Below are 70,794 nucleotides of genomic sequence, written 5' to 3' on the forward strand. Positions count from 1 at the left end.
GACAGAGTGGGGAACAGAACAGGCAGATTGAGCAGCAGGCGAGACAGTAGAGGTCTGCTGCACCATGTGGGTTTCTCCCTGGCTAGCCAGGGATCGAACTCCTGCTGTAGAGGCTGCGTATTGCTTCATAATGCTGTGCTTAGCCCCTTGCACCACCAGGGAGGCCCCATCCTTCCACATGATCTTTTTGATTTCCAATCTGTTGTCTTTGTATTAGTAGTTTCTTCTTCCCACCCTCCCAGCTTTCTTTTTTTAAAAGATTTACTTATTTATGCATACCAGAGCTGGGGTGCAGGCCAGAGATGTAGGAGGGGGCGGATGAGAGGATTCACCAGAGACTGAGTGAGAAGCAGAACACACAGATCTACTGAAATACACTGCTGAGGGGAGCAGCAGGTGAGACAGGAGGTCTGCTGCTGTGCTACGTGAGTCACCTCCCTGGCCAGGGATTGAATTCGTGCTGCAGTGGCTGAGGATAGCTTCATAGTGCTCCATCTTAACTCCATGCGCCACCAGGGAGGCTCTTCTCTTAGCTTTCTTTCTTTTTTTTTTTTTCTTTTAGAAATAGGGGGCCTCCCCTGGTGACGCAGCGGTTGAGCGCTGGGCTGTGAGGCTGCCCGCAGCCTCTGCAGAGCCGGTTCGTTCCCCCGCCACCGGTGAGGGTCCCACCAAAAAAACAAAAAAGAAGTAGGATACAGTCCAGAGTTGTGGGGGGGGGGATGAGAAGATTCACCACAGAGAGCAGGGAGCAGAACAGGCAGATGTACCAAAACACACTGCTGAGGGGATCAGCAGGCAAGACAGAAAAGGTCTGCCTCACCATGTGGGTTGCCCCCCCACCCCCTCCACCACCTGGCCAGGGATCAAAAGAGCTGCAAAGGCCAAGGACAACTTCACAGCTGCACCACCAGGGAGGCCTCCCAGCTTTCTTGAGCTATAATTAACATAACATTGTGGAAGTTTAAGGCATACTGCATGATGATTTGATACATGTATAGATTGCAAGATGTTTATTACAATAGAGTTAACATCTGCATAAATAATATATTCTTGCTGTGGTGATAATGGTTAGGATTTATTCTCATAGTAGCTTTCAGGTATAAGATACAGTATAGTTAACTATAGTAACCATGCTGTACATTAGCTTTCTGGAACTTACTCATCTTACAACTGTATCCTTTAACCAGCAGCTCCCTATTTCTGCTACCTACCCCCCAACCCCTGGCAACCATCCTTCTACAATCTATTTGTATGTATCTTTTTTTTTTATTTCATGTTATCAGTGAAATCATGCAGTGTTTCACTGTCCAATTTATTTCACTTAGCATAATGCCTTCAAGGTCCATCCCTGTTGTTGCAAATAGCAGAATTTCATTCTTTTTGTGGTTGAATAATATTCCACTGTATATATTCCACATTTTCTTTATTCATTCATCCATCACTGAACATTTAGGTTGTCTCCATATCGTAACTGTTGTGAATTACCCTGCAATGAACACAGGGATGTCTTTTTTTTAAATTGCTGAATAGTATTCCATTGCCTGAAAGGACAAACATTTTTGAAACCCAGTCTCTTAAACAAATGCTCTCTGAGTTCCAGGCATCTTTCAGTTCCACAAAGGGCAGACTCTATCCAAGGCGGGGCTTTGTACACATTGCCTCTGCCCGGGCTTCCCTTTCTTTCAGTTTGGCCTAACCTACTCTGCTCTCACACAGATTCTCCCTTTGGGGCAGGACTGTTCACCTGCCACTCTCAACCTGTCCAGTGCCCAGCACAAAACACAGTGTCTAGCACAAAGTGGGTGCTCAGCCCCTATCTATTGATTGAACACAGAAATGGCAAGGAAGCCAGAAGGGCCATGTGACATCGGGTCACATTCCTAGAGGGTTCAGAGGCATTTACATTTCATCTCAGAATTTCATTAACTGGAGTGGAAAAAAAAGCTGTCACCAGATTATTTTATTTTCCGTATACTCCTGTTGTAGAAAGCTGAGGCTCAGAGAGGGAGAGGCTCAGAGATGGAGAGAGACTTCCCTTAGGTCACACAGCCATGAAGGAAAACGATTGGTTGTGAACTCAGGTCTGCCCAGCTGTGGTGGTGGTGGTGATGGGGAATGATTGGTGAACCCGAGGGAAGGCTCTGGAAGATGCTGTCGCAGGGAAGAAACAAGAAGCAAGGTCTGATGCTCCTAGATGGCAGGTGTGGTGGGAGTGGCTGGGCTGCTTTCAACTCAGTAAAACATGGGCAGTTGGGGAGGAAGTGTACTCCCCATCCCCGGGAGGATGTAAGCCATGGAGAATAGCCATGTTAGAATAGCCATTGTTAGGAATGCTTTAGAGGGAATATGTGCCCTGAAAAAGGGGTTCGGGGGTCTAAGGAGTGGAGGGCAGTTGGTCTCATGGGTTCCCGATTTCTTTTTATTTATTTATTTATTTATTTTAAAAAATTATTTATTTTTATATCATTGATCATTGTTCATTTTTTTTTTTTTTTAAAGAGGCATGTATTTTTTTTTTAATTTGTTCATTTGTTTGTACATGCACTGGGTACAGTCAGAAGCACGGGAGGGTGAGAGAATTCACCAGAGCCAGAGCGGGGAGCAGAGCAGGCAAAAGGACCGAAGTACACTGCTGAGGGGAGCAGCGGGCGGCAGGAGAGGTCTGCGCGCCATGTGGGACCCTCCTCTGGTGGCTGGAGAGCAGCCAGGGATCGAACCGGCGCCGCAGAGGCTGCGGGCAGCTTCGCAACCCAGCGCTTAACCGCTGCACCACCGGGGAGGCCCTAATTTTTATTTTTGTTTTTTTTGGGTTCCCAACTTCTGTTGTGTGGAGGGCTTCTTACAGACACCAAGGAGGCTGATATGGGGCTGGTCCCTCAGCTATAAAATAAAGCAAACTCATGTGCAACAAGGAGGGATAACTGGAAAGCTGAGAGAGGATTGGATGCTTTCCCACCAAAGAACCAGGCTCTTCAGGTCCTGTAGGAAGCAATACTCAGCTTCAGAAGCAATTACTCAGCTTTCTTTCTCTTTTCTTATTCAAATAGATGGATGCTGGACTTAAAAGGATCCTATTTTGCTCTTTGCCTTTCCTGCTGGGAAACTTGGAACCCAATTCACAGCCCATGTCCATGGTGGGTGAGGGGGTTTGCAGATGAAGTGGCAGTTCAGAGAGCAATGACTTACCCAGTGTCATAAATCAGTCAGAGCAAAGACATGATTTCAACTAGATCAATTTCTGAGTGCATAGTGAACACACATAGTAGGTTGTTGGCAAAGACAGGCAATGCGGAATCTTTCTGATCAAAATTAAAAAAAAAAAGAGAGTAAGAAACAATCACACACCTAAGGCAGTGGCTACAAAGGAAACCTGATGTGTGTCTATCTGCATTGCTACCTCATGGGCACACCTCTCCATCTCCTGCCCCCTGCTGAGTGAGTTGCTGTACTGCATGATCTGATTGATTTTTTTTTTTTTTAAAGATTTATTTATGTATGCATACAAGAACTGGGGTACAGGTCAGAGGTGTGGAGGGTGAGAGGATTCACCAGAGACAGAGAGGGGAACAGAACAGACGGATCACTGAGGGGAGCAGCAGGCGAGACAGGAGAGATTTGCTGCCCCGTGTGCCAGGTGGGTCACCTCCTGACCGGGGATGGAACTCGTGCTGCAGTGGCTGCTGGTAGCTTCATAGGGCTGCGTCTTAACCCCTTGTGCCATCAGGGAGGCCCGATCTGATTGATCTTTATGACTATGACTGAGTTGGGTTCTGCTGTTAGGCCTAATTCACAGGCTCAAGGGCAGGAAGTAGCTGATGCAAGGCACCCATCTGGGAAGCAGTAGGGAGGGGATTCGGATTCAGGTCATCGAGTCCATATTCTTAGCCCCAGTTTCTGCCTGGCTGCATGCCACCACTCCCTGAAGCTGACCCTGGCCTGATATCTGTTACTCAGACTTGGATCATCACAGCCCAGAGCCTAATGAGCTTCTGGGCCTTCCTTATGGCAGGTGGACAGTGCACCCTCTGTGCAGGGCAGGTGGGCAGGGCACCCTCTGAGGCTCATCTGGATGCTGTCCAAAGGTCAGGGCAGGCCAGGACATGCCCTGCAGCAGTGACTCAGAGCTGCTGTCCCAGCTGTCAGAGCATCAGGGGAGAACAAAGGAAGGGGCATGGGGGCTGTCCTACCCGGGGCAGGCCAGAGTGACCAGGCTGGCTTCTGTGGTCTATTTGTTCTATGGTCTGGCACTGACCTGGAGCCTGAAGACTGCTTCTCCAGTTAGGCTATCCTCAGTGATGAATACCTACTGCTTTCAGAGTGGAGTCGGACAGCGGTAGGCAGGAAGCTTAAAGGCTAGAAGCTTACACAGATTTGGGTCAATGTCTCATATTCCATGGGTGCTGCCACCTACAAACAGCCCAGTCTTAGGTGGTGACTTAATCTGTCCGGGCCTCTGTTTTCACAAGTATAGTAGAGGAAAACCATGACTGGAGGAATAAAGGAGATAATATTAGTAATAACAGCACAACCACCAACACCACACCATCACTAAAACTAACATTCATTGAGACTTCACTCTCTGTCAGGCATTGTGCTCAGGATTTTATTTTTTATTTATTTTTTTCCAATTATAAAATTAATTAATTTTTTATATTATTTTTATATTATTTTATTTTTATTATATTATTTTAATATTATTTTATTTATTTATTTTTTCTATTCCATACTTAGGATATTTCATGTGTGATTCTGATTAGCTTTCTTTTCTTTTCTTTTTTTTCTTTTTAAAAATATTTTACATCATGGTTCATTTTTAAACAATATTTGCTTCCCCCCAACTGTGCTCAGGATTTTAAATACCTGACCCCATTTCAGCCTCACCACTACCTTCCCAAGTAGGTTTCATACATTACCTATAATTTCCAGATGAGGACACTGAGGCTTGGGTGACGTTGTAACTTCCCTCATTGCAATTAAATCCAGTTATCTAGCCCCTGAGCCTGCTCTCTTAACAATTACTTGTAATAGTCATGTTAATTCCCTCCAGCTCCTGCAGCATCCTCTCCTTGGAGACACACAGAAGGAAGTGCCTCTCAGTCTTTAGACCTTGAGTTGCTCCAGCTTCCAGATCCAGGATCCCCCACCATACTCCGGCTGAGTTTGGGTGTGCAAGAACCCTTAAACAGATGGATGTTGGCCTTAATGGATCCTGTTTTCCTTTTTGCCTTCCCTACTGGGAAGGTTGGGACCCAATTCCTGGCCCACGTCTGACAAGTACGCAGATCTTCAAGGCAAATATTTAAGTATTTTGAGGACTCTATTACAGCCTAAATTCTCCTCGATTTTCTTACTTGTTTCCCCTCCTCAGGTTTCTTTGTTTTTAAGCTTGTATGCAGAAAAAATATTTTTTTCTATTGGTAAAATATACATAACATAAAATATACATAACAAAAATTTCTATCATAAGCCCTTTTTCTTTCTTTTTTTTTCTTTTAAAGATTTATTTATTTATGCATACACAAGCTGGGGCACAGGCTAGAAATGGGGGGGGTGAGAGGATCCACCAAAGACAGAGTGGGGAGCAGAACAGGCAGACTGACTGAAATACACTGCTGAGGGGAGTAGTGGGTGAGACAGGAGAGGTCTGCTGCACCATATGGGTAGCTCCCTGGCCGGGGATCAAACTCGTGCTGCAGAGGCTTCTTAGTGCGGTGCTTAACCCCTGCGCCACCAGGGAGGCCCTCATAAGCCCATTTTCAAGCATCTAGTGTATGATCATCACCAACATTCATCCCCAGAACTCATTTTATCTTGCAAAACCACCCATTAAGCCACAACTCTTTTTTTTTTAAAGATTTATTTTTACTTATTTATTTAAGATTTATTTTTATTTATTTATCTAGCTTACTGGGGTGTAAGCCAGAGCTGCAGGGCGGGGTGAGAGGATTTACCAGAGACAGAGTGGGGAGCAGAACAGGTGGATCTACTGAAATAGACTGCTGAGGGGAACAGCAGGCGAGACAGGAGAGGTCTGCTGCGCCATATGGTAGCTCCCTGGCTGGGAATTGAACTCAAACTCATGCATTAGTGGCTGGTGATAGCTTGATAGTGCTGAGACTTTATTTTTTATTTTTAAAAGATTTATTTATTTATGCATATAAAAGCTGGGTACAGGCCAGAGGTGTGGGGGGGGGGTGAGAGGATTCACCAGAGACAGAGTGGGGAACAGAACAGGCAAATTGACCGAAGTACACTGCTGAGGGGAGCAGAGGGCAAGACAGGAGAGGTCTGCTGCACCATATGGGTAGCTCCCTGGCCATTCGGGATCAAACTCATGCTGCAGAGGCTGGATTGCTTCATAGTGCTGTGCTTAACCCTTTGTGCCACCAGGGAGGCCCCAGCGCTAAGACTTTAACCCCTGCACCACAACTCTTGTTTCCACTCTCCCCTTATTCTCCCAGCAAAGACCAATTGTAAGGGAATTCATACACTATTTGTCCTCTTGTGTCTGGCTTATTTCACTTAGAATAATGTCTGCCATTCATGTCATAGTATTTGTTAGGATTTCCTTTTTTAAAAAAAGATTTATTTAAATATGCATACAAGAACTGGGGTACAGGCCAGAAGTGCGAGGGAAGGGGTGAGAGTATTCGCCAATGACAGAGTGGGGAGCAGAATAGGCAGCTCTACTGAAATACAGCAGGCGAGTCACAAGAGGTCTGCTGAGCCATGTGGGTCACCTCCCTGGCCAGGGATCGAACTCATGCTGGAGTGGCTGCAGATTGCTTCATAGTGCTGACACTTAACTCCCTGTGCCACCAGGAGGCCCCAGGATTTCTTTCTTTTTATTTTTTAATTTTTTTTAATATTAAATTTTATTTTTATATTCCCCCATACAATTGCAAACGCCCCATTCTGACCCCAATCCTTCCCCTCCCGCCCCCCAACCCCCAAAAAGTGTCTCTGGTTCATAGTTTTTTGTTGATTTTGATTTTCACTTTCTTATATTCATTTTCCTGGTCCCTTATTTAAGTTTTCTAGATTCCTGCTATGAGTGAGACCATCTGGTATTTTTCTTTTTCTTTTTGGCTTATTTCGCTGAGCATGATCCCTTCCAGTGCCATCCATGTTGCTGCAAATTGCATGTGTTTATCTTTTTTGAATGCTGAGTAATATTCCATGGTATATATGTACCACATCTTCTTGATCCAGTCATCTATTTTTGGGCATTTGGGCTGTTTCCAAAGCTTAGCTATTGTAAACAGTGCTGCTATAAACATAGGGGTACAGGTGCTCTTTGGAATTGATGTTTCTGTGTCCTTTGGGTAAATACCTAGGAGTGGAATTGCTGGATCATATGGAAGCTCTATGTTTAGTAGGTCCAGAAATCTCCACACAGCTCTCCATAGTGGTGGACCAGTTTGCACTCCCACCAGCAGTGCAGAAGAGTTCCTTTTTCTCCACAACCTCGCCAACATTTGTTGTTGCTAGTTTTTTTAATATGTGCCATTCTCACTGGTGTGAGATGGTATCTCATGGTAGTTTTGATTTGCATTTCCCTGATTACAAGTGATGTTGAACATTTTTTCATATGTCTGTTGGCCATTTGCATTTCCTCTTCAGAGAAGTTTCTTTTAACTCTTCTGCCCATTTTTTGACTGGATTATTTTCTTTGTTGTTGCTGAGTCTCATCAGCTCTTTGCAGATTTTTGTGATCAGTCCTTTATCATTAGTGTTGGGTGCAAAAATGTTCTCCCAGTTGGTGGGGTTTCTCTTTGTTTTTGTTATTGTCTCTTTTGCTGTGCAGAAGCTCTTTAATTTGATGTAGTCCCAGCTGTTTATCTTTGTCTTCACTATCACTGCTTTGGGTGATGTGTCTGTAAAGATGTCTTTGATGTGCAAATCCCGTAGTGTTTCGCCTATATTTCCTTCTATGTATTTTATGGTTTCAGGTCTTATGTCTAGTTCTTTAATCCATTTTGAGTTGATTTTTGTGCATGGTGTGAGGTAGTGGTCAAGCTTCATTCTTTTGCATGTAGCGACCCAGTTTTCCCAGCACCATTTATTGAACAAACTTTCTTTGCTCCAATGCATAGTCTTTGCTCCTTTGTCAAAGATTAGTTGACCATAAATCTGTGGGTTTCTTTCTGGATTTTCTATTCGATTCCATTGGTCTGTATATCTGTTCTTGTTCCAATACCATGCAGTTTTGATGATTATGGCTTTGTAGTATAGTTTGAAGTCTGGGAGTGTGATGCCTCCATTTCCTTCTTTTTTTTTTCAGTAGAGCTTTGGCTATTCGGGGTTTTTGGTGATTCCATATGAATTTCATCAATAATTGTTCTATTTCTTTGAAGAATGCCATTGAGATTTTGATTGGAATAGCATTGAATCTGTATATTGCTTTTGGTAGGATGGCCATTTTAATAATGTTTATTCTTCCAATCCATGAGCAGGGGATGTCTTTCCATTTCTTTGTGTCTTCTTCTATTTCTTTTAACAGTGTTTTATAGTTTTCTTTGTATAGGTCCTTTACCTCTTTTGTTAGATTTATTCCCAAATATTTGATTTTTTTTGTTTCGATAATAAAAGGGGTGGTTTTTTTGATTTCTTCTTCTTCAGATTTATTGTTTGTGTATAGGAAGGCTACTGACTTTTGCGTGTTGATTTTGTATCCTGCCACTTTACTGAATTGATTGATGAGTTGAATTAGTTTTTCTGTGGAGATTTTGGGGTTCTCTATGTATATTATCATATCATCTGCAAATAGTGATAGTTTGACTTCTTCTTTTCCTATTTGGATTCCTTGGATGTCTTTCTCTTGTCTTATTGCTCTGGCTAGGACTTCCAGTATTATATTGAAAAGCAGTGGTGAGAGTGGACATCCTTGTCTTGTTCCAAATCTTAATGGAATTGCTTTCAGCTTTTCACCATTGAGAATGATACTGGCTGTTGGCTTGTCATAGATGGCCTTTATGATGTTGAGGTATGTTCCTTGTATCCCAGGAATTTCAAGGGCTTTTATCATGAATGGGTGTTGCACTTTGTCGAAAGCTTTCTCAGCATCTATTGATATTATCATATGGTTTTTATATTTCTTTTTGTTGATGTGTTGGATAACGTTGATTGATTTTCGGATGTTAAACCATCCTTGTGCCCCTGGAATGAATCCAACTTGGTCGTGGTGAATTATCTTATGGATACATTGTTGGATTCTGATAGCTAAAATTTTATTGAGGATTTTTGCATCAGTGTTCATTAGGGAGATTGGCCTATAGTTTTCCTTTTTTGCGTTGTCCTTCTTCGGTTTTGGTATTAGTGTAATATTGGCTTCATAGAACGTGTTTGGTATTGTCCCTTCCTTCTCAATTTTTTGGAAGAGTTTGTGAAGGATAGGCACTAATTTGTCTCTGAATGTTTGGTAGAATTCATTTGTAAATCCATCAGGTCCTGGGCTTTTGTTTTTGGGGAGGTTTTTGATTACCATTTCAATTTCGCTGCTTGTAATTGGTCTGTTTAGGTGTTCTATTTCTTCTTTATCTAGCTTTGGATGATTGTAGAGTTGTAGGAATTTGTCCATCTCCTCTAGATTGTTGAACTTGTTTCCATATAACTGTTCATAGTAGTTACTGATTATTCTTTTGATTTCTGCTGTGTCCGTTGTGATTTCTCCTCTTTCATTTATGATCCTGTGTATTTGTGCTTTCTCCCTTTTTTCCTTTGTGAGCCTGGCTAGGGGTTTGTCTATTTTATTTATTTTTTCAAAGAACCAGCTCTCGGTTTCATTGATCTTTTGGATTGTTTTTTTAGTTTCAATTTCATTTATTTCTGCTTTGGTTTTTATTATTTCTTTTGGGTTTTGGGGTTTTATTATTTCTTTTGGGTTTTGGGGTTTTTTTTGTTGTTCTTTTTCTAGATCTTTGAGCTTCGAGATTAGGTTGTTTCTTTGAGTTCTTTCTTGTTTTTTGATGTGAGCTTCTATTGCTATATATTTTCCTCTTATTACTGCTTTTGCTGCATCCCATACATTTAGGATATTGGTGTCCTCCTTGTCATTCAATTCAAAGAATTTTTTAATTTCTTCTTTGATCTCCTCGTTAGCCCAGTGGTCTTCCAGTAGTGTGGCTTTTAATCTCCATGAGGTAGGATAGTTCCTTGCCTTCTTTTTATGATTTATTTCTAGTTTGATGCCTTCGTGGTCAGAAAAGATGGTTGGTATGATTTCAATCTTGGTGTATCTGTTGATGTTTGTCTTGTGCCCCAGTATGTGATCGATCCTGGAGAATGATCCGTGTGCGCTTGAGAAAAATGTGTACTCCGTTTTTTTTGGGTTTAGTGTTCTATAGATGTCTGTTAAGCCCAAATGCTCTAGGTCCTTATTTAGAGCTTTAGTTTCTTTAATTATTTTTTGTCTTGTTGATCTATCCATTGTTGATAGTGGTGTGTTGAAGTCTCCCACTACGTATGTGTTTTCTCTGATGTCTGTTTTCAGAGAGGACAACAGTTGTCTGATATATTTTGGTGCTCTTTCGTTTGGTGAGTATATGTTAATGAGTGTTATTTCTTCTTGAAGTATTGTCCCCTTAATCATAATGTAGTGACCATTGGGGTCTCTTTTTATTTTTTTGAGTTTGAAGTCTGTTTTATCTGATATAAGTATAGCTGTTCCTGCTTTCTTTTTTGGCCCATTTGCTTGTAGGATTGTTTTCCATCCTTTGACTTTGAGCCTATTTTTATCTTTTGTAGCTAAATGTGTTTCCTGGAGACAGCAAAAGGTTGGGTTTTGTTTCTTAATCCAGGCTGCAACTCTGTGTCTTTTTATTGAAGAGTTTAGTCCATTTACATTTAGAGTTAATATTGATATGTTAGCATCTGTATTTGCCATTATGTTTGTCTTTCCTTTGATTTTATTTATTCTTTTAATAACTTTTTTTTTTTTTTGGTCTTCTTTCATTGTTATTCGTCCCTCTGAGGTTCTGGTTTTAGGATTCCTTGTAGTATTTTTTGGAGTGGGGGTTTATTCGTAATGAAATTCCGGAGTTTCTCTTTGTCTGGGAAGGTCCATATTCTTTCTTCATGGAGGAAAGAGAGCTTTGCGGGATAGAGTATTCTTGGTTGGCATCTGTTTTCTTGGAGTCTGTTGACTATGTCCCTCCACTCTCTCCTTGCCCGTAGTGTTTCTTCAGAGAAGTCTGATGTCAGCCTGATTGGTTTTCCTTTGAATGTTATCTGTTTCTTCCCTCTTGTCAGCTTCATTATTTTTTCCTTGTCCTGGATTCTTGGGAGCTTTACTATTATGTGTCTTGCTGTGTTTTTCCTTTCGTCGTGGAAGTTTGGTGTTCTTCTTGCTTCTTGTATATCAATTTTCAGCTCCTTCTTCGCATTTGGGAAGTTCTCTTCAATTATCTCCTGGAATATTTTCTCTGTTCCTACATTTCTCTCCTCTCCTTCTGGAATTCCTATAACTCTTATATTTCCTTTCCTCATGGAGGCAGATAGTTCCCGAAGTCTTTCTTCATTCTTTTTCCTTCGTACTTCTCTTTCCTTTTCTGTTTTGGTTCTTTTTATTTCTGTGTCTTCAAGAGAACTTATTCGTTCTTCCATTTCATCTATTCTGCTTTCCTTGCTTTTCCCGGAGTTCTTTAGTTCCTCCATTAATTCTTTGATCTCCTGCATTTCTTTTACTTCCCTCTTTAGGGACTCAATTTCATTCTTCTGACCATTGTTTTCCCTCTTTAGGGACTCAATTTCCTTCTTCTGATCTATCACTTTTTTAATCATGGCAATTTTAAATTCTCTTTCTGGAAGGTTCAGAAGTTCTTCCAAGTTGCTGTCGTTGCAATCTGGGGGGTGGTTTTCTTTTTGTGGTGTGCTTCTTTCCTGAGGAGTTGTTAGGTTGCGTGTGGTTCTTCTACTCCCTACTGTCTGTTTTCTAATTTGTCGTATGCGTTGGGACACTGTGTTGCTCGGACTGACTGGCATCTTGGGTGAACTTCTCCGCTCCCCTCTGGCTCTTCCAGGAGCCATCTCTGTCTTCTGGGGGAGCTTTCTGCTGGTTTTAGGCAGTTTTTACTGAAGAAATGTCCCTGTTCTCAAATGGCGAAGCGGGATGCAGTCCCTGCGCCTCCGGTTTCAGGCACACTCTTCTGCGCACCCGGTCTGCCCCGGACGTGGGTGCCTGCTCCCTCTGTGGGCTCAGACTGCTGGTCGGAAGGGGCGTGGCGTGGAATAACTTCCTGGCTGGCCACTGGGTCCTCCAGAAGCCTTCCGCCCTTTTCAAGCAGTCTTAAGAAATTTCCTGTTCTATGGGGTGTTAGTGACTTTTTTTTCCTGGTCGCTAGGTGGCGCCAGAGATCTCTCCTATTGTCCTTGGGGGGCTGTTTTTCGCCTCCCCCCACCCCGTGGGACAGGGAACAGAGCGGGAATGGTAGGGTACACCTCAACAGCTTTGGGGTGCTGTGTCTGCCTTGTGCCCCACCGTCGTGGTGAACCCACGCCCCGAATTTTCGTGCCCTGGGTCTCAGTTCAAAGCCCTCAGTTCCAGGACGCGGGCTGTAGCCCATTTCAGTGGCGCGGGAATGGCGCCTTTTGCACCGCTCCCGTGCCTGGGTGCCTGGTTCCTGCTTACTCAGCGAGGGACCTTCACCTCAGTGAGGACCTCCGTGCGTCTCCCCGCAAGCCTAGGTCGCAGGCGCGGGGACCTGGGCAGCCACGATCCCGGTCTGCACTTGCTTTTCAAGCGCGCAAGCTTACCGGCAGCCCGGGCTGTGTGCGCGTCTCCCGGGGTCTTTGTTCTTCTCTAATGGCTCCCGGAGCCGTTCGCTCACCGCCGCGGCGAATCCTGCAGGGTTCGCCTCAGCTCCCGTTCACGGGGTGTGGTGGCTGCAATAGTTCCTTTCCACTCACAGTCCCGCTTGCTGCGTCCTTTGTTCTTGTTGGCCGTTTTGGTTTGTTGTTTCCCTCCTGGTCGGAGAGCGCCGACTTTGTGGGCGGGGGAGGGGAGCAGGGTTCTGCGCTTCCCTCCCTTCTGGTCCTCTTTTATGGCCACTTTCTTCTTCGGGTAGTTTGCTGGAGTCACCCGTTTATCTTCCGTGTCCCAGTTCTCACTGGGACCTGCCGCTTTTCCTCCCTATTAACTTTTTTTAATGGGAGATCTTACTCGCAGCGTCTCCTCGCCGCCATGTTGCTCCGCCCCCTTGATTTCTTTCTTTTTAAAGACTGAATAATATAGCCCATGTATGTCTATACCATATTTTGCTTATACCAAATCTATATAAGTGACCATTGGTTTGCATCTGTATCTCAGTGATTGTGAATTATGCTGCTGTGAACATGGATGTACATGGAGCAAATACATTTTGAAAATTTATTAAGTCTGGAGGGTTGGGGAACAAACATCCCTGTTAAAGTGCCTGGCATATAGACATCTATTGCGTGTGAATCAGGCATGGCCCCTGACATGAGGGCCATGAGGGTAATGACAAGGCCTGAGAAAGCTCTGGGCTCAATGTCTTGGGAGTCTAGACAAGTCAGGGGGAGGGTCTGTGCTATGTGCCCAGCCCCATGCCAAGAACAGTTTCTCAACTATATTACCCTCACAAGAATCCCGTGAAGGCAGTAGTGTTTTCTCCAAGTTATGAATGCAGGTGTCTGACAGCATGTTACAGGGAGAGGTGGGGACCCCGGGAGGCTGAGCCTCTGGGAGATGGCCCAGCCAAGGTCATTCCAGCCTCTCTCAACCTCATCTCTGCCTGTGCCTCTTCCCTAGCATCTCAGTGGGGTGATGTCGAGATAGGGGACTTCCTGCTTTGAGGAGAACTGTCACCAGGACAGACTGATTTGGCCAATTGCTTGAAATGTATTGCTTTAACAGTTGAAGAGTGCCGAGGTGGTGGAGACTACATTTCAGGGCTCACAAAAAAGTTATGAGGAATCCGTGTGTCTCCATTTCTTAGCTGAACTCAGCCTTCGATTATTTCTCAATAGACCTTATTCTTGTGGTAGTGAGACAGCTGTTAGACATCACTTTCTTACAGTGTTGACATCTCAGAGGGGAGAGACCAACAAAGTTCTCATTCTCAATAATTCGAACGAAGTATTTGAGATCTGTTAGTTCTTATTGGTCCAGCTGTGGTCACATGACCAAATCAGAATCAGCCGCTGTGATAGGGGGGTGCTGTGTTCTGATTGGCCAGGCCCATCATATACCTCTATGGGATGAGGGGGGCATGCCATGAGGGGGGCATGCGATGAGGGGGGTAAGAAGATTCCTCAAAGGAAAAACGTTGTTGTTACCACGGAAAGTGACAGCTGGAACAGGGAAGACTTTCTGGGGGTGAGAAGGGGAAATGGATTAGGCCTCCACTTCACAGGGGAGAACTCTTCACTGATGACAAAGCCTCTGTGCTGCAGTCAGAGATGTTGCTGTCCTGGCTGTGCAAGTCACCTCTGCTCTCTGATCCCAGTTTCTTCCTCTGTAGAGTGGTCACAGTTATGATGGTACCTATCTCCCCCTGGCCATTCAGACATCAGCAAGACCATGATGTAAAGCACACAGTAGGTAATCAATAAATGCTTATTCAGAAGCCTCTCTGGAGGCACAAGGACATCTTCCTCCAGGACTTCCCTGAAGCTAAATGAGCATTTACATCTCATGCTCTCTCTTGGCTGCTCCAGGCCTCAGTGAGTGCCCATGCTGGGCTGGGTCTCACCCTCCAAGGAAGACCCACTGCCCCAGGGTCCAGACAGAATCAGCTTGGTTTAGAGAGAGCCAGTGACTTCCCCAGGCCATCCACCCCAAAGAGGACCGCTTCTGTCCTGTTTCAACACTGGGATGGTGAGGCAGTGTGGCTGGAGGAAGAGTTGCAGGTGTGCCTTGTTGGGCACAGGCATAGTATTTAAAGCTAGCTCAGGGGTGGGGAGATACCCCCTGAAGATCTCAATAGGAGGGAATAATAGCAACAGTAGGATCTAACTTCATGCAAATTCCATTTGTCCTCCCTCATCTGTGAAAAACCCCTGTTTGATTCTTTTTTTTTTTTAAAAAAAAGATTTATTTATTTATGCATACAAGAGCTGGGGTACAGGCCAGAGGTGTGGGAGGTGAAATGATTCACCAGAGACAGAGTGGGGAACAGAACAGGCAGACTGACTGAAGTACACTCCTGAGGGGAGCAGCGGGCGAGCCAGGAGTGTTCTGCTTTGCCATGTTGGTTGCTCCCTGGCTGGCCAGGGATGGAACTCGCTGCAGAGGCTGCAGATTGCTTCATAGTGCAGTGATTAACCCCTTGCGCCACCAGGCAGGCCCCCCTGTATGATTCTTACCCTATATTTCTAGTTCCTTCTCCTCACCCTCTTTTGCCTTCTCCACAGGTCCCCTGACACTGAGGAATCTTGTGGCAGGAGGGGACTTTGAGCCCTGATGTCATTCCCCCAACTCTCATTGTCACCTTCCCTACCTCCTGCCTGCCCCAGTACTGGCCCTGCTCCCCAGGTCCTCTGGGTTGTGGCCTGGACTTGGGCTTCTGGGAATGAGGAATGGTTGTCTTGGTCCTGCCCTTCTGCCCTGTCCCCAGCAGTGAGCAGGCCTGCTGAGGAGTCATTTCCATCCAGGAAGTCACGCCTCTGGCAGGGTTAATGATTGCTCAGGGTGGTGGTGCTAAAGTCTGCAGTGGCGCTGCAGGCCTCACTTTGTGCTCACCTGTGCTGGTCGATGCCCAACTGCCGCCCCCGCGGTACCTGCCGGGGCACAGGTAAGGATCACAGGGCCCTGCTGAAGCAGGGTGTAGGGTTTTCTGGCCAGGGGTAGGGACTGAGTGGTGTTATTGGGACGAAGACAAGTTTGGGCGGTTCCCCTGCAGCTGAATGGAGCTACGGGCAGAGGCAGGGCCACCAGAGCTGGATTGGGGGCTTTGTAGCTGAGTCCCAGCCTGCAAGGCTGCAAGGCCTCAGTTTGTGCTAAACATAGTCATTCTTTCGCCGACTCCCTGACCACCCTGCGCGTTTCTCTCAACCCTGAGACGGCCTCATCGTCTACTGCTGTGCTGGTCCGCGGCAACATACTTCCTGGGGTTCTGGTGCCTCTTTCCCTTCTAAGTCCTGGGGTAATTTGGACCGACTGTGGATTCTTCACAGGGCCAAAGGGGGGTTGGTTCCCCAGAATGAGTTAACCTGAACAGGCCCTTTTCACGGGAAGTTCAAGGCAGTTGAAGTCAGGGTGCCTGAGACTGGAGACCCTAGAACATGAGGAGAAAAAGCTGGGTTCCAATTCCTCCAATTTGGGTTTAGATCTCAGCTCCATCTTGACTGTGAGTGGACTCGAGAACTCTCCTTGGTCTCAGTTTCCAGGTTGAGAAGGGTAATAGTGCAGAAAAGAAGTTGGAGTGTCCCCAAGGCAGAGGAACCTGTGGTCAGTGGTGGATTCCATCGCTGGGAAGTGTACGACTGGGACCAAGTGCAAGCTGGCCTCTGGCTGGGCTCATCCTAGGCCCTGGTGCTCCAGAGGAAGACTCAGCTGAGGGCTGGAGCCAGACCAGGGTCTGTTCCTGGAGACAGGGACTTCTGGGCTGTGTTATCAGACACAAAATTGGGGCTTGGAGAACCTTGAGAGCCAACTGACAGAAAAGTCTGTGACTAATGACAAGACTCCATGGCTCCTTTCTTCACCCCATTTCTCAGCAGGGAAACTGAGGCCCAGAGTGGGTAAGAGCTGAGGGGTGGCATAGGAGGAAGTGAAATGCTAGAATCTGAGCCAGGGCATTTGATTCCATATCTTTCTGCAAGCTGGAGGTGGGCTCTGGAGGGGCCCTGCTGCAGGGACTGGTACCCTCAGGGCCATGTCTGTGCACCAGGGCACTCTGGTTGGGCAGGCATCTGCCCTGTGGTGAGGGCTGACACCCATGGAGCTGAGTGCAGGGCAGGCCAAGGCTTGCTTGGGCCTTCCTGACTTGGAGCATATCTGTGTCGAGTGCGTGGGCCCTTATTCTTATGTCTACCTCTCGGAGCTTCCGTTTCCTCACCCGGCCCTGGAATGATCATTCCTGCAGCTGGGAAACATTAAAAAAATACACAAAAAAGTGAAAGTAAACCTGTGTGGAGGCAGCAGCAGAGGGGATGGTGCCTGAATCCCCCTGCCTTTGGGCAAGAAAGGCCGCCTCCCTTGCTGGCCCCCCTGAGACCCCTGGACTGGCCAGGGTGCCCACTCCCATTGTCTTCAAATTCTAGAAAGCCTTGCCACTGTGGGCTATTGTGAGCTGTGGCTGACAGCACTTTGCAGGCTTTGGGTGAGAGGGTGTGTCCCTTCCAAATTGGAGGGGACTTCTAGGGGCCTGCATCTCTCATGGGGTGGGAGCCAAGAGGCCACACTAATTCAGCTGTTTGTCTCCTTCTTTCTTTCCTTCCTTCCTTCCTTCCTTCCTTCCTTCCTTCCTTCCTTCCTTCCTTCCTTCCTTCCTTCCTTCCTTCCTTCCTTCCTTCCTCCCTTCCTTCCTTCCTTCCTTCCTTCCTTCCTTCCTTTCCTTCTTTCTTTCTCATTGTGAGATGTAATTTATTTACCATGTATACCATATGTACAAAAAGGAACATTTGAAGTATGTCATTCAATGGTTTTTAGTATATTGAGAGCTTTGCAATGAGTACACCATTTATTTAAAAATTTTTTACATTGTTTTCATTTTTTCCCCCATCACCATTCCTTATATCCCTTTGATACATTCTCCTTCTTCTCTCCCTCTTAACTTCAGAAACCTTACTTTATTTATTAATGGCTGCTAGTTTTTATTAGTATTTTGCTTTGTCAATTCATCTGCTACTTAAATGTCCAGGGTTTGTCTTTGTCATTCTGGCTTGTCCTATTGTGCCTGATTCCCCCAACTCTTTCCTTTTTTGCTGTAAATGACAACATCTAGTCTTAAGGCTGAGGAGTACTCTTTTATGTGTGTCTTTTTTGATTCTTCTCTTTTGGGGAGTAAGGAAAGGGAAAGGAGTAGGGAGATATTGGAAGTTGGGGGGAGGGAGTTTGGGCAATAGGTCGCTGTCTTTTCTAGAGTATAGATGGTCCCAGGGTCTCTGAAGGGCAGTGAGAAAGAGAAAGCCAGAAACCTAGAAAGAGAGCACAGACTACCTGCACTGGGTTCTGATTCCATTGCCAACTAGATCATGTGCCTTCCCGTCTGTGACCACGGATGGCTGAGGTCTAAATGGTAATGGATGCAAAGAGCCAGCAGCTGCACAGCAGCTGGCCCATCCTTGCTGGCTCCCCTTCCCTGGGGACTTGGATGGGAAATCCCAGACATTTCCTGTCTTCCCAACCTCACTGAGATGAACTTTGTTATGTTGAGGAATATACCTTGTATATCTGGCAGTTGACTCACCTCTAAAGAGCAGAAGTGAAAATAAGAGAGATGAAGTGGTTAGGCCCAAGACCACACCCCAAGGGAATGGCAGGTCCACGCCCAGCCACCTTTGTCCATCCAGTGTTCAAATGGTGGACACCAATAGCTCACCACCATCACCACTACCCAAATCCATTGGACCCCCCTATCATCTCCACCCCATAAACATCACTGCCACCAACTCTGGATCTTCACCTTCATCATTGCAAATGATACTAGCACACCCATCCCTTCTATCATCATCCCCCAACCCAACTACAGTGTGGTCCCCAGCCCCACCTCCACAACCAGCTCCAAGACCACCTCAGTCACTACACTTGACCCCTACCTCTCTGAACTTTACTTTCCTTATATGTAAAGAGGGTAGAATGGTACCTACCTCAAAGGATTCGAGGTATCTGGCACCTGGAGCCCATAGGTGTTCCTTATGGGCTCCCTATTTCTGTTCGGTGCCATCATATTCAACAGCTGTTCATTGTCCCACCGAGAGCTTGTCCACCTCTTTCTTCACCTTTTCCTTATATTTCTTGTACAGGACACTGCCATTTTCCGTGATTATAAATAATCACTTGTGATGATCAACTTTCTGCAAAGTGTTTCCTCATTTTTAGGTTAATTGGATGACTGGGTCAAAGAGGACAACTGTTTTGAAGGTTTGGGGTACACAGCTGAGCTGTGATTTTTCTCTCCTGCTGGAGCCCTGGGGGGCAGCGAGGACAGCAACCTGCCCTCTGCGCAAAGGAGACAAGGCCGCAAGCCTGGGGGAGCTGGGTTCGAATCCCTCCTGCGTCTAGCTGTGACATCCTCCGCAGATTGCTGGGAACCTGTTTCCCTGTCTTTAAAATGGGCTGCTACAGAGATGAAATGATACGATTTCCAAATATCCTGCTATCAAAATATATCTCTATTCTTGTCCCTTCTCTCCAACCCTGCGACCACCATTCCAATCCACCCTCATGCCGCAACTGGAAAGATCTCTTAGAAGGGTAAACTAGTCCCTGTCACTACCGTGCTTAATACCTTGAAATGATCTTGAATTTTTCTTAGCATAAACCAAAACCATCCTTACCGTACCTTGCAGGGCCTGGCATGACCTGGCTCCTGCCTGCTTCCCACCTTGTCTGTCCCCCGCCACTGTCCTCTGTCCCAGGGCTCCCTCTGTGCAACCCTTTTCAATTTCCAGAACACACCTCATTCTTACCTGACCCAGGGCCACCTCTCCTATTGTCTGTGTTCCCTGTAACAATGCATGCTTTATCAGAGCAGGCAGGTATTTACTTTCAAAAATTCAGACAATACCGCAAGGTACATAACAGAAGCCAGCCTCTCTCTGTCTTGCACACCACATCCCCAGTACCCACTTTCTAGAGACAATTGCTTTCATCTTCTTTTACTACTTCTTCCACTTAGCACCACATTCCTAAATAATGTTCTTATACTATGATTTGTGATTTTTAAAAGTTTTAGCCATTATCAATAGATTTCTTCAAAATGCAAGATAAGAATTTAATTTTCTTACATCCTAACATGTTTCCCCTCTCTGATCCTTACTACGTGGATGCTTTGCCCACTGTGGAAATGTCTGTGCCTCATGAGCCACTCAGTGCACAGTTGATCCTTGGAAAATGTATGTGTGGGGGATGTGGTTAGAAGAGCCGACTGCCCTCACCCCAGTGGAAAATGCATATATAACTTATAGTTGGTCCTTCGATGTTTGGGTTCCCCATCCACCATTCAACCAACTGACATCCCACCCACATCAGTGGTTGGTGGAATCAATGAACATGAAACCTAGTGAAAGAAAAACCCTGTGTATAAGTGGACAGCTCATACTTGTGTTCAAGATCAACTGTGCTATGTTTCTGTGACCCTTTGAGCACAGCCGTCCCTTCCCCCAAACTTACTGCTTTCATTTGCCTATTTATCTACATAGTACAACAAATTTGCCCTTCTGCTCTAAACAGTGGTGTAAAACTCTCTCAAGATGTTCAACAAACCCATCATGTTTCTTTTTTCTTAGACAGCTCTGGAGTACCCTTGAACTCTGCTTCCCATCAGGACCATTGCTATCCAGCTGAAATCCTATGCCTTCTCTCACCATCATCTGGGAATCCCATCCCACCTTTCCCCAGTTGGCTTTCCATTCTCTACATTCCTTCTCTTCCCTTTTCTAGGTTTACTTCTTGGATATAATGGATTATATTATCTAGTAGTTTCCAAGAAAGGCACATAAGAGGCATATTTCTTGGCCTTGCAAGCTTGAAATTCTTCTTATTTTGCCCACTATGTGATGGGTAGTTTTTTTTTTTTTAAAGATTTATTTATTTATGCATACAAGAGCTGGGGTGTAGGCCAGAGGTGCAGGGGGTGAGAGGATTCCCCAGAGGCAGAGTGGGGAACAGAACAGGCAGACTGACTGAAATACACTGCTGAGGGGAGCAGCGGGCGAGACAGGAGAGGTCTGCTGTGCCGTGTGGGTCACCTCCCTAGCCAGGGATCGAACTCATGGTGCTGTGGCTGAAGATTGCTTCATAGTGCTGACACCCAACCCCTTGAGCCACTAGGGAGGCCCTGATAATTTTTGTGGGTATAGAATTTTAGGTTGGAGATAGTGTGTCTTCCATATTTTGAGTATAGTGTTCTTGTTAGCTATAGTATAGTGTTCTATACTCCCAAATGTAGGGACTTAAGCAATAATTTATAGCTCATGATTCTGCAGGTCAGGAATTTGGACAGAGCACAGCAGGGATTGCTCAACTCTGCTCATGGTGTGTGGCACCTTAGCTGGGATTATGTGCAAGGCAGAGGCAAGAACCATGGGGCTCATTGGGACTTTTGCTCTCTCTTGCCACATAAGCCTCCTCACATGGTTAGCTTGGGTTTCCTTAAAGCATGGTGGCCTCAGGGGTGTTGAATTTTCATAAGGTATCTCTGGGCCTCAAAAATCGTGGTGTGAGGGTAACGTTTCTGAAGTCCCAGAATGTCACTTGTGCTATTGGTCAAGATGAGATTGCAGGGGAAGGGATCAGTCTTCACCTCTCAATGGGAAGGAAGCCAAAGAATTTGCAGCTATCACTAATCTGCCAAACAAAGTTCCACTAGCTTTTAGTGACAGGGATTGCTACTGAAAAGTCCCATAGCTTTCTGATTCTGGATCCTTTGTATGTGACTTGACTTTTTCTCCCAAAGATTTCAGGGCTTTGTCTTTATCCTTAGTACTCTGAAATTGCCTTAGTGTGGGTATTCCTTCCCCACCTCCATTTGTTCCAGAAACCATTTTAATAAATTTATGTTATTCGCTTATGAGAAATCTTGTTTATACTTCTTTGATAGTTTCCTTTCTCTGTTTTTTATTCCCCTCTGGAACTTTTATTAATTGGACCTTCTCTGATTTCTTAAGTTTTCTCTCCTATCTTGCATTCCTCAACTTTATATTAACTCTTTCCTTCTATCATCATTATTTTTATCTGTAAGGTTGATTCTCAATTAGGGATGATTTTTCCCAAGGGTGAGGGATAGGGAAAATTGGAAACATTTGGCAATGTCTAGAAACATTTTTTTCTAGTGCATACAAGAACTGGGGTGTAGGTCAGAGGTGCAGGGGGTAAGAGGATTCACCAGAGACAGAGTGGGGAGCAGAGCAGGTGGATCTACTGAAATACACAGCAGAGGGGAGCAGCAGGCAAGACAGGAGAGGTCTACTCTGCCATATGTGGGTTAGCTTGCTGGCCAGGGATCGAACTCAGGCCGCAGTGGTGATAGTGTGATAGCGCTGATACTTAACCCCTACACCACCAAGGAGGTCCCAGAACTACTCTTATTCTTTGGAAGTTTATTTTGTTTATCTCATCATCTTGTTCATATTCATGGATGATGATATAAGCTTCTCTTGTGACTCTGAGAATATTCATTGTAGTTTTCTTCAGCTTTTTGCATGGTCTCTGTTTTCTCAGAGTTGATTTTTCTCATGCTTTTGTTTGATTTGGTTTGGGTTCTCAGTGTCCATTGCTGGAATGTGGATTTCCATGATTTGTTATGTTTGCTTACTTCTAGATTATAAATATTTCCATCCTGGTTGATTTCAAAGTACATAACATAATTCCAATCAGCATGTCCAATTCCTGAAAATTTGGCAGTTTTCAGTAGCAGGTCCAGCATGCCATATGTCTGTCTTCCTGTCAATGTCAGATGATCCTGGCTGGCTGTTCATAATTAAGAATGAGACTCTGAAAATCCAACTGGGGGCCCTGGGTTGTGGGTAGGTCTTGTCTTCTGGGAGGCTTATAAAGTAATCCAATGGAATTCCCCGCATTTCAAAATCTGTGGGTTTTTTCTTAAGTCAGTTAAATTTCTTCATTTTTTAAATTTCTGATTATTGGGAGAGGTATCATTATCTGCCAGTGCTCTTGGGACTGAGAGGGAGAGAGTCTGAGTGTCACTATTTAGTATAGTCTTTCACTCGAAGCCCTATCTTACTGTGGTATCCCACCTCCACCAGACCTAGTGTCCCCAGGTTCAGATCTCTCTGATTCAAACTTTCTAGGAAGTAGACTCTAGTGTTCAAGGGAGGGAGGGATAGGGTGGGGCAGCCACCTGGCTATACAGGTGAGTACCTAGGAGTATAAGTAGTATCTAGGAGTCTAAGTGCCGCTCATGCAATCATTCAACCGTTTTCCCTGCCTTCAGGCCACACCACACCTCTGCTTTCAGGAGATTTGAGAACATTCAATCCTTTAGCCTTGCTGGGTTGCTCCCAACCCTATTCCTCCTCTGGTTTTTAACTATCATTAGCTTGATAAGGTGATTGTTTTTCATTCATTTTTTCCAACTCCCTAAATCTTCACTTTTCAAGAGGGTTTTCAAGAGGGAGAAAGTAGAGATAAATGTTAAATCCTCCACATTTAACAGGAAACTCCTCCACTATCCCTCATACCATGTTCTTTTCTCCTTCCTCAGACTTTCGCTGACACTTAAGACTACACTCTTTCTCTTCCCATTTTTCACTGCAATATAACCACCCCAGCCAACAACAACAAACATTTATTATGCTCAGAATCCTACAGTTTGGACAGGGCTCAGCAGAATGACTCATCTGGAGGTAGAAGGTCTATTTGGGGATGAAATACTCACGTGAATTATCACATAGTTGGGTGTTGGCTGGAAGCTCAACCAGTGTATTGGTCAGGCCTTTGGCTCTGCTTCACACAGGCCTCCTCAAGGGCAGACTGGGCTTCCTTACAGCATGGCTGCCAAGTTCCAAGAGTGAGCCAGTGTCTTGAAGCCTAGGCCTGGAAACTGGCACAATATTCTTGACGCTATATTTGACAGTCCATCAAAGGACATTACTGGATGTCTTAATTTAAGGCCATGGAATTTTTAAAAAAAGATTTTATTTATTTATGCATGCAAAAATTGGGGTACAGGCCAGAGTTGTGGGGGGTGAGAGGATTCACCAGAGACAGTGTGGGGAACAGACCAAGCAGTTGACTGAAATACACCACTGAGGGGAGCAGTGGGTGATTCAGGAGAGGTCTGCTGCATCATGGGGGTAGCTCCCTGGCAGGCCAGGGATCAAACTCATGCTGTAGTGGCTGTGGATAGCTTCATAGGTTGTGTCTCAATGCCTTGTGCCACCAGGGAGGCCCATGGGATTTTTAATGTATGGAGATGCCAGTGATGACATGGGGAGGCTGAGGCCACTAAAAGATTTGTATCACTCGCATTTCCCCACATGAAGGATCATGCCATGCCATTTAGGGCCACAGTGGGAAGCACCGGGTTTGGTCAGGAAGCAGAAGGAATTAGGGAAAAGTGCGCCCCAGAGCTTTAATTGCATTTTCCTTGGGAAAGAAGCTGCAGGTAAGCAACTGAACAGTCAAATAATTTTGGCAGACTCTAAGAGTCATCCTTAGTTCTCCAACACATGACCCTGGGGTGATTTAGGGCTTGGTGTGTGGGAGTTAGAGAAAGGAGGTGGTTGGGGTATGGATTAGTTGGTTGCATATGAAAGGAGTGTTGTGGGTATTCTAGGAATTAGCTGACCTTGGGAAGGGCAATCTCTCTTTGACCATCAGGGCCCCTTAGATATCAGAGAATCATGAAATATAGAAAATTAAAACATGATGAGTGCACCAGATTTGAGGGGAACGGGCTCTTGCTGGGAAGAGAAGCTAAGAGTTTGTAGCTCTCTTTACCTACCATACTGTCTGAGGGGGGCGGTGTGTCTCTCTCTTTACATACTCACCCATATTCTCTTCCTGTAGAGTACTTAATACAGGGAACAATTAGACAACACTTTGCTGCTGGTTTTGAGTCTGTCTCATTCACTAAACCATAGCTTAGTGAAGACTTGACTACTGTGCTCATAACTGCATCCCCAATGCTGACAACAAGGCATATAGGCTTCCAAAAAATATTTATTAAGAGTGAGAATGGGGGGCCTCCCTGGTGGCTCAAGGGGTTAAGACGCAGCCTATGGGACTGTCTGCAGCCACTGCAGCACAAGTTTGATCCCCAGGCGCCAGGGAGCAGCCCACATGGTGCAGCAGAACCTCTCCTGACTCGCCCGCTGCTCCCCTCAGCAGTGTACTTCAGTCAATCCACCTGTTCTGTTCCCCACTCTGTCTCTGGTGAATCCTCTCACCCCCCACGCCTCTGATCTGTGCCCCAGTTCTTGTGTGCATAAATAAATAAGTCTTCAAAAAAAAAAAAAAAAGAGTGAGAATGGATACATTAGGCTACTCAGCTTATTGTAGGTGCTCAGGAAATGTCAACAAATATTTACGATTATCGACTCCCCTGTAATCCCAGCTTTTCCTAGCAGGTGTGAGGAAACTGGGGCAAGGAGAACTCTGAATTAAAAGGGGGAGGTTCATGCTGAAACTTGAGGGCAGGTGGGCACACCAAGTCCAAGAGGCAAGGTCTCTACCACCATCTAGGAGACACTGAGGAGGGGACATGTGAGGTGATTGGGCAGGGCAAAGTTTTGAAGAAAGGAGTTGAATATGGAGACCCCAATGATGTGGGCGCAAGAGACAGAACTTCCTTTCCTCTGTGATAATAACTGCTAATATTTATTACTCACTTTCTGAGTGCCAGGCACTGTTGAAGCCTCACACAAACCTCGTAGTGTAAATGCTACTATTGTTCCCATTTTATGGATAGGGAAATTGAGGCCCAGAGAGGTGGGGTTACTTGCCCAAGATTGCAGTGGACTTACACCCAGTTCCCTCTGCCCCATATACTTATAACCATTACACTCTGCCCCATCTCACAGGAGTTCCACGCCAGGTCACTGGGAGTGGATTGATTCACCAGCTCATTCATTCATCATTTCAGAAATGCTCAGTGATCCTGCACTGGGTTCACCCTGTGTTTGGTCCTGAGGTCACAGAGAGGATACAGATCTGGACCTTGCCCTGTCTGATGGGAGGGGTTGATCTCCAGGGGCAACTGTCAGTCCATTCCGCCAGCCAGAGCATTGAGGGCATGTGTGAACAGGGGTGGCCCTGGAGCTGCTCCTCAGGAGGCAAGGCAGGGAAGTACAGTCCAGAAAAAGGGAACTGCATATACAAAGATGTAGGAGGGAAAGTGGGGTGAGTCTGGACATGTGAGGTGAGGTGGGGGCAGAGGGAGGCCAGGTGTGGCTGGCGATGAAGTGAGGAGGGAGGCAGGCAGGGCATGAGGGTTTTAGGGAGCCCTTTTCTGGAGTTTGGACTCTGGCACAGGGAGCTATTGAAGAGTTTTGAGTAGGGGAAGGAGGTCATTAGATGGAGTGAGGAAGGGCTGCTTCAGAGAGATCAAAGGGAGCCGGCTGACCCAGGGGAGAGGGATACTGTGGGGTGGAGATGTGGGTGGATGGAGAGTTCAGAGGCTGCAAGGACTGGATGTTGGCATTTCTGGGCAGTGGGAGAAGAGTCTTGGTGATTTGATCAAGTGGGTCAGTCCCTGCGCGGGGAACTTAGGAGGAACAGTGGACAGTGGTTTGAGGGAGAGGAGTTCTGGTTTTGAAGCTGTTTCATGGTCAAGGTTCAGCTCTGGAAGGCATACTCTCTCCCCTTTACTCTTCCCTGTGGATGACTCCCATCTTATGGAGACTGCACGGTTTGGGGTCATTCCCTTTTGGTTCTCCCATAGCTTTTGAGCCATTCCCAAACTGACTTGACCAGGGAACCCGTCTGCCATGGGACTTCTTATAGGGCCAGGATTCCACAGAATGCACTTTGGGAAAGGCTGCCAAAGCAGCTATTATGGGTGTCAGCAAGTGGGACAAGGATCCTGACTGACCCTAGAGTCTCTGGATGATCCTGGACAAGTCATAGTCCCTCTCCATGTCCCTGATTTTGAAGGACACTATTAGCTTGGACATTTCTCAGAGGCAAGGTAGTTTAGTGGTTGAGGGAATAAATTCTGCAGTCTAAAAAAACTGTGTCCTTGCTGTTTTTCTATGTGGCCTTAGATAAGCCCCTTAATCTCTCAGCCTAGGATTTTTAGCAGCCACTTCATTGGGGGTAGAACATGAAGATCATGTATTTAATGTGCTCTCAGCTGAGCCTGCTACATAGTGGGAGCTGAATTCTGGCATCACGGTCAGTCACAGGCTAGGGTTCTGAAGTAGGCTCAGCTACCCTACCCACCCCCACCAAACTCCCTTCCCCGGAACATCTGGAAAATGGACAGAGGGTGATAGGACAGAGGGTAGAACCCTGAGGGGTGGTGGAGGGTGGGCCTGGGTCAGACCCAGACAAATTGGGGAAGGGTCTGCCAAAGGAGGGAGTCCTGGGTACATGTGCTCCTTCCCTGACACCTTTCTCCTAGGTCCCTCCAGACATGATGGCGTGGCCGTGGGTGTCCTGCCTCCTGCTTCCTGCCCTTGTAGGGTCTGGTGGGTACCTCCCCTCCCCCACCAGAGTAGCGCTAACCTGGGGATTGATGCTGGATCCTTGGAAAAGAGGGGTACTTCCTCATTCACCCTGCCCTGTGCTTGGCTGCCTTGGGGAGATATGAGGGAGGGCATCCCAGGCCCAGGAGGGGAAAAAGACTGAAGGTTGACCTACGGGGCTGGTGTGGACTCCCACAGGGGTAGCTGGGGATCAGGCTTTGTTGGGTGTCCAGATGTTCCAGCGGTCTGTCCTTACAGTGGCAGCCAACAAGGCCCCGAATTTCCTGCCCAACATGACATCAGTGACTCTGCCTGAGGACCTCCCACTGGGTGAGTAGCAGTCCCTGTGCCCAGACTGTGTGTGCCCTTCCCATGAGGGTCCCAGGGTTCCCCTATGAGTTTTCTCCCCTGCCTTCAGCTCATGACTCATCATGGGGCAAAGGTGACCTGGGGGGAGTTTGTTCCAGAAGTTGCTTTTCTTTTCTTCAGCTTTGGGTCAAGGGCCTTCACTCCACGTCAGATAATCGTGGCTCATGCCTCGAGGACATCCCTTCCATTTCCCGTCTCTTTCAGCCTTTCTGATTTCCCCAAGGAGAAAGTATCCAGTTCCTACCCCTTTCTCTTAGACCTCCCCCACTTGCTCCTCTCCCTCCACCCATGACATTTTATTTTATTTTTCAAACAAAGAGGGCAGACTCGGGCTCAGATCCTTTCACACACCTCTACCCAGAAGCTGATAAGGTGGATGCTCTTCTTGGCTTGTTGGTAGTCACTTTCTAGGTGGGCCGCTGTGTACAGCAGTGATCTAATGCTGGCTTTTAAAATCAAATATGAAATAGCAAGTTGATTAAATGAACAGTCATAAATAATGAGATGGGGATATGGTGAAGCTGATGGCAGCGGGCGTGAGTGATGTTTGGGAAGCATCATTTTGAATGAAACCGTAGAGACTGGACACCAAATTCCCAGCAGGGGCAGGATATGTGTTGGGGAAGCACAAACCAGAGAAGACAGGGGTCAGCTGTGCCTCAAGGGGTCTTCAGACTTCAGGGGTGTGAGCATGTAGAGGTGTGTTATTCTCTCCCATAGCCAGAAAGCCTAGGGCTTTCAGAAGCTTGGTCCCAGCAGGCTGTTCCTTGCTTTATGTGCCAGCTTCCCTCTCCAGGTTCTGCCTCCCCTAAGATGTCATCTTATCCATGAGTCCCAGCTGGCTGGTGCCACACTCTCTTCCAGCCAGTGGGAGGAGGAAGGAGCAGGGAGGACTTGTCCCTTTCCCATTAAGAGAGACTGGGGATTTTACACATGTTCCTTTTGCTCACATCTCCCTGGCCAGAACTTAGTCACATGCCCACACCCCACGCCAGGGAACCTGAGACATAAGACTTTACTCTGGTTAGTCATGTGCCTAGATCAAAATCTGGGGTTCTGTTAGTCTTAGAGAAAGGGGTGTGGGTAGCAGGGGGTAATGAACAGTCTATTGCAGTGTCAGAACTGCAAAGGTACCAGGTAATGTAGACATGGGCATCTTTTTAGCAGAACATCTGGTGGTCTTCCTGGAGGCAAGGGCTGAGGTGGGAAGACACTGAACCAGCTTTCCAAGGACTGTTTCCAAGCGACTGTCCGATGGAAGAACAGGCTCTGGAGTGGGCTGCTCAGCCCATCCCTGAGGGTTGTAGTGGGCAGAGGGGTGGGCTGGTTGTGTGCCCTGCTCAGTCTGGGAGTCAGGCCCCATGGCCACATGTGGCTGCTTTTCATCTTCATGGGACTCTAGCTGCAGAAAAATATATGCATTGACAAGACAGCTACCAGGCAGGCTGGAGTTAATATATATTATATATGTGCTGTATATGATATATATATATATATATATATATATATATATGATGTGTGTGTGTGTGTGTGTGTGTGTATACACAGGGTTTTAAAAGAAGTTAAACATTCTTGTGGCCCCAGGCACTGTATGTCTTGGGTTGAAGGGATAGGCCCTTGGGGACCTGTAGGTGGGAGCTCTAGGGAAATACATTTTTTTTTAAAGATTTATTTTATTTAGGGCCTCCCCGGTGGCGCAGCGGTTGAGCGCTGGGTTGCGAAGCTGCCCGCGGCCTCTGCGGCGCCGGTTCGATCCCCGGCTGCTCCCCGGCCACCGGAGGAGGGTCCCACATGGCGCGCAGACCTCTCCTGCCGCCCGCTGCTCCCCTCAGCAGTGTACTTCGGTCCTTCTGCCTGCTCTGCTCCCCGCTCTGGCTCTGGTGAATTCTCTCACCCTCCCGCGCTTCTGACTGTACCCAGTGCATGTATAAACAAAAAACAAACAAACAAACCAGCAAACAAATAAATAAAGCATGCCTCTATAAAAAAAAAAAAAAAAAAAAAAAAAAAAAAAAAAAAAAAAGATTTATTTTATTTATACAAGAGCCAGGGTACAGGCCAGATGCGTGGGAGGGTGAGAGAATTCACCAGAGACAGATTAGGGAACAGAACAGGCAGACTGACTGAAATACACTGCTGAGAGGAGCAGCAGGTGAGTCAGGAGAGGTCTGCTCGCCATGTGGATTGCTCCGAGGCTGGCGGGGACAGAACCTGCACTGCAGAGGCTGCAGGCAGCTTCACAGCACTACGCTCAACTGCCTACACCACCAGGGAGGCCTGGGAAACACATTTTGATTAATGGAGAAAGCCCTGCTAATGGACAGCCGTCCAACAATGAAGGGAAAGGGGGTGGCAGAGGGCAAGTAAGTTCTGGTGCAGGGTGCTGGGGGGTCGGGTAGCTGAGCAGAGTTTAGACGTGGTAAAACAGATGAGGCCAGGGAGCAGGCATGGGCGGGGCAAATCTGTGAGTTACTTTCAAGTGGTACATCGACGACCTTGGGTCTTTCCTAATATCTCCCCACCCTTGCTCTGCCCAGGGATGTGCCCTCTGCAGAGGCTAGCTGCTCTGAGCAGAAAGAGTGTGCAGGCAGGCTCTGGGCGAGGAATGAGAAGGCTTGGAGATGGCCCAGGCACCTTGAGAGGGTTGTTAGCAGCCCTCCACCTTAAGATGCACCGCGCTCCAGCAAAGCTCAGTCTTCCCCTTCCAGGAGGGCAGGTCCAGAGAGTAGGCTGGGGAGAGGAGATGCCTGGGACACAGTCCACTGTGTTAGTGCAATTGGGGTCCCCCAAAGGAAACTGGGTGCCAGAGCCTCTGAGTGAGCATTGAGATATGAAGTTGAGTTGTGAAGTTGAGTTATGAAGTTGAAGCTTGTGACCACAGGGGCTGGAGCCGGGGCTGGGAGGTCCTAGATGTCAGATGGAGCCTGTGCACAGAGCAGTCGGCCCCTGCCCAGGCATTGGGCAGCTAGGACAAGGCCAGCATTGAAGGAGGTGGCGGGGACCCTGCACAGAGTCTGCCCATCTCCAGGTGCCATGGCCTTCCAGCTGCTAGCTAACGACCCAGACGGGGACCCTTTGAGCTACGGGATTACTGGTCCGTATGCCTACTTGTTCAACGTCAATGCAACCACTGGGGAAGTGAGACTGAAAAGCCCTCTGGACTATGAGGTAAAGAGCAGCACTCTGGAAGGGCCCCATGGTGGGGTTGGGAGGAGGGAGGGTTTGGGGGTGGGCTTCCTGTGTGGCTTCCACCCAGGTGGGGGCTTATCTGAGGTCCTTCTCTCTCCCCGCTGCAGACAACTACCTGGTTCCGCATCACCATCTCCGTGAGCGACAATCATAACAGCCCAGTGAGTAGGAAGAGGCGAGGATGGGTGGTTCTGGGAACTGAGAGAAGTCCCTTCCCTCCACTCCTGTGCCCCACACCTCTGGAGAGCAGAAAGAGCTCCTGTTAACAAAAATCTGAATTTAATGTTTATTTATTTATTTTAAAAGATTTACCTTTACGTTTTTAAAAAGATTTATTTATTTATGCATTCAAGAAGTAGGGCATAGGCCAGAGATTTGGGGTGGGGTTGGTGAGAGGATTCACCAGAGACAGAGTGGGGAGCAGAACAGTAGATTGACCGAAGTATACTGCTGAGGGGAGCAGCAGGTGAGGCAGGAGACGTCTGCTGCGCCATGTAGGTCACGTCCTTGGCCAGGGATCGAACTCAGACCACCATGGCTGGTGATAGCTTGATAGTGCCAAGACTTTAACCTCTCACCACCAGGATTGTCCCTGAATTTAATGTTGAATTTAATGTTTAAAATTATTTTTTAATGATTCTATGGCTTTTAGTTTATTCATGGAGTTTTACAATTATTTCCTCTTGCTGCCCTTTATATCCTTGTGCCCTCCCTCGTAACCTCAGAGTTCTCAGGATGCTTATTGATGTCCAACAGTTTTTGAAAGTGTTTTATGTTACCAAATTTTCACCTTGTAAATGTCTCGTGTTTGTTCTATCCCTCCAGTTTGTTGAAAAGGGCTTCATTTCATCCTTTCTTGTGGCTGTATAATACTCCATGGTGTGGATAGGCCACTTCTTCCTGATGCAGCTGTCCTTTGATGGATATTCAGGCTGCTTCCATATCCTAGTTATTATAAATAATGCTGCTGTGAACATCGTGGAACATGTGGGGTTTTGTGTTGATGGTTTCATAGTCTTTGGATAGATGCCCAAAGTGGGATTGCCAGGTCTTCCATTGTTAGTTTTTTTTTAAAGATTTTTATTTATTTATTTATTTATTTATTTTGCATAGAAGAACTGGGGTGCAGGCCAGAGGTGTGGGGGATGAGAGGATTCACCAGAGACAGAGTGGGGAACAGAATAGGTGGATCTACTGAAATACACTGCTGAGGGAGAGACAGGAGAGGTCTGCTGTGCTGTAGGTGTTAGCTCCCTGGCCGGGATTACTCATGCCACAGTGACTGGAGATGGCTTAATAGCGCTGAGACTTTAACCCCTGGGCCATCAGGGAGGTTTCCTCCATTGTTAGTTTTTTAAGTTAAGCCAGATTGCTTTCCAAAATGGTTGTACCAGTTTACATTTCCATCAACAGTGTAATAAGGGTCCTCTTTCTCCGCATCCTCTCCAGCACTTGTTATTGGAGGTCCTTTTAATATTTGCCATTCTCATGGGTGTGAAATGGTATCTTATTGTTATTTTAGCATGCATCTCTCTTATTGGAAGTGATGGTGAACATTTTTTTTAAAGATTTATTTATTTATGCATGCAAGAGCTGGAGTACAGGCCAGAGGTGTTGGGGGTGAGAGGATTCACCAGAGATAGAATGAGGAACAGAACAGACAGACTGACTGAAGTATACTGCTGAGGGGAGCAGTGTGGGTTGCTTCCTGGCTGGCTGGGAATCGAACTCATGCTGCAGTGGCTGCGGATTGCTTCAAAGGTTGTGTCTTAACCCTTGTACCACCAGGGAGGCCCAATGATGAACATTTTTTTCATATATTTTTTGGCCTTCTGGATATCCTTATTTATTAGGATTTTTTTGTTGTTGTTGTTGAATTAAATGAGTTTTTAAAAATAAGTCTTATATATTAATCCCTTAACAGTTATATTTTGTGTAACTACCATTCAATAGGATGTTATTTTAATTGTCTTGTATTTTCTTTCACTTTGTAGAAGTGAAGCAATCCCAACTGTTTATTTTTGTTTTTAATTCCCTGAAAGTCACCAAAAATATCTTCATCATTGATATCATGAAATATTTAAAAATATTTTTCTCTATGGGTCACCCCTGGTGGCGCAGCGGTTGAGCGCTGGGCTGCGAAGCTGCCCACAGCCTCTGCAGCTCCGGTTCTATCCCTGCTGCTGGGCGAGGGTCCCACATGGCGTGCAGACCTCTCCTGCTGCGCCCGCTGCTCCCCTCAGCGGTGTATTTCGTCAGTCTGCCTGCTCTGCTCCCTGCTCTGGCTCTGGTGAATTCTCTCACCCTCCCGCGCTTCTGACTGTACCCACTGCTTGTATAAATAAATAAATAAGTCTTTAAAAAAATATTTTTCTCTAACTTGTTCTATTCTTATGTTCTCCAACACTGTGTTTTTTAGTTTATTAATTCTCTCCATTGCTTCTGTTTGCCTGTTGTGTCCCTCAATTGTATTTTTAAAATCCGCTATAGTGCTTCTTAACTCTGTTACTTCTAAGTGTCATTGCTTGATATTTTCTTATCTTTATTCTGTTGTTGTTTTCTATCCTTTATTGTTTTTTTGAGTTCCGCAAACATTGTTAGAGCTGTTACCTTAAACTCCTCTTCTGTCATTTTCTGCAGTTCTACTGGGCTGGGACCCTTGCAGGGATTTTTTGCTGTGGTATTATAGGGTGTTTGTCTGTCTTCTCATTTTTTATTTTCTATGGTTTATAACAGGGATAGATTTTCAGACTGTTGTCTTCGTGCCTGTTGAAGCAATCTGAGGACTGGTACCAGTGATATAAAAGAGGACTAGGGCAGTAAGGCATCAAAGGATCACCTCCAGTGAACTTTATATATGTCCACTTTTGTCACACATTATTACAAAATTTCAAAATTTTAGTTCTGTTGGCTGATTGTGGTGGTATCAAAGATCACATTTCTAAATGGCACACTTATACCACTGTGTCTTATGTCCATGAAAGATGAGGAGTTTGTAGTTACAGCATATTCCTCAACTCAATCTATTTAAATAATGGTTTTAATGACTCACATATTCATGCAACTGTTCTTTTGTAAGCATCTTAAAAATTGCTGCTAAAGCTCAAGTCCTCTTGGGCAACCTTCCCCAGCCCACTCCCACCTGAAGTCTCTATTGTCACTGTGTTACCCCTCACTGTTTATGTGCATATGTTCATATGTGGATCCAAGAGCATTGTTTCTGTGCATTTTCTGAAAATAGGGAAATTCCCTGCAGGCACCATCGTGAACTGCCTTATCCACTCAGCAGACGGCCTTGGAGTCTTCCCATAACTGTGCCTGAGCCCCTGTTTGCTGCACTGTCTTGATTCCAGCATGGGGAGAGACCATGGTGCTTAGTTGGTCTCTTAACCAACAGCTAAGGCAAAAAAGTGAAAATAGGCATTCTTGTAATAATAAGGCAGTTACATTTTAGATCTTTTAAAAAATGAACTAATGATTTCTGCAACTTGCTCTCAAATGATTCGGTAAACATGTGAAGAGCGAGACAGAAACCAAGCAATGGGTGGATCTGGATGAAGGGTCTTGAGAGTTCGTTGAACTATACTGGCAGTTTTTCTGGTGTTTGAAAGTGTGTCAAATAAAGTTACCCTAACTTTGCCTAATTGTCCACTGAGGAGTTAGGCCAATTTGCACTCCCGTCCAGATGCTCCTCATTTTGTTTTCTCAAATGCTCACATTTTCCAGGCTCACCTAGATTATCTTACCTGCAGGTACTGAGGGAAATACCGGTGTTCGTGGAGGACAGAAATGACAACAAACCTGTTTTCCAGAATACCGACTTCTCTGTCAAAATCAATGAGGTAATATCTGCCTTAACTGGGTGTGGGTGTGTAGGGGCAGGCATCCCAGGAGCTCTTATCAGAGTGGGGAGGGCCAGAGACAGCCAGCAGAGGGTCCATGATTGGGACAAGCACCTCTCAGATGGGGCAGCTTTAGGAACCAAATTCAGGGTGATGGCATTCCATGAACTGTAGTGACAGTAACATTTTGCCATCAATGAGACTGGATTGGAATTCTTTTCCTTATGAAAGCAAAAAAAAAAAATTTGATTTTCTATCCTGTGGTGATAAAAGTGATAAAAGTCTCCTTCAAGCTCAGCAAGCTCAGCAATCTCACCTCCTACCAGCTTTGAAACATCAGTACAGACTTTCTCAACAATCCCAGCCAAAACCTGAGGGTTGACTCTCATTGGCCCATTTTGAGTCAGGTGCCCATCAGCCTAGGTGTGTGTGATACTTTGATTGGCTTGTCTGCATCTAGACCCTCCCTTCTAGCAAGGGAGGAGCATCCTCACTTGAACTACATGGGTGGGAATGAGGTTTCCCAATGGTCCCGAGCAGTAGAAATGTTAGGGGGAAAAGGATGTCCTAAAGCTAATTCCATGCAGGCTTTGTGGACTCCACCCCCGCCCCAGGCCAAAGCCAAAGACACTGGGAACTCCAAATCCCATCACCACCAAAGGGAAGGTGGCTGGGACCTGAGGGTGGGGCTAAGCAGCCAAGTTGGTATAAAGGCAGACACGTGGGCTTTGGGGGGGTCCCCCATTTTGGCTCTCCACCAGCTCGCAGCGCCCGGCCAGCTCTGAGAGTGACTTTGGGTTTCCAGGTTGGCGGATCGGGTAGGACGCATTAAAGACTTTATTTCCCTATTTTCTCCCTGAGTTGTACATTTTCCTTATTTCCTTTGTAAATAAACCTTTTATTAACCTTTTGTGTGTGCCTGTAGTGGAGTATTAATAAGTCCCTTTTAAGCGCGCGGGTGAGGACCCACAGCCAGGAACCCGTTCAATATCGGGGCTGTCCTATAACAGAAAAATTACTTTGGGCTGGTCAACCACGGGTGAAGCTTGGAAATCACATTGGGCGCCAAGCTGTTATAGGACAGCCCCGATACTGAACAGGTTCCTGGCTGTGGGTCCTCACCCGCGCGCTTAAAAGGGACTTATGAATACTCCACTACAGGCACACACAAAAGGTTAATAAAAGGTTTATTTACAAGGGAAAAGGAAAAAGGAAATGTACAACTCAGGGAGAAAATAGGGAAATAAAGTCTTTAATGCGTCCTACCTGATTTGCTGACCTGGAAACCCAAAGGCACTCTCAGAGCTGGCCGGAAGCTTCAAGCTGGCGGAGAGCCAAAAATGGGGGATCCCCTCCAAAGCCCACTTGTCTGGCTTTATACCACACCTGGCTGCTTAACCCCACCCTCAGGTCCCAGCCACCTTCCCTTTGGTGGTGATGAGATTTGGAGTTCCCAGTGGCTTTGGCTTTGGCCTGGGGTGGGGGTGGAGTCCACAAAGCCTGTATGGAATTAGCTTTAGGACATCCTTTCCCCCCTAACAGAAACACCACCACTTCTCAATCTTTGTTATCATGTGGCTTCAAAGACCCGCGAGGCTGGAGTCCCAGGCCAGGCCAGACACAGGGCCAGTGAGGCTCAGGTAGCTATTTGGCCAGCTCTGAGCAATCACCCACTATATGCCAGGTGTTGTCACCAGTACTGAGAGTGTCTGGCAAACAAGATGGACCTGCTTACAGCACATTCGAGCAAAGAGCACAGGCAATAATCAATGTAACATCCAGATGGTTGAGCTCTATGAAGAGCATAAAAGCAGGGCTAAATGAGAGAAAGTGACCAAGGAGGTAGCTGCTTTGTGGCTGACGTCAGTAAAGCCTTCTATGAGTCGTTGACCTTTGAGCAGAGACCTAGATAGCAAGAAGGAACTGGCTATGTATGGTATGCTCCAGGAAAGGAATATTCCAGGCAAGGGAACAGCAGATGTAAAGTCTCAGAGACAAGATGAGCTTGGAGTGTGGTAGCAAAGCTAAGGAAGCATGTGTAACTGGAGGATGGAGGGTAAGAAGGAGAGCTGAACAGTGGCCTGAACTTGGAGGATTTTTAGTACAGAGTACTGTGGTCTGACTCATGATTTTCAAGGATTTCTTATGGAATCCTTGTGGAAATAGTGAGGGTATAGACAGGTTGAAGGGGGCACCTATGGGGACACTGTCTGGAGGATGCCTGTAAGCTATAGACAAACACAAGGTATCTGAGGAGGGGAGTGGCGTTGGTGTCTGGAATGATTGCTCATCCTGGTCCAAAGGGTTCTGCAGATCAGAAACTGGATCAAGTAGTGGAGAGGCTGCAGGGGAGAAGAGGATGCATGTGAGCTGGGAGTATTTGTCCCTTAGCTGTCCCGAGGCCCAGTCCAAGTGGGAAGGAAAGGGGAATATCTGGGGAACAATGTGCTAGTGTCTGGAAGAATCTATCATTCAGTGTCCTGGGGACACTGAAGCTCAAGAGAGGCCATGTAAGAGATGGATTGGAGCTTAAAGGTGACCAGTCCCTCATTACAGACCTTGCCAGTTGGCTCCCTGGTGTTCTCAGCGGTGGCCAAAGACGTAGACAACGGTCCTGCGGGCTCTGTGAATTACTCCATAATGGAGGTGAGTGTGTGCAAGTCCTCTTGGGAGAGTGGGCCCCACTGCTCCTCACCACCACTAGGGGGCAGCATTTCCCACACAACCTCGGGTGGCCCAGCTGTCTAAGGAAGGCACCTGCTTTAATCCTGACCCACCTTCCATCCTCTTGCTTGGTGCACCGTCAGGACCCTAGTAGCACTCCTGTCACACCAGCTGGTGGCTGATGTTCTCCTGGCTGCACAAAAGGGAAATCAAGGCTCAGAGAGGTCCAGGGTCTTCTGTAAGGTCACACAGACTATAGGGGGGTGACCCCAGTTCTCATGAAGATGAATTTGCTAGCTATAGCTCCCATCTGCTGAGCACCACCCTATGACTGGTACAGACCTTAGCCTGTTCCACCTGCCTTTTAACCTACTCGAGCACTGTCTGAGCCCACTTCCCAGAAGGGAAACTGAGGCTCAGAGAGATTATATGACCTGGCAAGAGTTACAGAGTGGCCAAGGGCAGGACTGGGATTCATGCTTAGGCCTTGGGCACCTAGAGGAGCCTGGCTTGAATGCACTCTGCTCAGGTCATCCCTAACACCACGGAGAGCAAGAACCTCTTCGAGATCCTGTCCAATGGCAGCATCATTCTTAATGACAAGCTCGACTACAACAACAAGAGCTCCTTCTATCAGCTGAAACTGGAGGCCTGTGTGAGTGGAGGCACAGGCAGGGGTGGAGAGGCCACTGGAACCCCTGGGCGGCTCACTGAGGGCCTGTCTCTCCACAGGACTTGGGCGGCCTGTACAACAACAGCTTTCAGATCCAGTGCTCCCAGCCTGTCTTCCTGTCCATCTCTGTAATCGACCAGCCAAACCTGGACCCTCAGTTTCTCAGGGAGTTTTACTCGGCTTCTGTGTCTGAGGATGCATCCGTGGTGTGGCAGGGGACCTGGGGTGATCTGGGTGGGGATGAGAGGCCGGGAAAGGGTCCAGGTCGCTGATGTGCCTCCTTCCAGGGAACCTCAGTGCTGAAGGTGCAGGCCATGGATAATGACAGAGGCATCAACGACAATATGAACTACAGCATCTCCAGTGAGAAGGGGCTTCCCCAGGCTGGGGCTGGGACATAAGAAGTGTGGGAAATCTGTCAGAGCCTCTGGAAGAGCTGCCCTTCCTGTCCCTTTCCAGACTCCACAAGACCCGGCTGGTTTGACATCGGGCCAGATGGGGTTATCACAGTCAACAGTTCCCTGGACCGTGAGCAGTTGCTGGATGAGGATGAGGAGGTAGAGGTGCAGGTCACGGTGAGTGAGGGGTCTACCACCCCCTTTGCACCCCCAGTCTCTAAACTCTGACCTTTGATTGCGGCTTTCTCTGGGTGTTGGTTCTCTGACCTCTGCCCTGTGGGCTCTGCTCTTTCCTAGGCCACCGAGGAACAGCTCAACATCTATGGGCAGGAAGCCAAAGTGAGCATCTGGGTCACACTGAGGGTGACAGATGTCAATGACAATGAGCCTGAGTTTTACAACTGCAGCCTCCCGGCCTGCACCTTCACCTCCCAAGAAGCCCTAACGAACTTCACTGGCTACGTGGACGAGCATGCCTCCACCCGCATCCCCATAGACTACCTCACCATGGTGGCCTATGACCCAGACAAGGCAGGTGCACCGGGACTGGGGGTGGCGGCGATGGCGGGGGTTGGCTGGGACAGGGAGGTAGAAAGTGACGGAGAGCGCTGTACCTGGGTGCATGGTGGGGAGGCGAGCAGTGGGTGATGGTGGTGGCCTTCATGTATGGTAATGAAACTTCAGAGATACTGGGTTATACTTGTCAATGTTGGGTGATGTTGAGGTGGTGGGTGATCTTGGATGGCGCTTAGGTGGTGGTGAATGGGAAAGGCAGCGTGGAGTGGAGGTTGGGACTAGATGCTAGGTAACAGCGAGTGGGATATAATTTTCAGTGGTTTTGAGTAAAATATAGTGGTGGGTGGTTAGTGAAGTTGAATGATGTTGGATGGCTAGTGCTTTGGGGTGGTACTGGTCAAGTACCAGTCCTTGGGGAAGGGGGTGGTGTTGGGTATGGAGTGAGTGTTTATTTGGAGGGTATCTTAAGTGGAGATTGATATAGAGCAATGTTGGGAGCCTACTGCCCTAAAGGGAGCTGGAGTTTTTGGAGAAGACCTGTTTACTCTGCATATGGAGTTCCAGGATGTTAGAAGTTCTGCAAACAGAACTTCTTCCCAGAATTGACTCCTGTTCTCTGAGGATGTACTGGCTTCTGCGCATGTTCCCTACTAACCAGGAAAACTTGTTTTCAGCAGTAACTTATTAATCTGTATAAGCAAAAACACAATTGTGTGCTATTTTCTTGTTCCTTTGTTCATATCTTCAATAAAAGCTTGGGCTGGGAGAGTGAAAGGCAGAGCTGCTCTCCATGGCACTCTCCCCAGCCTCCCCCGACTGCATATTCATTTAGACTCCAGGTCTTTGTTAATGGCAGAGAACTTCATCGGCTGTCCTGTCTGAGCAGAGCGATCTGTGACGGGTAGTACTGAATGATGAATCACTATGTAGGGTGTTTGGTAGTATTCTCAGTGACAATGAGTTGGCACAAAATGTGGAGTGGAGGATGATATTATTAGGTGGAGGTAGTTGGGTGGGTGTGTTGAGCTGGTTGGCATTGAGTGCAGTGAGTGTGGTGTGGGTAATGTGATGCTTGGTGCTGGTGGTGCGGGTGGAGGGGTAGTGAGAGGTGAGATGATGGAGGCTTAGAGTAATGCTTCATGGGATTGAGAGGTATGTGTCCGGCCCGGACCTGGGGTCCACAGTGCCATAATTGCAGGACTAGTGACCAACCCAGACTCCCCAGGGCCCTCTTGCTTCAGTCCCTTAAGAGGCCCCCTTTTATGGGATTTCAGTGGGCTGTACTTCTGGAGGCAGGAAGCTGTGGCCAGGAATTGGGGAAAACGTACTGGTGGGTGCAGGGGCTGGGGGCCCTACTATACCATACAACATCTACAGGGCAGCAATGGCACCTTCCTAATGTCCCTGAGTGGCCCCGATGCAGAAGCCTTCAGTGTCTCCCCTGGGAAGGTAGTGGGCGCAGCTGACGTGCAGGTGCTGGTGAAAACACCGTTGCTGGTGGACTACGAGACTAAGGAAGTGATGCTGGTACAGGTGAGAGGTGTTTTGAGGCATCAGTGACAAGGGCTGCCGGGTGCTCAGGCCCTAGTGCTGCTACCCTTTCCCTGCCCTCAGGTCGTGGCCAATGACTCAGCCAACCAGAACCTCTCCACTGCCTGGGTGACCATCTACCTAAGAGACGTTAACGATCACAGACCCACATTTTCCCAGGCCCAGTACAAACTCAGTGTCTGCGAGCACAGTCCAAATGGCACTGTCATCTCTGACTCGATCAACGTGAGTGTTGGGGACGTGGCTGTGTCTGGCTGGGAGAGACATGGAGAAGGGCAGGACCAGGGACCCTGGCCCATCAGTCTCCCTGTCATTTGATGTCATCAGGCCCCTGTAAATGTGTACACATGCACGAGTGTTCACGAGAGCATGTGTGTATGTGAGCGTGTCTGTGTGTGAATCTGAGTGTGTGTGGGACAGTTCTCCCTTTTGTGTCAGGAAGCAGGACAGCCCCATCAGTGGCCTGCTTGGCAGTGAGTGCCACCACATCTGAACAGTGTCCTGTTATCTATCTCTCTGCCTCACAGGCCACTGACCCAGACACGGGTGAGTGGGGCATCATCACCTACAGCCTGCTTCCTAGCAGCGGGTAAGGAAGGTGCCGGGTGGGCAGGGGACTGGTGGGGAGTGGGGCCCGGCCCCCTATCTATCTCTCCATGGGAGTAAGAGTAGCTAGATAAAATAGAGGGCACCCAGTCACATTTCAATTTCAAATAAACAATGAGTAATAAACAAATAAGCAATAACATAGTACAAGTATGTTACAACTATTTTATGGGATGTGCTAAAATATTTTCCATTGTTTATCTGAAATTCAAATTAAGCCAACATCTTATTTTGTTTTGTTTTGCTTTCTAAATGTAACCTCCCTGTGCAGGACAGACATCTTTGCAGTGGATCCACGCTCAGGGAACTTGAGCGTGAGCAACTCCGAGCTGCTGGACAGGGAGAAGCTGCCAGTGTTCTACCTCACTCTGCAGGCCACGGACGGCGGCAACCTGTCGACATCCACCGTGCTAGAGATCTTCCTGCTGGACGTTAACGATAACGAGCCTGTAGTCAGCGGCTCCTACAACATCTTTGTCCGGGAGGAACTGGACAATATCTCCATGACCATCAAGGTTACAGATGTCCTGGGCCTGGGAGTGGCCCCAGGGCAGGGGACCCTATCTGGTTCTGTAGTCATGCTAACCCAGGGTGGGAATCTGGGTTTTGCTGTGTGGTCCTGAGAAAGTCTTTGAGTCTCTCCGGGCCTCTATTTCCTCTTGGAAAATGACGAAAATCCTAGCACTTATTCAGTGGGACCATTGAGGAATAGTCAGATAATTGGTATAAAGTGCTTAGCACAGAGCAAGGCCTCAAAATCATGCTGTTCTTTTTAATTCAGGCCTCTGACTCATTCCAAAAAGGATTTGAGATGGCTTAGTTTTAAAAGTAAGATAAAAATATGGGTGGAATCAGGACAAAGAGAACGTAAGAATGGCATTGTTAAAGGACACAAAAATAGTTAAAACCCAGAGTCATACAATTGCTAGGAATGGGCTGAAAATTCAGTTCTGAGCTTCCTAATGGCCAAAGCAAAAAAAGGAGATGAGATCAGTGGCTGGTTTCAGAGTATGAGATAAAGACCCACCATTGGCTCCAGAGGAACAGCAAAGAGTAGCTTTTCTCTTGAGTCATGTGGAAGGGGATCTTGTGAAAAGAAGAAAAGGAGGTCCTTGGAAGGACAGTCACGTGGCCATGGAGCCCTCCCATATTTTATGGGGCTGTGTGGTTTCCAGGGCACATTCCCATCCCTGACCTGTGATCCTCATTTCTTTTTTTTCCCCAAAGATTTATTTATTATGCATACAAGAGCTGGGGTGTAGGCCAGAGGTATGGGAGAAGGGGAATGAGAGGATTCACCAGAGACAGAGTGCGGAGCAGAACAGTCGGAATGACTGAAATACACTGCTGAGGGGAGCAGTAGGTGAGACAGGAGAGGTCTGCTGCACCAAGTGGGTAGCTCCCAGGCTGGGGATCGAACTCCTGCCATGTCTGTGGATAGCTTCATAGTGCTGAGACTTAACCCCTTGTGCCACCAGAGAGGCCCTTGTGATCCTCATTTCACAGAAGGAGAAAACTGAGGCTTAGAGAAGTTACGTGATTTTGCTATGGCTGCACAGCCAGTAAATGGCGGTACTGGGAATGAACTCAGGCCTCCCTGCCCTGACACCTTGGTCTTTGCTCCTTGCTTCTTGGTACTTCTCACCTGATCTTCCAGCTCCTCCAGGCAGGAGCATTTCAGATCTGTTGCTGTGACCATGGTGCCCGGCATAAGCCCCAAGAAACCCTTGGGGAATTAACTGGCCTGAGTTCAAAGTGCCAAGAGGTAAACAGGTCACTTTTGGAGAAAACCATCTCCAGCTAAAGGAAGCATTTAATAAACAAGATCTCAAAGAACTGAATTGAAAGAGCTGATGTTGGGGGTTGGTCAGGGAGAAAGGGAAGAATTGGTTCGAAGTCTGGATTCAAAACTATATCTGCTGAACTCCAATTAGGCACCAAACTCTTTTCTGGGTTCCAAGTTCCCCAAGATAACTCTACCATAATTCCTGCCTCCATGTGACTCTTACATAGGGGAAGGGCTCCAGAGAGTCACCCAAGGGTGTCACCTGTCCTGTAATGAGTGTAGCACGGGGATTGTAGAGGCTAAGGTGAGGCACCAACCTGGCCTGGAGTGAGAGAGAAAAGGTGTAAAGGGCTTTCAGAGTGAGTCAATAGCATGTGCAAAGGCCCTGTGCTAGTTCTTCCATTTAAATCACCCCAAAGGCAAACTAAGCATGTGTTCAGGACCCTGGCAGCAGGGCAGGAACACACACACACACACACACACACACACACACACACACACACACACACATTGGGTGAAGAATCGTTATTTTAGAACTACAGTACTGAAGTAGTCATCATAGGAAGGAAATCAGAATCTTGATGGGCATCACACTAATTTTATATTTATTTAAACTGTGAATATCTATAGTATACTGTCCCTATTCCCCTCCCCACTGGAATATCAACTCTGTAAGTTTGCCTAGAACAGGCCCAGACACAGGGTTGGCATACCGAATGACCACGGTGCTCAGAAATTCTTGCAAACTGTTGATATGACCCTCTTAGATGGGAGACAGGCTGGGAGATTGGACAGTGTCCCACTGGCTTCAGGTCCCAATTGCTGCCCTCGTGGGCCAGCACTGGAGGGGGAGGCCAGCCTGCAGGGGAGGGATTTGGGGGCTGGGGAGCCCTGATGGCTGATGCCCAACCCTGTTGATCTTTACAGGCTTATGATGCAGACCAGCCAGGAACCAACAATAGCCGCCTGCAATTCACATTGTCCGGCCCCTATAGCCACAACTTCTCTATGGACATCAATGAAGGGATCCTCAGAAATGTGGGACCCCTGGACCGGGAGGCCATCAACCCTGACCTAGGGGGCTACATCGTGCTGACCGTGAATGTGAGTGACTGTGGTGTGCCTCAACTCAGCACCCTGGTCAATGTCACCGTCAATGTGGAGGTAAGGCCTGGCTCAGCCGGGGGCAGGTGCCAAGATGGGCCCTGTGTTGGGGGCACCTGAGCACATGGTCAGCTTCCCCCTACCCCAACTCAAGTCACCTTCTCCCTTTTGCAATTTGGCGGGTATATAGAATCCTTGCTCACCGATTGTGTGGCCTTAGGCAGTGACTCCATCATCTGTGCCCTCAAATTTCCTGTCTGTAAATGGGGATAAAATAATACAAAGTGAGTTAACACGTGGCAAGTGCACTGGAGAGTATTCAATGAATAGAAGGCATCCTAATTATCATTCATGAAGACCTGCCCTCCTATACTCCCCCACTCCTATTCACGGGGGAAAGCCAGCATCTACAGTGTCTCCTGCACACCTGGCCCAGTAGGTAAAGATGGTCATATTTTATTGATTGAGAAACAGGCACAGAGAGGTCAGGTAGCTTGCCGGGGATTGCAGAGTGGGTTTCAAACCCCATCTGTGTTTCTAAGGCTACCATTAGCCCACAAGTCACCTTCCTCTAGAAAAGTGTGGTAACACCCTTGTCCTCTAAAGTATGATGCGGATGGTGACCCCTAGGAATATGAGTAGCCTGTGCCAGCCTACCCAGCAGCCCTGTGTCCCAGATATGGCATTGTGTTAAGCAAGCAATGCCATATCTGGGAAATCACCACCAGGAGAAGGCTTTGTTTTCAAAGATGTCCTTTCTATTATTGGAAAAAACTGAAATCAAAAGCAGATGCTGGGACTGCCCCAGGGGGAGGGTTGGAAAAGCCCAGGGATCCCCCAGCACCAAGCTGTGTCAGTGGAGCAAGCGCAGGCCCAGAGGGTGGCGGCAGCAGCTGGGCCGAGTGGGCAGGGCTGGGCAGCACAGGTGGGAACTGAAGGCAGCCAGCATCTGAGAACAGGACCAGGTCTCAGCCTACCAGGTGGCTCGAGCCCAGGTCTACCTGAGCATGGGGCACACGTCATGAGACTGGCGGAGCGTAGGATGAGCAGGAGAGAAGAGGGATGAGAAAAGCTTGGGCTGCAGGGTCTTTGTGGTGATATTGGTGCCAAGCCCCAAAATCTGAGAGGTGGGGAGGTAAGCTAGGCCAGACAGGGACGCAGATGGGGACTCACAACCTTCTGAAAAGCAGGGTCTAAGATGACTCTGAGACGTGGTCAGACAAAAAGCAAGGGAATGGGGACCCTTTAAGTGTGGAACTAAGCACAGAGGTTCTGCCCTGGGCCTCTGAGCCCCCATGCATGAGCTCGGTTAGTCTGTTCTCTCCAGGGTCCATCTCAAACATGCCCACATCTATGAAGTGGGCAGGGCTGTCTGAGGGGACACGCACAGTCTGTGCCTTGAGCCAGAGGAAGTATTGACTTCTCGTATTGGCTCTGGGAGGTTGAACCCTGGGGGCTCCTGAGGCCCCTGGGCTCAGTGTTGCCTCTGCTTGTAGGACATCAACGATAATCTCCCCATCTTCAACCAGTCCAGCTACTCCTTCTCGGTAAAGGAGAGGACCTCAGGTCAGTCCTTTCTGGGCCGAGCCTTGGGGCTGGGGTCCCATGTGGCTTCTGACCCATCCCTGAGACCCCTGGGGGAGGTGAGGGCAGAGGACTCTCTGAATGGCCTCCAGTGGCTGGGCCCGGGGACTCCCTAAACTCAGCCCCTTGTCCACAGGTGGGCCGGTCGGCATGGTGCAGGCCTCAGATGCAGACCAGACAGAAGCCAACAACCGCATCAGCTTCAGCCTGTCAGGGATGGGCTCCAACAACTTCATCATTCAAGGCCAGGTGCTGGGGTCTGGGAAGGCTGAGGGTAACCTCTTGCTGCCCGTGGACGTGAGTCTGGACTATGAGACACAAAATTCCTACAATCTGAATGTGACTGCTGAGAACCCCCAAGGGGAGAAAACCATAGCAAAGGTCCTGGTGACTGTGGAGGACGTGAATGATGAGCCGCCCACTCTGGATTCAGCCTCGCTCCGGGGCATCTCTGTGGCTGAGAACGGCTCGCAGCATGGCCTGGTGACAAAGGTGGTTGCCCGGGATGTGGATACCATGTCTCAGCTGGAGATACAGCTTGTGAATGTCATCTGTACCAAGGCCCAGAGTGATGTGGGCAGCCTTTGCCATGACTGGTTCTCTGTGCTGGGCAACGGCTCCGTGTACATCAATCAGAGCGAGGCCATCGACTATGAGAGCTGTGACCTGGTCACACTAATCGTGCGCGCCTATGACCAGGAAACAGACCCTCGCTTCCAGGCTTACAGTGACAACGGTGAGGTGGGCTGGCGTGTGAGGTTCAGCAGGGCCTAAAGACCATGGGAAAGAGCCCTGGGCTGGGATCCCCAAGGTCTGGGTTCAAACTCTAGCTCCAGATTTTAACTGCTGTGTCACCAGTGAGTTGTAAAACCTCCTCAAACTCCAGTTTCTCCATCTGTTAGGTGGAGCTGAGTAGTAAGTTAGTTGTGAAGATTAAATGAGAACGCGCATGTGAAGTGTTTGGCACAGTGCTTGACATGCAGTAAGCACTTAATGCTGTTGTTTTGTGAGGTGGTGTAATGTACATGTTTTTTCACTTTACTCCTACACAACCCACTAGGTAGGTGACCCCTATCCAAATTTTACACGTGAGGAAACTGAAGTACAGAGTAGGCAACTAAATAACCTAGCTCACATAGCTAGCAAGTATCTATAGAATGTGGCCTGGTGACACATACCTGGCTTGGGCTTGATCCACTGCTCTTGCTGTGTGACCTTGGACAGGTTGTTTGCTCTTTCTGAGGCCCCCAGAAGATGCTCCCTCCTACAAAGACCCAAGTAGACTGAGTAGGCTTCCGAGGTCAGAAGCAAGGAAGGGGAATGAGCATGGAAGGGGTGATGCATGGAAGGGAGGTGGCTGGCTTTGTCTCAGGGTTTCTGGGGCAGGCCTTTGCCTAGAGACCACAGCTGAACCACCTTGTTCCCCTAGGAAGCCTCCCCATCACCATCGAAGACGTGAATGACAACGCACCCTACTTTCTGCCTGAGGATAAGACTTTTGGTATGCAGCAACACTCCCCACCCACTCTGCCAGGACCATGTGTGGGTGATTCCCATAGACCCTTCTCAGGTTCTAGATGTGCCCTCAGAAAGGGAGGAAGGCATCTAATCCTGCCTCTCCCCTAGGGTTTCAACAAGAAACCTGAGTTTTCACTCCAGCTCTGTCCAAACTCTTATGGGCCAGACCCTTCTTCTCCGGAACTCCATTTCCCCATCTTGTCAATGAGAGGTGCATGACCTGAAAACAAATGACTAGGGGGAGGGTATAATGAGAGTCTCTGGTAATGGGGAGACTGGGAGGGCAGGTTTGGAGGGATGAACCTTGAGTTGGGCTGTGGTCAGCACGAGGCAGGTGGGCAAGAGTCCCCACCCCCTGATCTTCCTTTCTACACTTGCAGTGATCCTCCCCGAACATGTTCTTTCCAGCCAGGAGGTGGCTAGTGTGAAGGTAAGTCCTTGGCTCCTCCCTTTGTCAGTTACTCAGCACCAGGGGACACAGGGCTAAGGTCTTCTCGGGTCTTCCAGCTGCTCCCAACATGTTTTAATGCTGGGAAGGAAATTTATTGGCTCTGATATCTGAAAAGAAAACCCTAGTATGGAATGAACTCCTGTTTTATTGACATAATTAAATGTCATTAATTGTTCCCTTCAGTATTCATAAAAATTTCATGACCATAAAAACCGCTTGCAGGCTAGATTTTCCTCACTACACCAGAATTTTTGAGTATTACAGAGAAATCATAGCAAATGTAAATATAACAAGTTCCTTGCAGTTAATCATTTCCAGAGCAAAATTTAAAAAACGCTTTCAGGGCCTCCCCGGTGGCACAGCGGTTGAGCACTGGGTTGCGAAGCTGCCTGTGGCCTCTGCGACGCCGGTTCGAAACCCGGCTGCTCCCCGGCCACCAGAGGAGGGTCCCACATGGCGCGCAGACCTCTCCTGCCGCCCACTGCTCCCCTCAGCAGTGTACTTCGGTCCTTCTGCCTGCTCTGCTCCCCACTCTGGCTCTGGTGAATTCTCTCACCCTCCCGCGCTTCTGACTGTACCCAGTGCTTGTATAAACAAACAAACAAATAAATAAATAAAACATGCCTCTATAAAAAAAAACAAAAAGCCAAAAAAACGCTTTCAGTGTTTTATGGTGTTGGATACAGGCTTGTTTATTGGAGGGTGGCAGCTATACATGCAAGGGTAGGGGGAAGCCTCCCTGGGCTCTGGGCCCTGGGGCAGCAGACCTCTCTTACCTGGGGAACCACCATGTCTGTTACTTTCCCTTTTGGGGTTGATGGTGGTAGCCTCTTAGGGTTTAGAGGCGGGGGCATCTGGCCACCACACTGTGCTCACCAGAAAGGACACAGGTATAGGAGACGGACAGGTCAGCCTTCCCCCACTCAGGGCAGAGCCTCTGGTGGGACAGGGTGTCTCTCAGAGCCCCAGTTTCTTCTCCTAAAATGGGCATAGTGGGCCTCCCTTGTGGCGCAAGTAGTTAAGCACCTATGAAGCAATCCACAGCCTTTGTAGCATGAGTTCCATCCCTGGCTGGCCAGGGAGCTACCCACATGGCGCAGCAGACCTCTCCTGTCTCGCCCGCTGCTCCCCTCAGCAGTGTGTTTCAGTCAGTCTGCCTGTTCTGCTCCCCACTCTGTCTGGTGCATCCTCTCACCCACCACTACTCTGGCCTGTGCCCCAGCTCTGGTATACAAAAATAAATAAATCTTTAAAAAATAAATAAATAAAATGGCCATAGAGAGTTTCCCTTTTGAGTTTCTTTTAAGCTTTAAAAAGTCAGTTTTCCAGTGTGAGGCAATTGCCACCTAGTGCCATGGCTTTGAACAATTTTGTTTACATCGACTCCTTGAAACTGAAATACCAGCTTTGTCTCATCCTGAGCAGTGATGTCTGTTGACTCGTGGCTCTATTTTTCTCTAAAATGCACTAGAATGAATAAAAATAACTGTGCCCTCTTTGGGCGGTGATGGTGACCTGTTAAGCTAGGACTTGTCCATACTGTATAATCCAATCACTTAGTTGGGGTGACCTGGGTAAGGCTGGTAGAGATGATAGAGGCCAACCTCCTAGGCCACCCTACTCTCTGATTCTTGCTGGGGTGGGCATGGAGCTGCCTGGCCTGGCTACTCGATGTGGTCCACTTTTGTTCCCAGGCCAAAGACGATGACTCAGGGGACAACGGAAATATCGTTTTCTCCATCTACCAAACGGTTTTCATCTCTAAGGAAGGCACCACAACTCCTATCCAGGGCTTCCGGATCTCCACCTCTTTAGACTCAAATGTGTTTTTTGGCAGCATCAGGTGACTATGGGCTAACCCATGGGTGGGGTTCTCCCTGAGGGGAGAACCAACAGGGCCTCCAGGCAGTGTATACTGTGAGAGGTAGACAGTGGGTTCCAGAGGATTTCAGTTTGGGTTCCAAAATAGCTGTGCCCTTCTATCTTCCATAGGCTGATGACCAACCTTAATGCCACTCAGCGAGGCACTTATCAAGTAACAGTCCAGGCCCAGGACAAACCTCCTGTGAATCCACCCAAGGAAGCCAAAACCACCCTGAATGTGAGTGTCAGGTCCTGCCTCCTCTCCCCATTGCCCTCTGCCAGTCCCCGGGCCCTGGGCCTCATCTCCCTCTCTGCCTCCTCCCATAGGTCTTTACTGTGGAGGAGAGTGACCGTGTGAGGCTGCAGTTCTCCCTGAACAAGGAGGAGTTGGACCTCAAGTCGGATGAGATTAAGAAGTAGGTCTGGGGAAACTGGGGAGGGGTTTGTGGGGAAAAACAGAGTCTGGGAGCATGGTCCCTGGCAAGACGTGGATAGACTGTCTGTCACCCTGTCCCTGAGCCACCTTTGACCTTGTCCCTCTCTTTGACTCTGTATCTGTACCTGCACTTCCTTTTTGCATGCCCCAGAAGCCTATGATTGGCTAAGCATTGAGAGGCCTAAATGGGCTGCATGTACAGTTGCAAAGGCTGCACACAGCACAAGAGTATGCTGCTTGCTAAGCTGCAAACCCAGTCCCAGGAAAAGAGGCTTCCTTGCCTAATTTGCAGAGGTGTTCTCTGCTTAGTCAATGGAGCTGTCAGGGGAGGTTCCCCCTTTCTAATTCACTGGATTCCTAATTTCAGTGGCAGAACATTGGCCCTGGGGCCTGAGCTAAAACCCCTACCCAAGGTCTCTGATATCTGCCCCCTTTGCAGGACTCTTACCCAAGTGACCAACACTACAGTCTACATCGTGAAAATTCAAGACATAGAAACCACAGTTCGGTGAGTACCCACAGGCCCAGAGGCTGAGTAAGGAAGGGCAACAGTAGCAGGAGGGACCTGCTGGGTTGCTCAGAGCTGCTGACCCTTTACACACACCCCGCCCCCCATTCCAGGGCCCGAGGCCGTTCCTACCTGGATGCCTACTTTGTTTTCTCCAATGGGACAGCCTTGACACTTGATGAGCTGGTTGTGTGAGTGGGGCTACCTTGGGGGTGGCCAGGAGGGTAAGCTGGAAGCCTGGGGGATGTCAGTGTCCCTTGGGGCTGAATGGGGGTCCTGTGACCAGGGTGATCCGGAGTGACCAGGATGTACTGACACGGCTGCTGGATCTGGGGCTGGTGGTGGTGGTGAGTGAGGGCAGGGTAGACGACTTTGGGGGGTAGGGGAGGGAATGTTGCTCCCATGGCCTCTCTCACATTCCATCCTCTCCAGGGCTCCGAGGAGCGGCAGGAGTCGAATTTGCCGCAGGTGCTCAGTAGTGTCATCATTGGACTGGGAATAGCTTTGCTGCTGGTCATCGTGATCATGACTGTGTCCCTCATGTGTGTCCGGAAGAGGTACTGCTCCTATAACCCCTGTGTCCCCCCAACTAAGACATTAACACCCCGAAAACCTCAGGTTTAGGTGTCAGCTATGCTTGTATTTAATCTCCACTGACACGTGACATTGTGGGCAGGGCGTCTCCCCGTCCGAGCTTCAGTTTCCTCAGGTGCAATATGCATCTCGCACCTAGCAAGATGTCAGGCCCAATTTATGCCTTTAAGAAACATTGCTTCTTTCTCCCTTTCCAAAATTCTTGGGGTCAGCAGCCTCATCTGGGTTTGATTCTAGGTCTTGCCATTGGCCAGCCTCATGGCCTCTGGCAAATCATTTCATTTCCCTGGCTCTTACCTGTGTCCTCTGTGAAATGGCACTGACATTCTCACCTGCCAGTATGTGGTAAAGCCACACTTTTGGGGTTTGCACTGGGGACATAGTGGGTGTGCAGGCAAAGTATCCATCCTGCACCATCCCTGTTCTCATAGCTATGAGAGGAAGCTTCGGGCTACAAAGGCTGCCAAGGAAGCCCGGAAGACACTGACGGGGGTAATACCCTCGGTTTCTGCCATCCCCGGAACTAACATGTACACCAATGAGAAGTAAGCCAGGGTCAAAGGGTGGGGGACTAAGAGGCCCTCTGGGGTAGCTAAGGCCCGCAGCTGCTTGACTGGACCTTCTCTCCAGGGCCAATCCCATGCTGAACCTCGCCACCAAAGACCTGGGCTTTGAGTCCCAATCTTCCTCCAGTGACGCAGATCATGTCAGGTAAGCAGTGTCCAGGCTGGCTTGTGGCGGTAGATGGTGGTAGAAGTGGTGATGGTGGATGGTGGTGATGGTGATAATGGTGGATGGTGGTGATGATGGTGATGGTGATAATGATGAGGAGGAGGTTGTGTTGGTGGGGATGATGGTACTGGTGGGAGTGGTGGTTGAAGTAATGGTGGAGGAGGTAGTAATGGTGATGGTGATGGTAGTGGAGGTGTTGGTGGTGGAGATAGTGATGGTGGTGGAAGTGGTGACATGGTGAGTGGTGCTAGTATTATTGGTGGTGGTGTGTGGAGGTGGTAGTGCTGGTCATGAGAGGTGATGGTCATGTGTGGTGATAGTGATGGTGATGATGATGGTGGTGGTGGTGATGGTGTGGTAGTAAAGATGGTGATGGTAGTGGAGGCGAGGATGATGATGGTAGTGAGTAGAGGTGATGGTGGTTGAGGTGGTAATGGTGGTATACTCGTGATGTTGGTTGAAGCAGTAGTAGTTCATGGCCACAAACAGGGAGCACTGGGCCTGCCATCTATCTGAGTTCTGTCACCCTTCCCTCTCCTCCTTCCCCACAGCCTCAACTCCCTGGATGAGAACTCTGTGGACCTGGATAAGGACAAACAGGAAGTCAAGGCAAGATGGGGGGTTGGTGTCTGGGGTTTCTGAAGGGATGGGGTTGAGAAAACTCAAAGGACCTATGCTGACATGGGCATATCTCTGCACCAGCTCTGGGAAGCCCCTTGACTTTGGAATGGGGGTCTGATCTTTGACCCTCTGCTTGTTCACTGTGACCCTGGGAGGATGACCTCTGGCTCTCAGCTTTATCATCTGTAAATGGGAATCAGAACACCCACCATGTAGGACTTTTGTGAAGATTAAATAAGAGCAAATGTAAGAACCACCCGGCATAAAACAATTGCTCAACAATCAGGCCCTTCCTTTTCTAGCTTTTATTTGAAAGCTGGTGAGGCGGGAGTCGGGATAAGATGCAGAGATGAACATACTCTGGCAGAGGAGAGAAGGGAGGCTCAAAGAAACAGCAGTACCGTCACTGGGCCAGCCAGTTACTTGGTTAGGTTAGATCAAGAACTCACGGCCTGGGCTGCTGATTGGAATCACTCGGGAAGCTCTTTTGACATAGCGGTGCCAGTTCACATGGGAGATTCTGATCCCGAGGTGGGCCTGCGCATCAATGTGTTGTTAAAGCTCCTGGGGTCGGAATGTGCAGACAGGATCTCAACCCCCAGGGTCTCAAACCTCAGTGGGCTGGTCCCCGACCTAGAGGGGCAGGCAAGTATCCTCCCAGCCTCTACTATATCCACCCACTTGGGTCTTGCCTGCAGCCAGGCCCTGCCTGCCTGGGGTTCCCAGCCTTCCCTCGTGTTTCAGTTCAGTGCTGTGTGCACATACCAAATCTGTTGCCCAAGGGCCTGGCTGTAACATGGGTGCTTGCAAACAGGTCCCAAGCATGGGCATCATGGGGGCAATCCAGGCCTCTAGGTAGGATGGGAGGCCTCTGGTAGACAGAACAATCTTTGGTCAAAGATAGTTTCGGGCAAAAACTTCCATGAGATTGTCTTGGGGGTTGGGTGGGGGGACACAGAGATGGAAGAGGCCAGCCTTACAGGTTGGAGCTGTGGCTAGGCAGGTAGTCCCTGGTGGATGACAAACTTTACTCCAGAGGGGAGTGAGGAGTGGTGGAGGTGAGGCTTGACCTGCGGGCTGGAGGGGGCAGGGGACTCGAGGAGAGTATGGAGAGGCTGCAGCCAGGTCCCTCAGAATCTTCAAAGCAGGAGAGAACCATAACTGCCCTGTGAAATCAGGGGGTAGGGGTGTTTCTGATGAGCTGTCTGCGCCCCCAGCCCCCCACGGCAGTCAGTGCACCTTGTGATCTCTGGGTAGGTGCAGCCAGCTATGGGACCTTCTTGAGTTATTTGGACGATCCTCTCTCTTGCCTAGGTGGGGAACGCAAATAGGGCCTTTTCCAAGAGATCTTTGGTGGCCCAAATCACTGAAGAACCTCCCTAAAATTTTCCGTGGAAGCTCTGAGAGACTTGAAGCATCGCCCAATCCCACTTTTCCCTGCCAAGGCCAGAGAGGGGTGTCGACTTGTCCACAGTCAGAGACCTGGCAAGGCAAGGGTGTCCTGGCACCCAGATCTTGTGTCTTCTAGACCAGGTTGCCCTGGGCAGTGCTGTGCTAACACCTCCCACTGGGGGTCTCTGGCAAGATTCTGGGGAGCAAGGAGTCCTCTGGAACCCTCGGTTGTTCCACTGTTTAGCAGGGACTGGAACAACCCCAGTCTGGAAAAGCCCTTGCAGTGCCCTAGAGTGGGTGGTGGTCCTGGGGCTCTCTGCCCGTGGGTGTCTGCAGTGGAGTAGCTGAGCCTGGGGGTCTGGCTGGTCCACATGGGGGTGTACGCGTAAGGAGTTTTGTGAGTGTGCAGGAGAGGGGAGTGGAAAGGCAGATGTGTGTGCCATGGTGAACTGTGGAGAGACTCTGGGTGTGATGTGTTCCTCTGAGGGTGGCAGGTGATGCCAAATTTAACCAGGGGCCACGTTGGATGATGGATAGGTTTTAGCGCCAACATGATCAGAGTCCACACCCAGCTCTGCAACTTCTTGGCCATGAGAGCCCTCTAGGCCTGTTTCCAAAGCTGCAAAATAGGGGATGTGATCCCTCTTTCAGAGTGTTCTGTGGGTAGTCCAGGTGATGGCTGTACTGTACCCAGTCAGGTGTCTGCCATCGGGCACAGGTGGCAGGAATTGTGCTGCACTGGCTCTCTGGCACCAGATGCAGGGCCTGGCACTCCTCAGGACTAGGCAGAACACCAAAGTGCCACTGTGTCCAAGGGTGGGGCGGAGGTTAGAATAAATTGCCTCACTCCCCCCTTTCACTTGAACCCATCTCCACCACCAGTGGCCAAGAGGAGTAGGTGGGACCCCAGCTAAAAGCCATCTGGTTGTGGGCTTGAAGGTCATCTACTCTTCAAGGCAGGTTACTCTACCTTTATCTTCACATTTCCCCTCCTCCCCACAGAAGGAGCCCCTGAACACTGGACTGCAAGAGCCAGATGCAGAGCCCCTGAGCATGGTGCTGTCTGGAAGGAATGCCGGTGTGGGTGGACAGAAGGAGAAGATGTCCTTCACCAATGCTGGCATGGACACCACAGATGTGTGATGTGGGACGTTCACAGAGCCCCCTGTGGGCCCCCACCCTTCTGGTCCACCTTTGAAGAAGTCTTGTCACCCCCAAACTACACCTACCCCTCCCTGAACATAATATATCATGTTGCTCAGTCCCCTTCTGTTTGTAGCCAATCACTGCTGACCAGAGTTGGGGGAACATTTTATTACCAATGTATACTGTGACAGTAGCCAAAAACAGCGGCTGGAGGGGTGGGGACGTGTGGTCACAAGGGCCTTGTGGGGGCTCACAGCACAGGGGAGATGAGGGGTTGGCAAGGGCAGCCTTTGGCAGACAACTGTGGTTGTAGAAGAGCCCTCTGCTCTGTTCCCAATACACAAAACGGGTTGCCACCCAGGCTGCCAGTGGCCCCAGACCTTCCATGAGCCTCTGTGATCTCCAGTCACCTCTGAGACCCTCTGACCTTTCTGTGACTTTTCTGTACACCCCCAGGACACCCCCACAGCTGCCTTTGGCCTGTCTGGGATTTGTGAACTAGTGTCCAGTGAGGGTAGAGATAGGTAGGGCTAGGGGTTGGGTCAGGTGAGGGGAGACGGGAGCTGGGGATGACTACCTTCAGCATGCAAGAGATGCCCAGGCCATGGGGGCCAGCCCGCTGCATGGACATGCACTCACACACGCCCAGGCCTCACACTAGGGCCTTGCACACTCAGGGTCTCACACACCAATCCTCACACACTTGGAGCTTTTGTACAGTTTCTCCTGTTCTGGGGACCTGGTTCCTTTTCCACACACCTGTCTGGACATCTCGGGAGCCTGCCTCAACTCTCAGGGCTGAGGGTGCTAAGCAGGTCCCCAAGGTCACCCAAGTGTGACCGGGAGGGAGTGGAGCTGAGGACTGAGGGGATGATGGAATAACGGGGCTGGGCTCATGGGCTTATGACCATGAGGGATCTGGGTAGAGGAGTCCATTTGTTGTTCGGGAGGGAAGGGGCCGAAAGAAGGGGATAAGGCCCTAGAGGCTGCCCACCCCTGGAGGCCTGTTGCGCGACGAGGGGATCCCTTCTAACGGATCTGGGGACAAGAAGGGAGCCTGAGAAGGTTGGAATCGGGTGTACAAAAGGGGGACAGATCACTCGGCCGTGGGTCCGGCCCGCGAGCAGCACCGCGGCCGGCGCACACTCTGCAGCAGAGCGCGAAAGAGGCCGGGCGGGCGCTTGGCGGCGCCGTCAGGGGGTGCAGAGCGCACGGAGCCCGCACGGCCAGGCCCCGGGCGGGCGACGGGCGGCGGCGCTGGCGCCCCCTGGCGCCCGTGCTCCTCGATCTGTCGCTCCAGATGCTTCTGGATGGCCATGCCCAGCACCTCCACCTCCATGGCGGCGCCGTACACCTCCCATGTCATGCCCTTTTCGTCCCAGCTCACGTCGCGCACGGGCTCGGCCGCCTCCGGGGGCGCCACCGCAGCCGCCAGCGCCGAGCCCGGCCTCACCCGCACTTCGGGGAAGGCGGGCGGTGCGGCTGGGGGCGCCGCGGCCTGCGGGGTCATGGGCCCGGTGGCCACCGAGCGCGTCTCGGCGGCGCCCAGTGACACCTGCAGGCCGGCGTCCCGGCGAGACGGTGGCCTGGGCGCTGGGCTGGACGCGCGCGGCGCCGCTTGGAAGCTGAAGGCCGGGCCGCTCGCGCCATCCTGCGGAGACATGGGGCTTATGGCCACCGAAACGCAGGCCTGCGCTCCCGCCTGCGTGCCGGCGTCCTCGCGTGCAGGCTGCGGGGCGCTCGCCTCCCACGACGGCGCTTTAGTGAAGTTGTCGCGAGTCCGCGGCCCGGGTGGGAAGGCTGCGGCCTCCGGCACTGCACTCCTCTCGGCGCCAGGGCCCGCCTGGTCCTTTTGACCCAGGCTGGAAGCCTGAGTGCTGGGCACTGGCTCTGACTCTGTGCTGCGCCCTCTGCTTCCGGCCCCTGCGGGAGAACGGCCTGAGCCGCAGGCTTTGCCATCTGACTGCCTGATGGAGGAGGCCTCCGCCTTCTCCAGAGTCAGGGGGGCTACCTTGCCCAAGGATGGGGGCTCTGTTTTTCTCAGAGGTCCAGAATCGGCCTTCTCGAGGGACACAGACTCCACCTTCCCAGGGTCAAGAGGATCTGCTTTTCTTGAGCCTCCTGGATCCACCTTCTCCAAAGCCGGTGGCTCCTTCTGCAAAGATGCAGCCTCTGCTTTTCCTGATGAAGCTGGACCCTCCTGCCCAGAAGGCTTTGTTTCTGCTTTGCCCTCAGAGGTGGTTTCTGCTTTCCCTGAGGCCCTGGGATCCACCTTTGTAGAGTTCACAGGATCCTCCTTCTCTAGAGGCAGAGGACCCACATTTCCCTCTGGAACAGGTGCTGCTGGGGTTGTTTTCCCCAGAGTCATGGAGGTCACCTTTCCCGAAGACACTGAGTCCACTTCTCCACGTGGAACAGTTTCTGCCCTCCCCCTGCTCACAGGGTCCACCTTTCCAGAGGCCACAGGACCTGCTTTCCCCCAAGTCTCTGCCTCATCTTTCACAACGGAAGAGGGTTCTGCTGTCTCCAAGAACTTGGGATCCCCTAGGTCAGAGGGTACAGATTCTTTCTTTCCTGAAGACTCAGGATTCACTTTTCTGGAAGTTAATGTCTTTGTATTTCCCACAGAAATGGAATCCACCTTTCTGGAGGCCTCTGGGTCCTTCTTTCCTGAGGATACAGTTTCTGTCTTCCCTACAGATGTGGGCTCTGGTTTTCCTGAGGACGCAGGAACCCCCTTGCCTGAAGACATGGGATCCACATTTTTCACAGATATGGGACCCGTCTTTCCTGAGGACATCGGATCCACTAGGCCAGCAGGCGCAGTTTTTGTCATCCTTACAGACACAGGATCCTCCTTTCCTGAGGAGGTAGGATCCATCTTTCCCAGGAACCGAGGGCCCTCTTTTGCGGAGGGCACGGTTTCTGTCTTTCCCACAGATGCGGGATCTGTCATCTCCAAGTGTGTAGGATCCTCCCTTTCTGATGGCCCCAGAGCCACTGCCCCAGGGGATACAGGCTCACTTGTGCCTGATGACCCTAGAGTCAGAGTCCCCAAGGTCCCAGGATCTGTCTTTCCTGTGGATGCAGACCCTGGGTTGTCTAAGGATGTGGGGTCTGCCTTTCCAGAGGGCCCAGGGTCTTTCTTTCCCAAGGATATAAGATCTGCCTTCCTGGTAGATGCAGGACCCACCTCTTCTGAAGACACAGAAAGCTCTTTTCCTGAATACCTAGGCTCCTCTTTGCTTGGGGACATCATATCTATCTTACTGGAACATGCAGGATCTACTGTTCCCAATGATCCAGGCTCCTCCTTTCTCGGGGCTACAGGATCCATTCTCCCAGAAGCCACCGGATCCCCCTTTCCCAAGGTTGCAGGCTCTGTCTTTCCTGTGAATGTGGGATCTGCCTTCTTCAAGGACTCAGCATCGTCCTTTTCTATGGGAGTCAAATGTGCCAGCTTTGAAGACTTGGAATCCATCTTCTCCAAGAACATAGGATTTCTGTTTTCTGAGGATGAGGGATCAGTCTTCACTGAGGGCATGGGCTCTGACTTCCCAGAGAAGGTGGTTTCTGGTATCCCAGAGATCAAGGCTTCATTTGCCCCCAGTGTCTCCTTGTTCGTTGCCTCCTGGGGAGGGATGCAGGTCAGGGAGGGGCAGGCCAAGCTCCCACCAGGGCCTTCAGAGCAGGAGGTCCCTTCCCCGGCCCCACTGGGGCTGCTGCGTTTAGAGTCCATGCTGGGGCCTTGCACAGAAGTGTACTTGGGAGGTACAGAGCTGGCCTTCTGCTGGGAGGGGTCGCAGTCCCTCATGGCCAGGCTCCCTGCCCCCAGGCTCCCATCCTGTGGGCAGCAGAGGGCTGTGGACTGGGATCCCGGGGGGCTGGAGTCCTTTTGAAGCTACTGGAGCCAGGCTGGGTCTTCAACACTGTCCAATTGTCCTCATGATCGTGCTTGGGCTCCAGGCTGCTGTCTGGCTCTGAAACACAGAGAGAGCAGACTCAGACTCTGCGGAGAGCAGCAGGGGGAAGTCTCCTCCTCTCCCCTCCTAGCAGCTCAGCCTCCTCATAGAGTTCTCTGCCTGCCCCCCGCCCCCACCCCCATCCTATCCAGAGGGCCTAGGCTAAAAACATGAATCCAGCCATGTTACTCCCCCGCTTCACTGCTCTTGGTGTTCCTCTGGATAAAGGTCAGATTTCCCAAAATGGCATTCAAGGTCCTTCACAACTTGGCTACTAACTTTTCAACTTCGTCTACCATCAGCCTTCCCTCAGCCACGTCTCACCCCCGCCCCCCCCATGACACATGATGCCCAGAAGTAATGCTTTTGTTTCTGAGTCATGATCACAAACTCTGATGCAGATAGGTCATTTAAGTGATGGAAACAGGTTGTGTAAAACATTAGGGGTGGTGGGGACTACAGCAAATCAGAGAGTGCATGTCCTGTGTAAAGAAGGGGCCAGCACTCCACAAGTCAAGCACTGCTCTAGAGAAATGCATCCTAGTAGTACCAGCAAGAAGTGGGAAATCCACAACTTTAATGGAAAATATCCTAATTAACTCAAGATTAAAAACAAAACAAGATAAAACCAAGACTATGTAGGCCAAACGAAACATGTTTGTAGGCTGTCTGTAAGCTTTGGGGAGCAGTGAACAGTTTATAGTCAAGGAAGGGACACAGGCTAATACATATGTTTTTCAAAAATTGCCTGGGGGGTGTGGAGGTTGGGCTGGAGGAGAGACCAAGACCTTTGAGGAGCTGGTCAGTCATTCATTCAATCCCTCATTCATTCAATTCTTCATTCATTCACCCAGTCCTTCTCTGCAGTGGCTGCAGTAATCCAGAATAGAGATGGTTCTGGGGATGGAGAACTGGAAAGATTGAGAACTCTAAGGGAATTTACAGGAAACTGCCAGCTCTAGGGACTTTGAGGGTGGCCTGTGGGGGTGGTCCAAAGAATTCTGGCTAGGGTTGGGGAACTGGACAGGAGAGCTGGTGAAAGAGGGAGTTGTGTGAGGGACAAGCCAAGAATGTGGTGCGTAGGGACATCTGTGGAAAGGGTATGGAAGGCAGCTGCATCTAGGAGCATTTCTTTTTCATGACACATTCAGCAGCCAACAGGAGCAAAGCTCTCAGTTCCCCCCAAAACCCTGTTCCTCCCCCATCTTCTCCAAAGCCCTCTCATTAGCATTCACCAGTACTAAGGCTAAAATCCTTACTCTCACACCTCAGAGTCCACCCACAGTGCATTTACATTCAAAATATATCCAGCATCAGCCACTACCCTGAGCTAACCCTACCCCATCTCCCACCTGAGTCACCCCTGTTTTCGCCTTCACCTGGCATTCATGTTCAAGCACCCGCTGATCAACCCAAGGCTGATCGTGTCCCTTCTCTGCTCAGAGCCATGCATTACCTCTCACTCTCAGGCAAAGTAAAGTAACCGCCTTACAATGGCCCACAAGACCCTGCACTTCCTGCCCTATCACCTCTCTAGGTCTAGTCTCCTACTCACCCTTAATTCCTCTGCATCAGCAACACTGGCTGCCTCGCTGATGGGTGAGCTCCTGCTGCCTTTGGGTCTTTGCACTAGTCCTTTCCTCTGCCTGCAATGCTTCCCCTCCAGATAGTTGCATGAACTGCACCTGAGACTTTCCCCAAGCCATTGTGTATAAAACAGCCTCCTTTCCACTTTGGCTGGAACCCTTCACCCCCTTTCCTAGCTGAGTTTTTCTTCATAGTGCCTGTCACCATCCCACATATTTCATACATTTGTTTATTGCTTATGATTTGTCTCTGTCATTAAAATGTCAGCTCCAGGAGGGTGGCTACTTGGCTGTGTCTACTTATGGATCCTCAAGGTCAAGGACAATGACTAGCATGTAGTAACCAAGTAGCTCCCAATAAATATGTGTTAAGTGAATGACTGAACGATCTTTCTAAGATTTTCATCCAACCATGCTTTGCTCAAAATCCTCCTCAATCTTGCCAGCAAAGTAAATGGTTGCAATCTTTTTGAAAAGACATTTACCAATTTATACCCATCATTTAAAATGCATGTGGCATTTCAGCCAGCAAGCCCACCTCCAGGGAGGGTTCTGAAGATGGACTGATGGTGCACTGAGGGTGCATGAGGACATAGCAGGCCATGAGAAGGAAGCCAGGAAGCTGGTTTGTGAGATACAGAACAACCCCGTACATGCCACCCCCACTACACACAGCTACTTTAGGCTGTGGAGAATGAAGACAGATGCTCAAGATAAATTAGGTGAAAAAGGTCAGGGGACAGCATGGGCAGTGGGATCTCATGAATGCAGCTAAGGACAAGGACAAACACATCTATAGGTTTATTTATAAGGAAAAAATTTCTGGAAGGAGACCCACGAAACTTATAGCAGTGATTGCCTCTGGGAAGTGAGACCAAGTTTCTGGAGGTGGAAGAGACTTTTTTTTAATATGTCCTTTTTTGATGCTTGCACTAGGGTGATGCATGCACACTGTTTTTAAAAAAATGGCAGGGGGTGGGAACACTTTAGAGTCAAGTCCAGTTGTATAATGTGTTCCAAGCCCCTTCCCTTGCCCTGTGTATTTACCTGCTGGGTGGGCTTTATCTTTCATTACATATTCCCTTCCCCCAAAATGGATACACACACATACACCATGTGTACAACATCTTTTTATTCTTCCACGGCTGTGCATTTTCTCCCCTCTCGGCCTCTGCACACCCTCAGGGATGGCTCTCATTAAACCTTCAGTTCTCAATATAAATACCTCCTCTTCCAGTGAGTCTTCTGTGCCCCCCCCCCATCTTCCTCTGGGTTCCCATGGCCTCATGTCCTCCTAGTGAGTCTTATGTCACTGCATGTACTTTTTACACCTTTGGGTTGTCACTTAGGCCTCTGGTCCCAGGATGGGGATTGAGCTGATACTGTTTGCCACTGGATCTCCTAGGCTTTAGGGACTTATGAGACTTGGAGGTGGGGGTCATTATCAAAGTGGGGATGGGGGAAGTTTTGCAGAGGATGGTTGGGCACTCAGTTTTGGGAAGTTGAATTGGGTGCTTGTGAGAGTTGTAGGGGGATGCCTAGGAGGCAGCTGGAGACAGTTGTGAAGCACAGAAGCGGTCTGGCCAGAATTCTTTGGATCTGGTTTTCAGCAGCATAAACATGAAGAGCTGGAAGATCATTTTCCCAGAGGGTCAAGTAGGCATCAGATGTGAGTGGTGTAGCCTGGTTCTGTCTTAATTTTTTGCCTTTTGATAGTGACATGAGCACAGATAAATTTTATTTTCCCATAAGAAAAAAACAGAGCAAGCAAGGGAGACTAAAGGGCATGGTGGGAGTGTGTCAAACTGGAGAGTACTAGCCCCTTTTAAAGCTGCACTTGGTATTCACTACCTGGCCAATTAGGCGTTTTAGTCACTGATTCAACCTTTACTGAGCACAGAGCACTGTCCATGGTACTGGAGCTACACCAGTGCATAAGAAATCCATGGCCCCTGCCTTCCAGGTATGGAGAGACTGGGGAGAGAATAACAAACAAGTAAGCAAGTAGTAGCAGTTGCTGTGAAGACAAAGGAATGGGTAACTGGTTTGGATGTAGAGCCGATAAGGGCTCCTCTCAGGAGCCTGTCAGCCAAAGCCCTCAGTGGCTGGAGTGGAATTGGAAGGGGCAGAGGGAGAGGGAGAAGGCAAGTAGAAAAGAGGTAGGTGCTTATCATGCAGGGTCATAGGGGAAGAGGGGGAACAGGAATCCCCAGGAGTGTTCCATGTGGGGAAGTGTGTTTCCTGTGTATCCAGGTCTCATGAGCAAAGTCATACATGATTTTTTCCCCCTATATTTTATTATTATTTTTTTTTATAGAGGCATGCTTTATTTATTTATTTATTTATTTATTTATTTATTTATTTGCCTGTTTTGTTTATACATGCACTGGGTATAGTCAGAAGTGCGGGAGGGTGAGAGAATTCACCAGAGCCAGAGTGGGGAGCAGAGCAGGCAGAAGGACCGAGGTACACTGCTGAGGGGAGCAGTGGGTGGCAGGAGAGGTCTGCGCACCATGTGGGACCCTCCTCCGGTGGCTGGGGAGCAGCCGGGGATCGAACCGGCTCCACAGAGATCGTGGGCAGCTTCGCAACCCAGCGCTCAACCGCTGCGCCACCGGGGAGGCCCTCCCCCTATATTTTAAATGTTGGCTAATTTTTCAAATACCGCACAGACCAAAGAAAACCCCATTGCGAAACAACTCTGACCCCTAGGTCTTTTGCTTGTAACCTCTGATCTAGCTGGTCGTAGGGTTGTGGGAAAGGATGTCATATAGATAGACAAGAGAAAGGGCCCAGGTTCTGGTGATGGCTGGGATGTGTTGGCCAAGTCTGCCTCTCAGGCCCTCAGTTTCTTCCTCTGGAAAACAGGCACTCAACTGCTGCCTGGTGGGTGGACAAGGAGCTTGGATTGAAGCTGGAAGGAGTCAGCAAGGCCAGTGAGATGGGGATTCTGAGTCCTCCTTTCACCCCTGGCAGCCCAGCTCTGGGGTCCCCTTCACACCAATCTCTTCAACCAGCATCCTCCTCCTTGGGTGAGACTGTGTAGGAAGTCAGGACAGCTCTCCACTTACCAGCTCTGGGTCCTTGGGCAAGTCTCTTTGCTGGGGGCCCTGACAAAGACATCCCCTGCTCCCACAGGGCTGCTATGAGAATTAAAGAAGATGAGGGGTGTGCGTGGCTCTGCTCACTTTAGGGCCGGGCTGTGTACATGGAAGGCCTGTTGTTATCTCCTCAGCCTGTCAGAGCCCAGCTGTGCTCTCAGGAGGGGGTAGGGAGAGAAGGCCTGTAGCAGAGGCACAAACTGGTAAAAATCTACGCCTTAGACATGTTTGCTTGACCCAGAGTGCTACCAAAAAAAATTTTTTTTAAAGGAATGAACAGATCATTTAAAATCATTTAAATATCATTTAAAAATGAGATTTCATGCAAAAACCAGGCTTAGAGTTCCTCCTGGAAAACTAAAATTTGGCAATTTGAGTGTGTTTTCTGTATGGCACTAGAGCAAGTTGTGGCTGCCTCTTTAGATAAGGGTATGCACTCCGATTAGCCACACTCTCCACTTTTCCCTATGATGTCCGCCTGCTGCTGCTGCTAACTGAATTTGCCCTGTCGTTTTTCTCATAGGCCGCCCCTCAATGTATGTTATTTGTCTAGCCTGTAGCCACTTGGGAGTTTTGATCTTTGACCTAGCTACTGAAAAAAGGTGGGAAGGGATCTCTCATGACCAACCCTTACTATTCTTCCTACATATGGACCCCAATCACCCACCAGGCAGGTCTGTATTATCTTCCAGAGGAGAGAACTGAGGTTTTGAGAGACAGGCACAGCCCAGCTGGTGACATGTCCCTTCCAAAAGCCCTTCCACCTACCCCCCACCAAAAGAGGCTGGTTTCTCAGTTCTCAGCTCAAAGTTCTTTTTTTTTTTTTTAAGATTAATTTATTTATGCATACAGGAGCTGGGGCACAGGCCAGAGGTGGGGGGAGGGTCTTGGTGAGAGGATTCACCAGAGACAGAGTGGGGAACAGAACAGGCAGATTGACTGAAGTACACTGCTGAGGGAAGCAGCGGGCGAAGTCAGGAGAGGTCTGCTGCACCATGTGGGTTGCTCTCTGGCTGGCCGGGGGATCGGAACTCATGTTGCAGAGGCTGCGGACAGCTTCATAGGTTGCATCTTAACCCCTTGCACCACCAGGGAGGCACTCAAAGTTCTTTGATGTGATGTAAAACTCAGGGTAAGGGGCCTCCCTGGTGGCGCAAGGGATTAAGACGCAACCTATGAAGCTGTCCGCAGCCTCTGCAGCATGAGTTCGATCCCCGGCCAGCCAGGGAGCAATCCACATGGTGCAGCAGACCTCTCCTGTCTCACCTGCTGCTCCCCTCAGCAGTGTACTTCGGTCAATTTGCCTGTTCTGTTCCCCACTCTGTCTCTGGTAAATCCTCTCACTCCCCACACCTCTGGCCTGTGCCCCAGCTCTTGTATGCATAAATAAATAAATCTTAAAAAAAAAACCTCAGGGTAAGAATGATATGAGAGCCTGACCAGGGAGTTAGACAGATGTGGGGTGAAGACTCACGTTAGTCACTGACTTGCTCCATGACTCTGGGTGAGCTTTTTCACATTCTGGGCCTCAGTTACCCAATCTGTGAAAGGGGTGGGGGGGGGCGGGGAGGGAATATTGTTATATCTGGAAAAGCTGGTCCAGCTCTGGGTTTAAGATCTGCCAAGGCACATATTCCCGGAGGCTCTACTGCTCATAGTTCTGCCAGCCTTTCCCAGCTTTCAAGGAAACCTAGGCATCTTCCAGATCCTCCAGGCCTAGAACACCACCTCCTCACCCTCAACCCTCCCTCTAAAACCCTATTCCATCACTATCTCACTGTGTACTCAGTCCAACATTCCAGGCTCATTTTATCACCAGGTCTCATTTTATAAATGAGGGCACAGATCAGAAGGAGAAAAGAGTTGACTAAGGGCACACACCTGGGCTGGGACTGTAGTTCAAAACCTACTGTGTCTGAGCCCAAAGTCTCTGTTCTTCCCACTCATATCAGCTAAGACTTTGGATACTGATGCTTGGTTTTAAATCTGTTTTCTGCTCTTTGGGGTTTGGCCAAGGGTCCTCCCGATCCCCTAGAGAGGAAGAGAGTGTCCCCACATGCACATACCCACCTGCAGAAATACATGCAGTGACGTATGCTGCAACGTGTGCATTCCAATGGGTAAAAGATTGAAATGACCCTTTGGTGTGTAGGCCAGCTCACCTGGCAAGCAGAGGAATGTGGAGATGGCTTGGAGACATCTGTGCCAGCTTAGGCCAGCCTGGGAGCCAGGCTCTGGCTCCTGAGTGTTGCTCAAGAGCAGGTGCACATGTGCAACCTGTATGGGCAGAATGGGCTTTGTGTTTGGGTCTTATTGGGGTCACTTAGACCCTCTGAGTGTGTACATGCTGTGGTCTCACTGATGGGAGAACTGGCCTGGGTGTGTGCACAGGTACCTGTGCCCCACTCCCAAGTAGAGCAGCCCCTGAGAATGCCCAAGCAGACCCAGAGACCTGGCCAGTCCAATCCATTCCCCCTAGAATTTCTTCCTACTGGAGAGTCAGGACTGCCAGTCATCTGTAAACACTTTCTCCCTTGGTGACAAAAGCAGCAAAGGGCTTCGGCAAGTGTGAGTGTCTGTGTGTGGATCTGACAATCCCAATTTGCTGCTCCTCACCAGGCCTCTTTTTGAAAAGACCCCCAGACTATCTAGCCATCCATGAGAGGGTAAGGATGGACATATAGGGACATGCACACTTAGGTTGAGTGTGGGCAGGGAGGTGGCGAAGGTGAGGGACAAAGTGTGTGAGAGTGTGACAACCTACTCCAGGGCCTGGGGGTAAAAGAGGCATCATGAGCAGGTGTGAACAGACACAAAGAGGCCAGAGTAGGGTGTCTGTGTGTTGTGATCAGAGAGTACTGTTGAGTTGATAGGTGATGGCCAGTGTGAGTGCGTAGCTATGTCTCGGTGTGTACACAAGGTTCCCACTTGGGGTGCTGGGTGGGTGCACAGGTGGCTGTGTGTATGAATCTGGGAGTGACCAAGGGCCACAGTGTGTGTGTGTGTGTGTGTGTGCACGCGCACGCAGACCTCACAAGGTGAGTGTGACAGTGTATGGACGGTCTTCCAGAGTGTGTGCCACAGTGAGTGTGTGACGGCGAGTGTGCTTGGTGGTGCGAGTAGAGCCACTCCAGCGCTTAGCTCGCTCCAGGGGGCAGATGAATCAACGCGGCGGACCCCCTCCCCGCGGTGGCGGGAAGCTCCCCCTCCCGCATGGACTTGCGGAACAAAGCCGCCGCGGCCAGGCGGGGCGAGGGACCTTGGTCCTACACACCGGGAATCTTGGACCGCAGGGTCCCTCGGGCGTTCGGACGGGGATGTGGGACCCGCCCCCGCCGCGCCCCGCCCAGGCGAGGGAACTGGAAATGGACACCCGCGCCCCCAGCCGCGCGCGCCAACACACACACCCGGGCGGACATCTGGCACACGCCGCGCGGACCCCCATCCCCGCCTTACAGGCGGTTCGAGGACCTGGGACAGCGGCTGCAGGGTCGCTGAGAGCAGAGGCAGGGGGTCGACGCCGTCTGCCTGGAGGGGTGCAGGTGCGGGCGCGGCGCTTACCTGGTCGTGCCGCCGCTCCGGCTCCTCGGCGCGCTGCGCTCCAGCTCCCGCCGCCGCCACCGCCCGAGCGGCCTCGGGTGCCTACGGCCGGGCTGGCGGGCGGACCCGCGGGCTCAGCTCCGCCGTCCCCGCGCCGGCTCCGCGCTCCCGCCCCGCGCCCCGCCCCGCCCCGGGCATGCGCGCTGCCGAGTCCCGGCCGCCGGGCCGAGGAGGGGGCGGTGCCGGGCGCGCGGCCGGGCCCGGGAGAGGGCGAGGGGCGCCCTCTGCCCGTCGCCCCTCACCGCGGCCCCGCGGCCCCTGGGCTCTCCGCCCCCCTCGATCGGGCCCCCATTTCACAGACGAGGAGGCTGAGGGCGAAGAGGCCGCGCGTCGGCCGCGCGCCTGTCGAGAGCGGAACGCGCTGTCGCCCAGATCGTAATCCAGCCCCGCGGGTGTCCTTTGCTTGTCTTAAGAAGAGGGAGCCGCGGCTCACAGAGGGGACTCTACTTGGCCGGGGACAGACGGCGGCCGTGCGGGGACCCAGGTCAGCGCGATCTCAGCGCTCGCGGCGCAGAAATTTCCCGCCTCCGCCCGGGCCGCACTTCCGGCCGCCCCGCGCGCCCCGCCCCGCCCCGCCGGGCCCCCGCCCCGCCCCCGCCCTTTGTCTCCTCGCCACCCGGGTCCCGCGAGTGGGGGGAGGGGGCAGCGAGACAAGTGTGCCCCCCAGCCGGGGTCCCCACCCACCCTCTCTGTGGAAGCCTGGCTTTCGCCCCCGGGACCCTCTAGCAAGTCATTTCAGCTCTCTGAACCTCAGTTTTCTGATCTGTAAAATGGGACTAATGTTAAGACCTCACCATTGTCTTGGAAGGATGCAGGAGCCTCAAGTAGGTGTTCAGGGACTTCCAGTTTAATCTGAATTGCCAAGAACATGAGGACTCGCTGCCCACTCCCCCTCGGCCTTTCCTGGCAGGGAAATAGTCCTCCCTCCCGCCCCCCGCTTTGATTTTCCAGAGGAGAAAAAATAATTTTGTAATTGCCTACAGGTAATAAACACCCTCTTGTCTGTACTTGTGAAACCACCCGCTAAAAATGGGAACAACTAACGTTAATGTAACACTTATTTAGGGGCAGACACTGTGCTAAATTTTTGCTTACAGGTTTCATCTAATTTCAATTTCCAAACACTTAGGAGCAAGTGACTATTAATATATCCTCACTTTTCAGGTTAGAAAACGGAGTGCTCATAAGTCACTTTTCTGTAGCCACACAATTAATAGTGGTGATGTTTCACTCTGAAACCCGACATCCTAAACCCTTACTTTCTATTTCTCTCACCAGGTGAATCATAAGTCACCATGATCTTTTTAATTTTAATTCTTAAAAAAGTCTAGATGACAAGGATGAAAATCTATCGAACCGGCGTCTTTAGGCACTTTTCCATGGAAGGAGAAAACCAGAGTGAGTGACGAATTTTTCAGCACCACGGACAACACCCACATCAGGACAGAGGATCCTAGTTTACAAACTCTCTTCCATATCCGTTGTCTCATGTTATTCCCCCTACAGCCCTTCCAGGTAAACATTACTAGCCCTATACTACAGATGAAGACATGGAGACTTGGAGTGTGGCAAGAACCAGCCTGTGATCTGAAAATCCTCCTCTGATTATGCTCAGTGAAATAAGTCAGAAGGAAAAAGAAAAATATTGGATGATATCACTAATGGGAGGAATATAGGGAAACCAAACAAAGGATAAAAAAACAAACAACAACAACACTTGCAAGAAACTACAGATCTGAGGCATGCAACAAAAGAGGGGGAGGGAGAGGGATCAAAACAGGGGAGGAAAGAGCACCAGGGACCATGGTGACAGTTCACAGGTGCTGTGGTGGTGGGAGATTTATGAGGACTACACCTGAGGGGAGAAATCAAATACTGTACAAAAACGAATGATGATGTAAGAAAATAAAAAAGTTAATAAAAAATGAAAAAATAAAAAGCCCCTTCTGTGCAGGGTGAAGCTGGATAAGGAGTGCGGAGGCTGTGGCAGCTGTGTAGCTGAGATATGCCACAACTATGGCAGCTTTTGTTGGGATGAGCCAGGTTTGATTTTGTATTTAGGGGTAAAATCAACAGGCTTTGGCCATAGGGTGGATGTAGGTATGAGGGATGATTGGATTTTGCTACATCTCTGAGGTTCTGCCTTGGTGAGCCTGTTGGAGAAGGACAGATACCTGATGAGTCTGGAGTGGCCAATACTGGTGACAAACCAGGAAACTGGTGATGGAAAATATGTTGTTGGTACATGGTGGAGTAGTATAAACCATACTGGGTGAGACAGGGCCTCGGGTCCACTTGAGGAACACCAACATTAAGACACCGGCTGGGAACAGGAGGTTGCAAAGATTGTGAAACAGTGTCTGAGAAACCAGAAGAGTGTGATGTCTCTGAAGACAGGTGAGAGAATGTTCCAGAAAGATGGCAGAGTTAACCACATTAGGAAGACAAGAAATGGCCAGAGAGGTAGTCTCTGGGCTTCAAAAGAAGATAATGGAAATTTGATGAAAGCATAATCAGTGGAGTAGTGGAGGTGGAGGCCTGACCTGGGGACTGGATATTGATGAGTAAATGGGAGTAAGGAAGTGAGAGAGTTAATGGACAACTCTCACAACAAGTTGGGTTTGGGGAAAGAAAGGAGACGTGATAGTCTCTCCAGGGGGACAGGAGGTTAAGATGTCTCCTCTTTGGAAACTTAAATGCCTTGGAAGCATTTATATCCTGATGGGATAGAGACACTAAAGGGAGAAAGGGGAAGATTCCAGGAAGGAAGAGCAAAATGACTGGGCCCAGATGCTCAGGGTAGAAGGAGAGAATGGGATCCCATACCCTGGGGCAGCTCACACACACTGTGATGAAGACTGAGGGAATGTGGCTCCAGAGTTGCAGGAACACCAGCAAGAGAGTGGGAAGGTGATCCAGGCATGGAAGGCATCCGATAAGAGGTGTTTAAGTCAGATACCCCAGTGAATGAATGAAGCTTAGTTCTGCAGGCAGTCTTGAGAAATGAGGCAAATGCACATCTCAGAATTCTCCTTGGCCAAGACCAAGGGGACTGGTGTATTTATATCCCAGCACCTGGCAGACATTGGTGGAGTTGACCAGTGAGCTGTGCATTAATTCTTAGACATTTCTGGCTCACAGTGTACTTAGCAAACTGGGTTCCGCAGGCTGAGAACAGCTCTTTGACAAAGCTGGGTACTGGCTGCTGCAGGAACAGAAAGGACAAGGGCAATCTTAGGGGGTGTGGTCAGGCTCTGACTGTATCTGCAGTGTGGGCATGGTCAGGGCCTCTTCCTATTTGTGCCTTTTCCCCGCACTCAATCACTCTTTTCCATAGGGGATTGTTCACTATTAAAACATGTTTAAAAATACGTAGACAGTAAAACCAAACATTCACTAAAGCAGAATGGGAGCTCAGAAAGGGCATGGAGGCAGTCATTGTGGGTTCAGCTCTTAGCTTTGCTAGTTACTTGCTCTGTGGCCTTGATGAAGTTCTGAGTGTCACCTTCTTCAGAGAACATGAAATTGAGAGCAGAGAAAGCAGCCACTTCCAACACCCCCCAGCACACATGTACACACACATGCTCTAAGAACACACATGAAGCCGGTGCTCTCTCTTTCACGGGAGAAATTCTGCTCCCAGGAGGATGCAGGGACAAAACAACAAACCACACTACACACCTGGCATAGTGTAGCACTCTGGTGGACACGAGGGTAGTGGCAAGCCCA

General features: G+C 49.3%; 2 protein-coding genes across 2 annotated transcripts; one reads left to right on the top strand and one right to left on the bottom strand.

Moving 5' to 3' along the window:
- Positions 1–27,221: 27,221 nt before the first annotated feature.
- Positions 27,222–54,813, top strand: CDHR2 (cadherin related family member 2; the record flags this gene model as incomplete). The annotated part of the gene is made up of 31 exons (XM_084242370.1): positions 27,222–27,276; positions 27,532–27,603; positions 30,671–30,810; positions 30,939–30,992; positions 34,584–34,673; positions 37,230–37,319; positions 37,867–37,992; positions 38,070–38,216; positions 38,298–38,373; positions 38,470–38,585; positions 38,706–38,939; positions 40,302–40,457; positions 40,539–40,700; positions 41,003–41,064; positions 41,353–41,596; positions 43,795–44,031; positions 45,468–45,537; positions 45,692–46,291; positions 46,985–47,056; positions 47,454–47,503; positions 49,219–49,367; positions 49,517–49,625; positions 49,715–49,803; positions 50,263–50,331; positions 50,445–50,522; positions 50,618–50,678; positions 50,764–50,888; positions 51,357–51,470; positions 51,556–51,636; positions 52,209–52,266; positions 54,673–54,813. The coding sequence occupies 31 exons, from the start codon at positions 27,222–27,224 to the stop codon at positions 54,811–54,813; spliced, it is 3,927 nt and encodes a 1,308-aa protein (XP_084098496.1).
- A 1,099-nt stretch (positions 54,814–55,912) lies between these two features.
- Positions 55,913–58,630, bottom strand: GPRIN1 (G protein regulated inducer of neurite outgrowth 1; the record flags this gene model as incomplete). The annotated part of the gene is made up of 1 exon (XM_084242220.1): positions 55,913–58,630. One exon carries the CDS (start codon positions 58,628–58,630, stop codon positions 55,913–55,915), a length of 2,718 nt encoding a protein of 905 aa, XP_084098346.1.
- Positions 58,631–70,794: the final 12,164 nt, after the last annotated feature.

The sequence above is a fragment of the Talpa europaea genome, assembly GCF_964194135.1.
Source record: "Talpa europaea genome assembly, chromosome: 9".
In the NCBI taxonomy this organism is placed as follows: domain Eukaryota; kingdom Metazoa; phylum Chordata; class Mammalia; order Eulipotyphla; family Talpidae; genus Talpa; species Talpa europaea.